At 43.8% G+C, this 72,089-nt stretch overlaps 1 protein-coding gene across 1 annotated transcript; it reads left to right on the top strand.

The window, feature by feature from the left end:
- Positions 1–18,650: 18,650 nt before the first annotated feature.
- On the top strand, positions 18,651–57,658 carry LOC138302181 (olfactory protein-like). The gene is made up of 7 exons (XM_069242529.1): positions 18,651–18,814; positions 21,125–21,264; positions 34,105–34,172; positions 36,548–36,661; positions 40,414–40,515; positions 55,961–55,986; positions 57,480–57,658. The coding sequence occupies exons 1-6, from the start codon at positions 18,716–18,718 to the stop codon at positions 55,984–55,986; spliced, it is 549 nt and encodes a 182-aa protein (XP_069098630.1). The 5' UTR covers positions 18,651–18,715; the 3' UTR covers positions 57,480–57,658.
- The last annotated feature ends 14,431 nt before the right edge of the window (positions 57,659–72,089 follow it).

Here is a 72,089-nt window from a genome sequence, read left to right as displayed (position 1 = left end):
AACATGGAGGTAGTTAGGGGACTAGTGTCAGAAGTTTTGATGCTAGTCTGGCGCTTTGCAGGATTAGCGTAACAAATGTTGATGTTAATCCTGCAAAGCACCACGAGGCCCATTGTAACCAACAGACGCTCAGAGCAGGCATTAAAAGTGCTGGAAAAAAATGGCGCAGATTTCTTTGCGTTATTTGTTTGGCCCTCCCTAGTGGGGGAATGCCACCTTCACATACATTATGCCTGGCAGATCCACAATGTAGTGCAAAGGGGTACAAAGTGGCGCAATGCATGCATTCCGCCACTTTGTAAATATGGCACAGTGGTTTTGGCCTTCTAGCGCCACATTAGCGTAAAAAAAAAATGGTGCTAATGTGGCGTTAGAATGGTGCTAGGGGCTCCTAAATATGCCCCTATATTTTATGTGGCTAGCTGAGTGGCTTAGTAAAGCCAGCCTTTACAAGTGCTTTAAAGCACATGAATGTATGTGAAAGGGGAGCGATGGAGACATGAGGGGCACATTTGCCTGGTGGTAGTGAGTGAAACCGAGGAGGAGGTCATAGGGTGGGGGCGCCACAGTAAATTGCAGCACAGGGTGCCACCAGTCGCAAAGCTGGCCTTGTTTGGGCACCTTTTATTTACAAATTAAGCACTGCACACTGGGTATTGCTCTCCAAGGGATTGTGTTTTGATGTAGTTTTACTAATCATAGTCTCTCACCTGGGAGTCACTTTACAACATGCCTTGCACAACAGCACCATAGTGTGCCTTAATCATCGAGGATTACTTGGGACTGTCTGCCACTTCCTGATCCAGTAAGTCTGCAACAGAACAGAAAGAAGCCGCATGATTTATCACTGCTAAGCACTCCACTGATAGGCAAAGAGAATGCCATTTCTTCATGGCTAATTGAATGACACGAAACGGTTGAAGAGCACATGAACGTCGTTGTAACCTTTTATTTGTCATTTCTTCGTGGCTAATTGAATGACACAAAACCGGCGAGGAGCACAGGAACGTTTTTGTAACCTTTTGTGCCTGCACCAGTGTAGCAAGATGTGTGCTAAGTCCTCAGCAGATCCTTATTCACAAATCAAAATCCGGGGTCGAAAGGAATTAATTGTCCGGTGTCTTAACTTCCAGAACTACCCCCCCTCAGCAAAAAAAATATGTGAATCCTGATGCCACTGTGTGTAGGGGAGCATCATTTTCAATAAAATGAGAGTTTTTTGTTGGAGAAAAAAAAGTGGATGAATAAATTAGAGAAACGTATTTTTGCCTTGATAAAGGGATAGTCCCTGAAACACGTGCAGGCTGGCTATACCTGTTGAGAATTTGTGGATGCAATTAAGTACACCTATGAAGAATAATTTATATAAAAACAAGACTAAAGCATTTAAGCTAAGATTGGAGTATGTTTGGATATATGAAGTCTGAGAAATCATTACATTACCTGCTGTAGGACACTAGGGGTGACATGTAGCAAACTTTTGCGAGTCGCAAATTGCCCGATTCGCAATTTGCGACCCCGCAAAATCGGAAATGGGATGCAAAAATCGGCCATTACCGACTCGCAAAATTTGCAACCCCATTTTGCAACCCGCAAATAGGAAGTCGCAATTTGCGAGTCGCAAACCATATGCAATAGCAACTCGCAAATTGCGACTAGTCGCAAAACGCCCATTTTGCACTTCCAATTTACCACTAACTCAGAGCAGGTGGTAACCATTACCAAAGTATAAAAGTAGACCCAGAAGGCATCTGGGTTACTCAAGATGGCGGAGATATATGTGATAGCAGTGAGGAGGAGAGCCCACGCCGCCCAGCAGAGGAGGAGGAGGAGCCAGAGACAGAAGATATACAGAACAAGGCAGACACTTTTCCAACAAACTGAGGAGGAGATTTATGATAAATATAGACTCAGCAGCGCAGCTATACTAGATTTAATATAATTACTCAAACCACAGCTACAACGCCAGACTGTGCGCGGCTGCGCCATCCCTACGCATGTGCAAGTGCTATGCTCACTGCACTTCTTGGCCTCGGGTAGCTATCAGGGGGTCATTGCTGTGGCAGGTTCTTTAGGGCATTCCTAGACGCCTTACTCACACACATGTCCAGTTACATATACCTACCCAGGAATGAGGCAGAAATCAACAGCACCAAGTTGGAATTCTACAGGATTGCCAACTTCCCCCATGTCATAGGGTGTGTAGACGGGACACATATACAAATATGCCCTCCTGCAAACCTGGAATATCTGTTCCGCAATAGGAAGTGTATCCACTCACTCAATATTCAGGTGGTATGTGACGCCCATTATGTCATCACTGACATGGTTGCTAAATTTCCAGGCAGTACTCATGACTCCTACATTTTTAGGCACAGTGGGATACACCAACGCCTAGAACGTGGGGAGTTTGGAGACGGATACCTCCTAGGTAGAGCTGATAACACCTTGCAGACATACACACAGGTCAATGTGGAAACCACCCATGCCCAGCTTACATTGTACTTTTTGTGCCAAACAGGTGACAGTGCATATGCACTACGACCATGGATACTAACTCCGTACTTAACACCCAGCAATGAGTCAGAGAGGCGATACAACAGTGCACATAAGAGGACCAGGAATATCATTGAACGTACCTTCGGACTGCTGAAAGCAAGGTTCAGATGCCTCCAGCGAAGTGGAGGTGCCCTCCAGTATACCCGATTAACAGCTTTCAAAATCGTTGTCGCGTGCGCTATACTGCACAACATTGCCACCAGACGTGGGCTACCTCTCACCCCTGAAGACCCAGATTCTGAGGATGAAGAGCAAGAGCTACCACATCGCCATCATGGGGATAGGAGCATCGCAAATCAAGGCAGACTGAGACGGGAACACATTGCAAACCAATACTTTGGAAGGTACATGCTAACTTTTACCATACTCACCAATGTAACACACAAAGAGTCCATGTGTTAAGTGGAAAGAACAAGTTATTTAATAAGTGCAAACACAAAAACTATTTACAATTGGAACAGTTCAGGGGCTTCAATAGTCCACCTGGCATGGGACACATTGACGTCATGTGCCCCAACCCCAGGACTGTGTGGAGCTCAAACCCTACGGCGGGCTCGGCCAGCATGGCTGGTACTAGGGGGTCAGCAGTGCCCTGCCTTGTGCTTCCACTGCGAAGCACCCTGGTGTCACCGGCAGAGACACTGCTGACAGTGGAGCCCTCCTCACTATCCTGTGGCGTGTCGCCTGTGCCCCTGGCCACCTGGCGTCCCTCCATTAAGTCTACAGCATGGCTGAGACGGCCCAGTCCACGTGCCACGTCACTGGCAAAGTGGCCCATGTCCACCTGGAGGCTGACCGTGCGCCTAGACAGACCTGTTGTGTTCACGGTCAGCCTTACAATTGAGGATGACATCCTGTCTAGGCGGTTCAGCAGCTGGCGGTCCCGACGCCGTGCACTCTCTGTCTGCGTTAGCAGTCCTGCCACTAGTTGGCGCATGGAGAGTGGAAGGTCGCCCATGTCTGAACTGATCAGTTGCAACTCTGTATGTACCAGCTGCATGCTGTTTCCATGATTGCGCTCCATGCGCCGCAATGCCCCGGTAATCCTCCTGATTTCCTGTGTCTGCAGGCGCTGACCCCGTAGGAGTGCGGCCTCAGTATGTGATATGGAGGCATCCCCTGACTCTGCCTGCTGCTGTGAGGATGGAGTTCCACGTCGCCTGCGACGCGGTGGAGGCCCTGTGACGTCTCCTGTGTCACTTTGGCTGGTACCTGGTGCAGGCTCACACACCACTACTGCAACAGGTGTTTCATGAGGCGACATGGTGTCGGTGGTGCAGGTCACAATGGTGGCTGGTCCTGTTCCCTCGTGTGGCTGCTGGCTGACCAGTGGCCCCTGGCTGCTTGGGCTGGTGGGGGTGTCTTGTGGGAGACCTGTGGGACATAGGGAACACACTGTCAGTATCTACTATCTGTTATCAACTTCCTAATAAACTGTTGCCTATGAACTGCCTACTTGACTACATTGCCCATAATGCACCATTCTGGTGTTTGATACTCTGAAATGGAACTATTTTGGTTGTGCATGCTCCTGTGTACAAGGTGGGTGGGGGTATGGCATTAATGAGGGTACATGCATGTCACATGGTACTCACCGGATGATGGTCCTCGCTCAGATGTGTCCAGATCTCCCATCCCGCATACAGCCTCAGGCTCAAGGGTCTATTCTACCCTTTCCTCCAGGGGTGTGGGTGGTGGTACTGTTGATGGTCCCCCTCCTGTGCCTCTCATCTCCCGGAGCCACTCTGCCACCCTCTCCTTGGTCCGGGAGCGCAGGTCGTACCACCTTTTCTTGAGTTCCTCTATACTCCGGTGGCTGACACCGAGGGAGTTGACTTTTTCCTGGATCTCCATCCACAGTCTCCTTTTCTCTGGCACGGTGAGGGCTGCCCTGCCAAACAACTGGTCATGGTGCTGACAACACTCCTCAGTCAACACCTCCAATTCTTTTTCTGCAAACTTCAGTTTCCTCTTCCTTGGGTTCTCTGCCATGGTTGCTGGAGCTCTGTGTGTTTGCAGTGCTGCAGTTGAAATGGGTGTGGTCCTCCCTCCTTCCAGGTGTCTTTGTAAACTTCCTGGCTGTGATGTCATCATCATGTGCCAGGATGTGTTTTCCAGAGTGTTCTGCAGCACCTGCATTCAATTTTTGGCACAGTCGCAATTTGCGACACCCACTTGCAAATTGCGTGTCCGTTTTTTGCGCGGTCGCAAAAAGTGACCTCGTAAACAGCGGACTCGCTATCTGCGATGTGACTCCATTTGCGAGTCGCAAATTGTCCTCGCACTTTCTTCCTCCATTGCAGTTAGCGAGTCGGAAATTGCGAGTCGCTAATTTTTCCCTACCTACATCTGGCCCTAATTTCCTAATTGATGCTACACATGTTACACTGCAGAGTGCCCATTGTGTATATTTGAATTCTGTGTCTAGTATGCTAGACCAGTCAAAGACAAACTAGAGCCTCCTCCTTGGATGGCTTACTGTTACTATAAACTTCTGAATGTCTGCCTGGTAATTAAAGATTTTCCTCCAGTGTTTCACCTTGAGCTGCACAATGCATTCCTACATTCCTGCTATTCCGCAAATTATGTGTAGTACGTTTTAATGAAGCTAATCCTTTTCTGAGGGTAAGTATCTACTAAAGCTTCCCTCCAGCATTTGTCAATTAGGAAATCAGTTGGGGTGGAATTCTTATAGTGACATAGTTTAGTAACTTCATGTTTGCCTCCAAGGTGATGAAGACTGTGTGAGGCTCCAAAACGGAAGGTAGAAATACCTGATGCAGCTGTAACAATTTTTGTACCAGCTTATATGACACTGTTTCAGACGTATCGCTGCTCATGGCAAGGTCCAGACTGGCAACATAATTTCAGAAAGCTGGAATATCCTCTCACCCACCCATTCTTCTAAAACCATTGTTTTGCTTTCTAAGGGCTGGAAATATCTGTTGTTGTTGATTTTACAGCCTAAGGCATGATTTCTTGAGAGAGGAATATCCAATTTCTTCTTCTCCAGGATAAGTGTCTTTCCAACCTGACATGCCTTTAATTGCTCATACTGCTAACAAGACATTTGTAAAATGTCTTTCTCAAACCTGCTTATTTAGTAAGGTCTGAGCAGGAGTTAGGTTTCAAGAAATGTCCCATTATGTCACAATGTATGCGTTGTACTGCCTACTTATTTTGCTCAAATGAGTCATAGTTTCTACTCCATTATGACCTCCAAAGAAATGTGGTTGATGTAGGACCAAACCAGATGACAAGAATCCCCAAAGCAGCAGGGCATCTGTGAGATGTTGTGGTCATCATTGACCGGGGAACTAAAGTTAGAAAAAAGGATTATATCTCCCTTCAATCCCTGATCTATTTGGGAGTTGAAGGTGTACTCTATTTGCCCTACCTTCATTGCTCTCTGGAGGCTTCCTTTCCCTCAAAACACTTAGAATGGAATGTAAATGTAAAGATACTTTAAAAAAATCTCTTTAAGTGTTCACAAACAGTGGGAGTGATTATTAAAGAAAAAAAACTCTATTTTTAGTGTCTCCTTTAAAGTGTTAATACTTTGTGTGGCAACACCATAGAATTGATTGTGAATCCCCTTTTTGGAAACATCTATGAGGGTTGTGGAGACCCCGAATATATTTATGCTGATTACACTCTTTAGGAATTAATGTTCTTAACTGTCATAGGTTATTAATGCTCACTACAGCAGGGGATTATTGATGCTCATTAACATCTAGACCCTTTCATGGTCACTACACTCTGGGGACACTGGTCTTTGTTATTGCCATTGGCCAATAATGTTCTGTAATGCTGAGGTCAATGATGCTTCTTAATGCTGCTCTCATTAGCACTCATTACTAGTAGCCAGTGATGCTGCTGCCATTGGCACTCATTTCTTGTAGTCAGTGATGCTTATTACTGATCTAGGCCTTTCATATAATGGCTGGGACTATTGGCCCTCGTCAATGAGTGGAAAGATATACATGGCTACGACCCATATTAATGTTTCATGTTGGCATATCACATGCTTAGTCATTATTGCTTATGCATGCATGAGAACACTATGGATCATTCCTAAGGGATTGTTAAATTAGCACAGTGGAGTTCTCTTTTTAGGCACAAAAAACCAACACAATTAACTGGAAAAATGTTTGTGAAGGTTTATTTAAGTTTGACAGAAGGTAATTAATGCCTACAGGACATACCCTCAAAATAAAGGTGGTAAGTTGACTTTAATTCTCACTAATGCTGTTAAATCAGAAAAATATAAAGCAAGTGGCAATAAAAATCTGAGGGGGCATTTAAGTACAAGAAATTAGCCTGCATATGTACCCAATTGACGGTCTCTGTGACTGTCATCCCCTATTGAAGGACTTCTTGCTACACCTAGAGTTCTGTGCCAGCCTTGAAGGAATTTCTATTCTGAAGATGAATGGCAAACTGAGGTATAACAAATATGATTCTGGGGTGCTGCCATAATTAGGGCAAATGCTCGAATGCATAAATGATGGTGACTCTGTGGCAGATGGGTCATCACCTTTGATTGGCATTAGCTCTAGCAGTAGTCAATGGGTGGTTACCATGATCTAAAGGAGGAGTGGTGGGGAACCGTGAATTTGATGGGCTGGGAGAGTTGCTGATTTACTCCTGATTTGCTCCTTTAGTAATTCATTCATGAAATTGGTGGAATCACAAATTAACCAAATTGGTAACTACACAATTGCATGCCTATGGGGGGTACAAATGTTATTTTCCAAAAATATCTCATATTGACAAAATGATTCACATGTTTCTTGCTGTGATCGTGAAATCTCATCCTTTGTTTAAATTACTTTTTATAGATGCTGGTATGCATTTATTTTGGGTACTGCAGGCTTGTGTTCAACGTTTTATTAATTTCTGAATGTGATTCTATTTATTTGTGAAGATTAGTTTACACAGTTTATGGGTGTCATAATGTTGGAGGAAATGTAAATAGTATGGCCAGTTTCTGGATGTAAAAAATAATAAATAGCTGGAACAGAAGAACATTCAATCACTACTAAGTTTGAACACATTAATATAATTGTATCATAACAATTCAACAGCACACTCAATGGGGTAATAATCAAAGTTCAAATATCCAGTAACTTGCTTTGACAGAGGTGTTTCTTGCAGGGGTGTAGCTATCATTTTAAAGCAGGTGTGGCAGCACAATTGAAATGGCATCACAGCACCCCCGATACTACTTTTTGTGTCGTGTGAGTGTGAATGACGAACCTTTTTGGCTCCTAAAGAACTCCGTAGAGCTGTGAAGTAAGTGTTAGAAAGTGACTGACTGAATACAGGTTTAGAATGTTGAGTTTGCCGTTACAATCAGAAAAAAAGAAGTGTAATACATAGCTCTGTGAGTGGCATATTCATTGGCGGGTATCCATGCTGGGGAGGATGGTACAACTGGCAATGAGATGGGGGTAAGTAAACCGAAGTTTGGCAGCACTCTTCCAGAGAGTTTGCTGTGGTCCAAGCAAACTGCTTGTGTGTGCCATGTGTGCCTCCGTCGAAGTGCAGAATCAATGTTTGGCGTGTGTGAGGTCAAAGCTCAACTCCAGTCGGTGTGAAGCGTTTGAAGAAAAAGAAAGCTTCACTGAGAAGTCTATGCATCGGTGGCCAAGAACCTACAAACAAGGTGTCAACATCAGGACAGTGCGCCCTCTACGGGTGACAAAAATGCAAAAACCCAGCCTTTATGCAAGAGCATAATTCATGCATTGTGTTTATATGCAGCATGTTAACCTTTTGCATTGCAGACTTTAACCTTGAAAAACACTATTCATGATGTTTGCAATAACTGTTCATTTGCAAGGTATTTCTGCAGACTTACTGAGTGTGTTAGGGTGTGGTCCCTTTCTAGGACCTTCTAGAAGCTTTCTCTGCAGCATGACTGGGTGTGGTTTGTGGGCTGGGCCAGACTGTATATAAGGGAGCCAGCCCAGCTCCACGTGCTCACTATTCAGAGGTCCTGGTGCAGAGCAGCAGCAATTTCCTGAGCTCCTGTTCCGGAGGCCTACCTTGACGTTCCAGACCTGCCTGCAGTATCTTGGTGATCCTTGAGCAGGGTGGTAAGACGAGGTCGGGCTGGGCCCCCGACCCCGTTCTAAAAGACTCTTGAGTTTTGGGCCTACTCGTAAAACTTTCAGAGTACGCAAATCATTGCTCTAATGTAAAACTTGGTGTTCAGATCGGCAACAGCATGCGCGTTCATTTCATGGCATTTGCATATTCTTGTTCGAATCGACAGTGTGCGCAATTCATTTACCGCATGTAAAACCTGGTGTTCAGATCGGCAACGGCTTGCGTGATCATTTCATGGCATTTACATATTCTTGTTAGAATGGGCAGTGTGTGCCATTCATTTACCGCATGCAAAACCTGGTGTTCAGATCGCAACGGCTTGCGCGATCATTTCATGGCATTTGCATATTCTTGTTAGAATCGACAGTGTGCGTGATTCATTTCCAGCATGTAAAACTTGATATTCAGATCGGAAACAGTGTGCATGATCATTTCATGGCAATTAAAAGCTTTGATGTGTAATGTTTGTTGAAGTGCAGACATTTGGATTTTCAGTGAAGATGCAAAATTCTAAATTTGACTTTCTTTGTGCATATTAAGCCCCTAGTACAATTCCTATTGTTTTCCAGGGAATGTTTCAGATTGTCTTTTGTCCTCATGCTAAAGATGCAGTGTTTGTTCTGAAACATTATTCTAGAAGGTTCTTGTATTTCTATACATTTTGTGACATTTTATTAAAAGCTCATATGAAACATTGCATTAATCATTCTTGATTTTTTCCAGGTACCCAGAGTTCTTGAGGTCTAGTTAAAGTCACTTCTTAGGTTATCCATGGTTACAATAAGACAACGCTTAGAACCATAGTCTAGTGAAAGTCAATGTGATTATATCTTGATATTGTGTTGTTTAACCTTTTGCTTCCAACAGGTCTCCTTCCCAGCTGTTCCCTCCCTAATCTCCTTTTCCCCCACTTGGACTCTCTCAAACTCTGTGATATTTCTATCAGAGTTTTAGAGCTGTCTAGTGGTGGACATGTTGGGAACGTGCGCAGGCCCCGAGGATCTGGTCTCCCTGAAACAAGGGTCCTACAGAGCGGTACAGCACTGCTACACAATATTAAGCTATACAGTGAACAGAGTGATAACTCTAAAGGTGACCACAAACACATACAGAAAATAGTGTTAGCTGACAGAACAGTTGATAACAAAGCATACTGTTGTAACACTTACCAGAGCCTCAAGCAGAAAAGCTCTACGACCTCAGTGGCGGGCGAAGAGACCCAAGAAGAAGCACAAAGCTTGTGCTCACTGAGCTGTTCAATGCCGGAAGCACCAAACTACCAAAACTGCTGGGTGGTAGCTCATCACAAATCTAGAAGTCTGCAGAAAGTGAAGAGCTCCAATGGAGACCAAGAGTGAGAGGTCAGAGTTCTACCGACTTTCCAAGATGACAGAGATGTCAGCACGTCAAAAGGCCTCAGAGATGGTGCGCATGAACAAATTCACCAAGATCAGCACGCGGAGTTAGAGAGAACTCTAATCCCGTTAACAGTTAGACTGCCACCGCCTTTCTGAAACAACCACCACCATTTGATACCACCAAAAAGCAAAATACTGGTGATAGAAGGGCTGCTTGGATAGAGACATTTGACAATTTAATAATTGTGCTAGAAGAAACAGATAACAAAAAGAATATCAGATACCTGAAGAATCGTGCTTGTAATGGTGTAAAAGAGGTCATAATGAAAATGTTGTGAGCTAATGGAGTTGCGTACTGTCAAATTAAGGAAGCCTTGAATTTCAAGTTCAATCCAATGCCGAATGTGGATTACGAAAGGTACATTCTCAGTCTAGAATAACAAAGAGTTGCTGGAACCATAGACTCATTTGTTGAGAGACTGGATGCGCTCATCAAACACTGTAAGTTCAATGAATTTAATGATGTGGAAGCAATATGTCTCAGAGGTATTGATGGATGTCTGTCAGATTTCTTCAGGCGACGAATGCTGAGAGAAACTCTCAGTCTGAAGCAAGTTCTCATGGCTGCCAGAGCTTCAGAACACGTGATTCGACAAGCTGCTGACATGGAGGCCGGATGTGCACAAAGTCAGTCATGAGCATGAAAAGCAAGCAGAAACATAAAGCTGAAGGACACTAGGTAATATCTCAAAGGAAAAAAAGAAATGTTGTTTCAGGTGTGGATTGTCGTTTCTACATGAAGGTAAATGACCGGCTATTGGACAGCTATGCAAAGGCTGTGGAAAAGCAAACCATTTTGCAAAGGTTTGCAAGGAGAAGGAAAAAGTAAGTGTGTCACAATGAGAAAACAAAATTGCCGACCAATTGTCTCAGAAGCAACATTCAGTGCAAGCCCACAAGGTAAGGGACAACATCAGTTGAGACAAATAAACAGCCAATGAAGTTCATCTCATCTGAGTCATCATCGAAAAGTTCACCATTATAAACATTAGGGGAAAGTGAATCAGATGGTTGCACAATGTTGATGTTCATTTTGGAAAAATGTGTGCATGCTGTACTGGCTGCATGTGAAGAAAAATACCAGTCAAAGAGAAGTCGGTATGAAAAAAGCACCAAAGTCATTCAAACACTGTCCGAATATTACTCTGAAAATGAACAGCTGTTCAATACCTTTCATTGCCAACAGGGGTGTGCCGATAAAAGTTATGCCTGAGGAGAAATATAATGAAATATCTTCATTGTTACCTTTGACGCCATCAATAACTAAAGCGTACACATAAGCTTCATCGATCCCTTGAAAAGTAAAGGTTTATTCATAGCAGCGATGAAACAGAAGCAAACAAAAGTGCTTCAAAGTATGGCGTCAAGTACCTGTCTACTTATTTTCAGCACAGCTATTGATATGGGATGATCTCAGTGAACCATGCATGAATGCTCATCACAAAATAGTAAGTCAGTTCCCTTTGTTGTTTCACGGGTTAGGAAAACTTAAGACTATGAAAGTACAATTGGGTAATATTGAGGATGTCCGTCCTGTTGCTCAAAGGCACCAAAGAACTGCATTTCATTTACAAGAAGCTGTTAAAAAGGATCTTGAATAATTACTTAAAGATGACATCTTTGAGCATTCTACTGGTCCGAAGCCATGGGTTTCTCCCATTGTGGTAGTGCCCAAAAAGGACAGTGAAGGACCTGTAAGCATCAGAATGGATATGCGTGAAGAGAACAAGACAGCTGAAAGAGAATGACATCCAGGCCCCCATATTGCCGACATGAATGCCATTAAATGATGCAAAAGTATTTTTTTGCCTACATTCAAATAAAGGATATCATCAGTTGAAACTCAAGGAGAAGTGCAGGTACATTACTACCTTTTCGATAAAAAAGACTAGGTTTCTGTATATCATCAGATGCAGAGATTTTTCAAGATGTTATTCAAAGTATCATACAGCCTGCCATAAATGCTTTCAAGTATAGCGATGACATATTAGTTTTCAGAGCTACACAGAAGGAGCATGATAAAACTCTCCGGCAGGAGTGTGGTTTACTTGTTGATGCAGGTTTTACATTGAATGCTGAGAAATGTGATTTCAATAAGACAAAGCTAAAATTATTTGACCATATATTTTCTGATGGGGGCAAAACACTGGATCCAGCTAAAGTGCAAGCATTGCTAACTGCCAGTCTCCCACAAGATGTTCCCATTTTACAATCATTCCTTGGCCTGGCCAGTTACTGTTCCAGATACCTATGAGACTTTGCCTCTGTAAGTGCTCCATTGAAAGACTTGGCAAAAAAATAATTTTTCATTTCACTGGTCACATGAATGTGAGCAAAGTTTTAAGAGATTCAAACAAGCTATTTAAAATGCTACTGAAATGGCACAATTTTGATCTGAAGCCCCACACAGAACTTGTTGTTGACGCTAGTCCGGTCGGGTTAGGCGCAATCCTACACCCAAATGCTCAACGGTGCACAGTGGACTCCCAAATGCTGAAAGAAGTATTTGGCATATGTAAGCAAATGTTTGCCCCAGACCGAATATCCTTATTCAAAACCTGAAAAAGAGATTTTAGCAGTGGTGTGTGGTTGTGAATATTTCCACATATTCTTTTACTGTAAACCTTTTACACTTGTGATAGATAATCAAGCATTGCTGACTATCCTTGACAATCCAAAGGCCAAGATGCCTCCTCTAATTGAACGTTGTGTCCTATTAGTACATGAGTACAACTACACAATTTGACATCATCCAGGGAAGTATCAAAACCCTTCTTTCTCCAGAGTGCCTGTGAAGTGTAAAGGTACTCCTTCTAAGACAGCTGAAGCGTACATAAGGTTTATTGTGAAATCAAACATGCCTCCTACCATTTCATTGGAAGAAATTGTCACTGCCATGAGTCAAGATAGTGACATGTTAAAATGGAAAGACATTATTACACATCAGTCAAGGAATCAACAGACTCTACAGAGAACACAAGACAGTTAAAAATGTCAAAGAGAGGGCAATATCCTGAGGGGAAAAAGAATTGTCCTGAGAGTCTGCGACAACAGATAATGGAAGTGCCCCATGAAGACCTTGTGGAATCGGTGCCACAAAACAGGCTCTCCAGGATTGAGTTTGGTTTCCTCATCTCAATGAAAGAGTTGAAAGAGAATTAAAGGCTTGCCATCTATGCAACTACCTGTCATCGAGAATTACTCATCACCACTTAAGCATGTCAGAATTGCCAAAGTATAACTGTGAAATAATTGCTGTTTACTTTTTCTGTTCACTTGACAAAGGACATCCCCGAAAGGTGATTGCGGATGAATACTCCTTTTTTCCATTTGTAGAAGATCTCTCATCTATCACTCAGGAAAGACTAATTGAGAGACCAGATGACATCTTTGCGACATGGGTCATTCATGCGATTTTAAAATCTGACAATGGCCCACTATTCAATAGTCAAGAATTCAGAGATTGTATCAATCTCCTTAATGTGAAGCGTCAGAAGATTACTCCTCTTTGGCCACTGGCTAACAGCCTTGTTGAATGCTCCATGAGCAGATTAAAGAAAGCTGTTCAGTGTGCTGCATTGGAAAAGCTGAACCTCAAGACTGTCTTGAATTCTACCCTACAAGCTTAGTATTCAACTCCTGACCCCACCACAGGTGAAAGCTGTTTAACATTGATGTTTGGGAGAGAAATGAAAACCAAGATACTTCAATGGACCAACACAAGACCAAGAACTGAGGAAGAAACTCATAGAAAAGACTTGGGTTGTAAAAAGAAAATTAAGGCCTATGCAGACAAGAGGCTACATGCAAAAGACATTGTCTTCACAAGAGGATATCGAGTGCTCTTTTATCAGCCGAGATAATGTAAATCCAATGCTCCATTTGATGCTGAGCCATTCCATGTGATAACCAGCAAAGGACACAAGGTGATTGCCTAACGTACTTAAAAATCCATTACGTGAGCTTCCTTGCATTTCATACATGTGAATCACCACTCGTCAGATGCTTGTGTCAATGTAGGGACTGGTTCAGAACAGACAATTGGAATCCCTATACTGCTGTTTTCCCTACATCACAAATACAGATCACAGACACTCCTGTCGCTGATTCACTGCTTCCTAAGACACGATTGCGACGAGTAATCAGAGCACCAAGAAGGTTCATTGAATTGCTATGATTGTGTATATTCTTATAATTTTTTTATTTTTTTTATTTAACAGAGGGGAAGATGTAGTGTTGTGGGAGTGTGAATGATGGAACCCTTTTAGCTTGTTAATAACTCCGTAGAGCTGTGATGTAAGTATTAGAACATAGTGAAGTGAATGGAGGTTTAGAATGTTGAGTTCATCGTTACAGGCAGAAGAATAAAGATGTGCAATACATAGCTCTGTGAGTGGTATATTCATTGGCAGGTTAATAGGCTGGGGAGAACACTACACTACTGTCTTTTACTACTGAATAGGCAGTTGTGGTCCAATTTTCCTTCTTTGCATAAGGGCCCAAGGCTCCCTTGCTACACCAGTGGCTTCCAGCACCTATGGGATGACACCTCTTGGAAGAAGTACTGGTTTTTACTAGATTGAGCACATGTAAGGCAAGTTCAAATGCAATCTCAGGCTCAGACAAGGCTCAAGATTGGGCATTTTTATGTCTGAACATGCAATGCATCCAGAGCAACCTTCCACACCAGAACTAACAATAAAGTTGTCTGTACTTTTGTTTTCAAATGTATACCCCTCTCCCCCCACCACCACCTCTCATCTGATCTGGGTTAACTGGTAGATGGACCAAGTAAAGATGGCGCCACAAGTTAAACTTCTTCCTATCTTTATTAGATTAGAAGTGGATTATCTCTAGAGAATAGCTGATCAAACCGACTTGAATGTCATTTCTCCCAGAACATCCCATGAAAGTTTTGGTGTGATAATCTGGAATTACATCTAAGAAGGCCAAGAGGCAGACTCTGTATCAGGCAATGAACAAGGGAAGGCCTGTGCCCCTGCCAGCAACTGGCAGTTATCAGATATGGCTAAGAAGAGCTGGATTACAATGTAGACACCAGGTAAAGAGATGTCCTCTGCTTCCTTGTGTATAACCCATACTGTAATGCTTTTAAAGGTATCTAATATCGATGATTGGGCTGGTCTCCAAAAGAGCTGAGCAAAATGCTTCTACTTAATAATGCTTTAACTACAGTAATTGATATTCATTAGAAGAACCTACACCAGCCATGGCTTCTTTGATGCTCTGATGTAGAAAACTATTCCCACCAAGGCCACGAAGACATAACTCTCATCCCCCAAACCCTTCTGAGATTAGACTGACATATCAGCATAGCAAGTATTTTGGTGGTGGTGTGCCTGATCCCCCTTGGATTAGGAACATTAACAGCAGTACACTTAACAATGCTAGAACATTTTTGTGGGAAAGGTTCTAATCCAGACGGTCTGTTCTAAACGACTGGTTGCAAAAGGTGGTAGCAAATTGCACACCACATTTTTGCATTTTTTGCAATTTTGTGATGTGGCCTATGTACTAATAGGTTGCATCACAAAACGTCTGGTCACAGAGGGTCGCAGAATGATCTGCCTAATAAATATTAATTAGTCATATCAATATTTGTGAGCCAATGACACTGAGATAGTGGCTTGCAATGAACAGTAGAAAATCCTCCCTGTCTTTACATTCCCGAACAAGAAACATTATTTTTAAGTATCCATGTTCCTTAAAAGAACTGGTGCTGCTTAAAAAATATCCAGCTAGGGAACACAAATGATGAAGCAGGCATTGGTCGTGCTGACCACTACCTTCTTCCCCTGACTGCCCCCAAAGAAAGATTCCCAAAGGGTAGGCCACCTAATGGGGACAACTTCACATTTGCAAATCTCTCACCACGTTATTTGAGGAGAGAGTAACTGTTACAATGATTTCCCACTACAATTGCAGCAAAGAACCAATGATATATAGCATGCAAAATATCACACTAAATGCACCTCCTTAATTACGATTCGGAATAGGTTGCTAAACACATTTTGTAAGTGAGAAATGCCTTTCAAATTGCAAAATTGTTTTCGTAATACCCAAAAGCTGTATGTCTATTTCAAAAAACGTGAATCACTGGGTTTGTGAGCACAACATGGCTTTACACACCTGGGCTTGGTTTTCAGTTTCACAGAACATTCACCCTGCTTTTCGGGAGTCTTGCTTACAGCTTGTTCTAACCAGATTGCACTGATAGTTATACCAGGGATGGATAAAGTTCGCCCACAAGGTCTGACACCGGGGCACAGTTTCATTAAATCTAACATGAATTCATTTGCCTGACAATTCATGTAAATAGCAATTCTTCAAATAGTCAGTAGATAACCTGAAAATCTAGCACTCTTCAAGCTGTAGTAACCCTAAACTGGAAATGTGTGCTCCAGTCAAGCCACTTACCTGCTCGTTGGACCAGCAAATACTAAGAAGAAGACAGTGCCACATTACCTAATCAGGGGAAAACTGTGTAGAGGATCATCTAATGGGGGTAAACATTTGTGGGTCAACAGATGACTGCATAGCTGTCCCTAGCCCACCCCCTTTATTGAGAGGGGAAGTGCATGTGATTCTGCTGAAGGAAGGATTGTGTATAATAACACACTGATCATAAGAGTCATGCAGGGGAACCTTGTGTTCAAGATATTTCCTGTTAGGAACCTAGTTTGTGGGATATAGTTCAATAACACCAACTGTGGAGCTCCACCACTTGTCAGGTGAAAATAGAAAAGCTTACTTAGGGAAGATTTGACTTCTATCTAAGGGGAAAATGTGTAGGCATGCCATATTCAATTGGAAGAATTGTAAAGGCCTAGCAGAACTGCTAGATTAAGTGTCAGAATGATGACTTCAGGGCATGGTGCAAAAATCAAAAGGGGCCCTTTTTTAACTGGCAGCAGTGATAGTCCCTTCTATCTCTTTCTCTCTCTCTCTCTCTCTCTCTCTTTCCCCTCTTTTGGAGGCTCCTTGCCTGGGCACCCTACCTGTCCACCGGACCTGAGCATCACATGTAACCTTTGGCCGCTATCAATTGATCAGCTTTCTTTTAAACCACAGATTATCAAACTCGTGCTGACCTGCTTTCCTTGTCGCAGAAGGAGTTATTTAATCCAGACTGATGTATGACAGGCATCCTGTATTGGATACCTAACTACCTTACAGGCCATCTGCAGGTGATCGGGAATGAAGTAATTCGACTCCTGAGTCTGACCTATTAGGAATCTGTTAATTTTCATCTTGCAAATGACAGTGCTCCCTTATTGCCAAAAGTCTGCAGTTGCAGTCTTTGTCTGTGTTATTGTGCCATTCTTAGCATCCTGCCACACTTTTGTCAAACACATTTCTCTTTTTACAGCCCAACATGTGCCCTCCAATCTACCTCATCATGTCCAAAGAATCAGGGGCGTAGCTTCCACCCCACCCCACCCAATAAGTGTATTTTCTGGTAAATAGTTGGGTGTGCTTTCAGTCGGGTATTGTGAGATATCACTTGGAATCTCACTCCTCAAAATATTGTGTTTTCTCTTTTAGTAGCCCTACCAGTCCACATTCCTCTCCCTTTCTACTGCCCCTTGGTCACCTCTCATGCACCCTGCTTGTCGTATAATATATTTAAACATTATATGCCAGACTGATTGTCGGAAAATCTGAAGCTCACACCCCCCAATCTTACTGACCAAGTTACACCCTGGCAAAGAATACTCTGCAAGACGCAAGACTTGCATCATAGATTGCTAATTTTCTTTTCTAGCATCCAGACTTTGTGAAAGTCTTTCTAGCTAGACTAATTAATTTATTTTTCAGAAAAAAAGTTACATGTTGCTTTTTTCTTGCCTTTTTCGCTATTTATTTGCACTTGGGTCCTGCTGAGTAGTGTGCTGTGATGCCTCCTTTGGTCGATTTTGTGCTCTATAAATTCACATAACACTGCATTACAATGCCTGATGGAAGTGTTAATGCTGAGATGCGAGGGGAAACATGTGCAGGAGTTTTGATCCAAGGCCCTTTCTAACTTAAATCAGATTGTTATTGTCCTCAATTGACCTTTGCAGTGGTTGCTGGGCCTGGCGAGAGATGCGCTGTGAAGTGAGTGATGGTCTTTTTGAAACTCACACGCTGCTCTCCTATGTTTATTGCCGCGTATGCATGTGTCTACATTCGGCCGCAAAAATAATATTTACAGATCACAACATGACAATACAGTCAGCTTGCGCTTTACATGCTACCACAATTGGAGCTGGAATGGCCATGTTTAAAAACCAATAAAGGAAACTACTTAGCTGTATGACATCTTCTTATCTTAATCAGCGCATACATCGAGTAAGTAAGCCAGTGTTATCAAGTAGGGTGACATTTCTGACAGCATCAAAGTGACATTAGAGCATCAAGCTATCTCTTGTATCTCCAGTGGTGCAATGTGTTGCATAAGAAAGTCTTGGCAGCACATAACCTTCCTGCTTTACTTCCTGTAGTCAGATGTATAAATGTGCAGCACACTGCCCAGTAATCATCCGTGCCCCAGGAGACACAGAGCCCTACAGCCACAGGAGACCCAAAGTCACAGACAGTGTGAAACCTTGAAGACCATCATGTCTGTGATGTGGATAAGTCTTGGACTGCTCTTCTCAGGCCTGCTTCAGGTGCAGGCTATGGAGATTCCAGTGATGGCCAACTTTGACACTGAGAAGGTAACGGTCATAACTCTGTTAATCTGCTGCACAGAAATCATGAGGCCTCTGAGGAATAATGGCGGTACACAGTATTTACTCTTTAATGTGCAACCTCCAATGCATGTTTAATCGAAATTGCATCACTATGATATTCTAGTGCAGCAATTTAGAACTTTATCTGCAGGGCAAAGCAACCCCACCCTCAGTCACCTTCAATAGTCTACTGTGAGATCTAATACATGTTTCCAATGATTACCATGTTGAGGATGTCAAGTCTAACCTGCACAAAACTTTAAAAAAGCTTCATCTAATTAGGGTCCTTCTTGGCAAGTTCCATGCTGATCCATCAAGTAGGGCCCACGAAAAAGCAGGGGCTCCAACATTACCATCTGCCATCTTAATTCCCAGACAAAGTTTTGCTCTTTGACGCAGTAAATGCAAACAAATAGAATTCCACCAAATTGTGAACAAAGGTAGAACAAAGGTAGAACTTTATTCAAGGAAATTGCCTTTTTTCTTTTCGTGTAAATCTGTTTAGTAGTTTTTGGGAAATTAGTGCTTCAAGAAGAGCTCAGGATGTTCATGAATGGGTTTAATTTTAGAAGTAGGTAGAGTACATTTGCACATTTAAGGATCTGTGGATATCCCTGGAGCCAAGAATTCAAAAGGTAATCCAAGGTTAAAGACCAAATGAGTGGACTCGTTTGGGAAGTCATGAAAAAGTTATGAAAGGGCACATCAGAGGTCAGGGCAAGCACACGCTGACCAAAGACAATGTGCGCTAGATAATTATCTTTATTAGTTATTTATTTATTGCAGAAAATGATAAATGCAGAATCACAAATTGCTGATACTCAGGTGATTTTCTTCATAGTACATATTAAATTGTATATTAAATCAAAACAATATTCTACTTCTCTGCCTACAGATGCTCCGTTTCAGAGACTAAAAGAAGTTTTAACACCTAATCAAAGAGATCTCAAATCAAAAGGAAAATAAAAGTATAGAAACACTCCTGCTCTCATGGATTCAACTTTTTACAGAGAAAAACAACTGGGCCATTTATCCCCCCAGTCCTTAATAAGCAAATTTAGATTAACAAAAAATCCATGGCAGCGCTACAATGTCTTATTTACAATACAGGACCTCACTTTCACTTAAGAAGTACTTATAAGTATTTTGGGGAAATCAATTACATCTTTTAGTTTTGCATGTACAGAGGAAAATAGCATAGGATAAACTGTACATGCAGATGCAGAGAGTTTAACATGCAGTTTATTGCCATTGTTTAAGGAAGGGGATATTACAATTCTTGCATCTGCATAAATACTATGTATCGCAAGATTGAGTGTTGTTATTGCACAAAAAGCATTGGTATGACTATCCATATTTCACAAGGAGCTATAAAATATGGAACAAATGTAACCATTTACCAAGAAAAATGGATCTCATCAACATAATGACGGCACTAAACCACTTTTCGGAGCTTTATCATTGTCGTGTCTAGTAGGATTGTGGATCACGGATAATAACATTATTTGGCAAAGTTATTAAATTATGTGTAAAAAATGCAGCTTATGTGGATTGATCTCTGCCAGTATTGTTTTCATCCATTCCAGTTAGAAACCTAGAGCCTGATTCATTAACTTACGCTTTTGAGCAATTTACACTTTTGAGTAAGTTTGCCACGTTGTGGGCATTCACAAAACTATACTCTAAATTAATTTCAAATGTGAAACGTACATGCCTACATAACTTTTACGCTTTTGAGTAACTCTACTACTTTTGACTACTTACTAAATCAGAGTGTAGAATTACTCAAAAGTGTAAGAGTAAAGAATATGATGTGTGTAGACTACATGATGGGAATTTGGGACCATATTATCACAGTTAACCATTATGTACCCTTTCCTTTTCTGCACCTCCCCCCTCACTCACTTTTCCTCTCTCTATGTGTACACAATACAGTGACAGTGTTAGTCCCTTTAAACATATCGTTAGGTCTACTTTTCAATAACCTGGATGACATTTTGACAAATCTGCAGGGAACTCTAGAAAAGCAATCCTTTTCTGATTCGGGTTCTGCATGGCAAATTTTGAGCAGATGCATCAACGTGGGATCATTTAAAGGTACTGTGAAAAAGGCAGATGTTTCTGGTGCTATTTTATTGAGCCAGTGCTCAGAGTGCTGCCAGTTCAGAATACTGCCATGCCCTTGGTTTGAAGCAATTTTCCTGCTTGTTTTATGGACACTGGTAGAGGTGGTTCTCATCCACCAGCTTTAGCATATCTTCATTCTGTAGTCATTTATTGTCCCTTCCCGTCTAGTTTCTAGGGCAGTGGTATGCTGTTGCAGTGGCATCAGACTGTCCACAATTTCTTCAGATGAAGACAATGATGAAGATGCCTATCACCATTTTCAGTTTACTTGATGACGGGGACCTATATGCTGCCACAGGCGTCCCTGGGTAAGTGTTGGCTAAAGCACTGAACAGAGCTAGTAGCATATTGACAAGAAAGTGAGCTATGGGTATGAACTATACATGGGATAGGACGGTGATTTAGTTTAAAGCTTATTTTATTTTGGTTTAAGGCGTGTGCATACATGTCAAAATTTATTTTGCCCTACATGTGTTGGTGGACATTTCTGGGATCCGCTTTTAAAGTATTGTCTTTACCTTTAGATTACAGACTCAGTTTTATTGATCATTCCCTAGTGTTCCGTTATTGTGTGGGTCCCAATATTAGAAAAATGCTTTCAGGAGAAATACTTCCGCCACATTCAACTGCTGAAGGGGTTAGCCCTAGTTGTTGGGCTCGCTCATTTTTTAACATAAGCAAATTTGGTAACATGTTGTTTTGATCTGATGCTAGTGAGCAGCACCGATACTCTGAATATGGTTGCAACACCACTGGGGTATAGGGACAAGACAAAATTATGTCTAAGGCGTTTCCCATGATGTGAACAGGCTCAGAAGAAACATGGTTCAGTATAGTTATGGTGAATTAATTGTTCATGTCTTGTGAATTGACCCTCTTTAGGATAGTCGCTCAAAACATTACTATCTCTTTCTCTCAATAACATCCCCTGGGATGACAGGCCATATAACGATTTCTCAAAAATGTAATTAGGACTGACAGAGCAGGATTCACAGTATAGTGCAGTGAGTGTTTAGAAATAGCTACTCTCTCGATCACAGTAAAAGCAGAGAGTATTGAAGTGGATATTTCAATTGAGTTATGCACGAAAAGAGAAACACCACCTCCAAAGGCTGAAGAATGGTGGGAATGTCTTATGTGAAAGCCAGTGGCTAGTGCTATGTCGGTAGGAGAGTCTGTCAGGTATGAGAAAAGGAAATGCAACTGATACTTTAATGAAAGTTACCTTCACAAAAGGAAAATAGGCTTTGCCATATCTGTTTTTTTTGTTAGTGAGAATGCAGCGGGATTCAGTTAGAATAAAGTGAGCCTGCAATAGGATATGGATAAGACTACAATAACTGGCAGCATTTGCACCACTCCATCCGGGTGCGAATGTGTGTGGATGGGCTGACCTTTGGCACAGTGGCCCCAGCATTTAATTTGTAAAAATTATAAGTGGCAGGGCCCTAGTCAGGAGACCGCTTCCACTTGCACCACCCGTTGCTGCTATCAGGGCTGCCACTTACCGTAACAACACAACTAATAACCACCATGCTCCTAAAACTGTGACAGTTCTGATAATTCCAGGTGCCCAAAGCTAAAAGAATGGCTCTGGCAACAGGTATTAGACATTCATAGTGTAGGTTTAAATATGTAACAAATGTTATTGTGCTGGTCTCTAAATGAAACAAAAAGCTGCGCAATGTGGCAGACTATCATAAGTGCTGGTGCTGACAATTAAGTGCTGGTGCCGAGCACCGGAAACCACTGGCTCAAATTAAGGACTGAGTGGCAGCATGCCCGCTGTGAGCATCGGCTATGCAACTGTGGTGGCAGGACTTTTAAGAAAGCCTTGTAAGTGATGGCCCAAGTCAGCTGATCCACCTCCAGTATAAAAAAGAAAGGCAAAGAACTATGACAGAGGTGGGGCTACTAATAAATCAGACCAGGGCCAAGATGAACCCTTCATCGACTTCTGCGACAAGTATTTGGAAACAAAAACATAACTAATGAACAGTAAAAATATAAACTGACAAGAACAAAACAAACTAAAATAACAGTGTGCAAAGCATGAGCTAATTGAAATATGAAATTAAAACAATGAAGGAGGCAAGCAGGAACTTGTCCCAACACGTAAGACAGCATAACATTGTATTAAAGGAAATGTAAAATGGCCCACGTTAAACTCCTCTGAAAGAGGTTGGCACCCTGTCCTGATAGTGCCATTTAGTAGACTCTTCTTGGTATCAGTTCTAATTAGATAACTGACCTCTGGTGCAAGAAAGAAAGAAAAAAAAAGAAGGCTGTTTACCTACCAATGTGATTTCCGCTGAAGGTATAAGCTTAAAAGTGTGTGTGTTGTCTACAGTTCTCTGAGACCCAGTCAGACATTACATTGTGCGCTGGAGGGGCACACATATAGAAAGACAGAGAGAGTTCCACATACATCCTTCCTTCTCACATCTCCTACATAACTGATTCCCATTTTCCAAGTGCCCAAAATGGTCTCCGCCCAAAAACATTTTGAAAGTTCCTTATTCAAACATATCTCACCTTCCTTTTCACTGCTCGCTGATCTCCTGTAAAAACCACATGCACATGCTCAGGGATTGTCTCAATATTGTTGTCAAAATATTTTTTGACTTAAATATTGTGTTCTAAATAGGCCTGGGAGAAATGCTAATAACAAAGGTGAAGTTCATGAAGCATCTGTTATAAGAAATTAATGGCATTTCTCAAAATTACTCATTACAAGACATTTTTTTACCTGAGCATGTATCCCTCATTCTCAAATCTAGTGAAATACCAGCTAGAGACTGGCTCATAGACAAAGTGTCTCTCCAAGAAAGATTTTCTAGACAAAAGATTCTCCTGTCGCTAGCTACGGTGCTTAATTTGAGCCAGTGGTTTCTGGTCCTCAGCACCAGCACTTAATTGTCAACACAGGCACTTATGACAGTCTGCCACATGCTGATGCTGTTTGTCTGCTTTCAATATGAACACAACAATAGTTGTTGATTCATTCAATATACATTGAAAGTGATTAATACCAGCTGCACAGTTCATTCATATACCTTTCTGGGCCTGAAATAGTCCTAATTGTCACACTTGTAGGATTGTGATGGTTATTAGTTGTGTTGCCACTGTTATTTGCAGCAAAGGTAGAAGCAATGGGTTGTGAAACTTGCAGAGGCCTCCTGACGAGGACCCTGCACTCATTTTTTACAAATTACCGGTAAGCACTGGACATTTTATAAGACTTGTAAAAGTGATGCAACATACCAACCAATCACATTTCACAACAAAAGCCCAATTTAATGATTGTTTTCATGGGATTTAACAAAATCTTGTGAGAAAACATTATGTAACATTGCTCAGCCCTCATCCTAAATATTGTTTGGATCCTGAGGGGTGAAGATTTTCTATTTTCAGCTTCAGTAGGCTGGTATTTTTGCAAAGGTATTTAGGACACACCATTTATGCCAGACCATAGTCTGACAGTCATTTTGTGGTCCCATACCATCCGGCAAAAAACTGTCATTTAAAAAAAAAAAAATAGAATGATCAGTGTTCACATAACATACTATCCCACAATACGATAAACCCACTGCAGCTCCATAGTCAGGAGCATGTCTTTAATCTCTTACCTCGCACATCACAGTCAATTTACTCCAATTCTCATCCTTCTTGACCTCTTTATGATCTTCAATAACGAATCGCAATGCTATGCTTGCAACTCCTTCCATCTTAGCAATTGTCGACTTGTGTTTGTATACCATCTCACATAAAGCGATTCTCAATTTCTTGCATACATCAATACAAGACGTCTAGTGGCATCAACTTTGGTATATAGGCTTACAAAGATCTGAGGGTACAAGTATAGCAAAATGTAAAGGAGACTGATAAAATAAACATACCATGTGGACTTTCATATGTCAATTGGCAATTTATAAAGGTGAAAAGAAAGACAAAGAGATGTATCCATGCGTGTCAGTAGTAACTTATGTGCTTGCAATAAAAAATTATGGTAAACTTGAAAACACTTCTACCACTCCAGAGCAACTCCCACTATCAACAGAAACTCAAACCTTAACCATAGATAAAACCTATTCCATCTGACAATGACAAAGAATCATTAACGAGTTGGTGTCATTAGCGGACTATGCAATTGTCGGATGCGCCTCAGGAAACCTACCAAGGACCCTAAAATGAAGCAAAGAACTGATGACAAAAAGCTTGCTACTATAAATAGTGTTGAACTCATCATGTACTTCAAACAGTTCCCCAAAATACTGCAGCACACTTTTTAGTGCGGGCGTCAGCCACTGGCCGACGCCCACACTCCCTCCCTGGTACGGGTCACGACCAGTGGCCGACACCAGGAAGGGTATTAATAAATCCTCAGGTGCGTCGCACCCGAGGATTTTTTATTTTTTTTTCCTTTCCCCGGGAGACACAGAAGCTTCTGTGTCTCCCCCCCGCCCCCCACCCGCCCCTTTGTGACGTCAGCGGTGCCGCTTCCTGCTTCGATGGGGAAAACAGCCTTCCCCACGTTCGGGAAGGCCTCGTAAAAAAGGGGAAAGTCTCCCCTTTCTTACGAGGCCTTCCTGAAAGTGTTTCCTGGCCCCCAGTCGCAGCACAGCTGAGATCTTCCCTGTCTCCCCCCCGCCCCCCACCCGCCCCTTTGTGACGTCAGCGCGCCCCAGCCTTGCGCCCGCTTCCTGCTTCGATGGGGAAAACGGCCTTCCCCACGTTCGGGAAGGCCTAGTAGGAAAGGGGAGAGTCTCCCCTTTCTTACGAGGCCTTCTGAAACTGTTTCCTGGCTGTGCTGCGATCGGGGGCCAGGAAACACCACTAGACGCCAGGGATTTCACTTGGGGGGGTCGGCCCCCTCAGAAAACAGGCCGCCCCCCCCCCCCAGGGGCATATAGGTAAAAAAAAAAAGGTAGGTGCCCTGGGGGACATGGGGGGGTTGGCGCGATCGCGCCCCCCCCCCCCCAGGGGAAATTTTCTTTAAAAAAATAAATAAAATAAAATAAAAAGACAGGGGGTCGCCCGTGGGCAGGGTGACCCCCTGTGGGGGCAATATTTTCTTTAGATGTTGTAGGGTTTCCCAGGGGGCCATTTTGGCCCCCAAGGAACAATACAACAACTAAAAAAAAATAGAACTGTATATAGATCTATATATATATATATATAGATATATCTATGTAGATATATCTATGTACATGGATATATCTATAGATATATCTATGTAGATATATATAGATAGATCTATATATATCAATCAATCAAAGAGATTTATAAAGCGCGCTACTCACCCGTGAGGGTCTCAAGGCGCTGGGGCGGGGGGAGGGAAAGGGGCTGGGAGGTTCACTGTTCGAAAAGCCAGGTTTTGAGGCCCTTCCTGAAAAGAAGTAGGTTTTGGGTCTTGCGAAGGTGGGTTGGGAGGGCGTTCCAGGTTTTGGGTGCAAGGTAGGAGAAGGATCTGCCCCCGGTGGTGGTGTGTTTGATGCGGGGGACAGAGGTGAGAGAGAGGTCAGCTGATCTGAGGTTTCGTGTAGGGGTGTGGAAGGTGACTCTCGTTGAGGTAGGCAGGGCCTGTGTTGTGGAGTGATTTGTGTGCGAGGATGAGGATCTTGAAGGTGATCCTTTTGTCAATGGGGAGCCAGTGGAGGGATTTGAGGTGTGGAGAGATGTGTTCGTGTCCGGGGACGTCGAGGATGAGTCGTGCTGCTGAGTTCTGGATGCGTGTAGTTTGCCCTTGAGTTTTAGAGTGGTGCCGGCGTAGAGGGTGTTTCCGTAATCAAGTCTGCTGCTGATGAGTGCGTGAGTGACAGTTTTTCTGGTCTCTGTGGGGATCCATTTGAATGTTTTTTTCAGTATACGGAGTGTGTTGAAGCATGAGGAGGTGAGAGCGTTTATTTGTTGGGTCATCGAGAGGGAGGAGTCTAGGATGATGCCGAGGTTGCGTGCATGGTTGGTGGGGGTGGGTGCAGGGCCTAGCGTGGTGGGCCACCATGAGGGGTCCCAGGTGTTTTTGTGTGGGCCAAAGAGGATTATTTCGTTTTGCTTGAGTTGAGTTTCAGGTGGTTGGCTGTCATATATATATCACTTTTGTCAATATGTGTGTGGTTTCCCTGGGGGGAAAAGGATCAGACTTGTCTAGTGGCAGTTTTAGTGCAATAAAGAAGCGTAAAAGGTTTATATGCCTACTGCAAAGAGCAAATCTGTATTTTATGTAAATAGCTGAGTACATTAGTAAAGTCAGCCATTACCTGCGCTATAATACCAATGAAATGTATGTGCGGGGTGGAGGGCGGCTATGGAGAGATGAAGGGCACTTTTGCTGGGTGGTAATGAGGGAATCCTATGAGGAGAGAGTGGGAGCACCAATAATGATTGTTGGACTGGGCGCAGGAGGTGCTAAAGACTGTGACGAATGGTATGTGACAAGGTGTTTTTTGAGTGTCTTGAAAGAACGTGCTGATTGAGGGAAGAAGCGCAGGTAAGGTGGCCTCTACTGTTGCACGTATCTCACACACACCATCGATTTTGTGACTGTCTACGTAGGCTAGTGTTTTAGAGCAACAGTTTAGCCAATAGCAGAGATGGCATCTTGATGGATGACTGCTGCCTGCACTCGGGTTATAGAGGACCGCTCTGACAAAGGATCAGAGACTGAGACATCAGATACTGAGACAGCATCTGAGGGATAGGACAATGGCGCAGACTCTGGGAGTGATTTTTCAGTCGTAGGAGTCCCATTCGATAACTCTTCTTCCAGTACATTATGAGGGAGGTGATGAGGACAGTCCTGCTGTCCATTCGCAAGCTGTTTGTGCAACTGGGTAACAGTGGGTTAGCCCAACCCAGAGAGCAGCTGAATGCGGCGGCAAGCAGAGAGAGAGAGTGCTCTCTTGGGAGCTCCCCAATTTAGTTCAGCCCCAAATTCCACCACCCAAATCGTATTGTGGAGACATAAAAATTATCTATGGCAAAACAAACTGGTTTTGTAATGCAGGCACCTGTGTTTTTGGTCCTGGATTCGGCGGCCATATAGAGAAACACACTAAACCCAAACATTTCTGGAAACTAGACATTCGGGGGAGTCCACAGAGGTATGACTTGTATGGATTCCCCAAAGTTTTCTTACCCAGAATACCCTGCAAAGCTGAAATGTTGAATAAAAACTCTATTTTTCTCGCATTTCTGTCACACAAACTACAGGAATATGCTGGGATCCACAAAATTCCTACCACCCAGTGACTCCTCACCTGTCCTGATAAAAACACTACCCCACTTGAGTGCCTACACCTAGTGCCAGCGTCAGGAATGGATCACCCCAGGGTCAACAGCTGCCTCATGTAAGGACCAACATTGACCGTTGTGTGATCTATTCCTGTCGCGGGCACCAGGCCTACCCACACAAGTGAGGTATCATATTTATCGGGAGACTTGGGGGAAAGTCGGGTGGAAGGAAATTTGTGGCTCCTCTCAGATTCCAGAACTTTCTGTCACCGAAATGTGAGGAAAACGTGTTATTTTAGCCACATTTTGAGGTTTGCAAAGGATTCTGGGTAACAGAACCTGGTCAGAGCCCCACAAGTCACCTCATCTTGGATTTCCCTGGGTTTCTAGTTTTCAAAAATGCGCTGGTTTGCTAGGTTTCCCCAGGTGCCGGCTGAGCTAGAGGCCAAAATCCACAGGTAGGCACTGTTTTCTATGAAAAAATTTGATGTGTCCACGTTGTGTTTTGGGGCATTTCATGTCACGGGCGCTAGGCCTACCCACACAAGTGAGGTATCATTTTTATCAAGAGACCTGGGGGAACTCTGGGTGGAAGGAAATTTGTGGCTCCTCTCAGATTCCAGAACTTTCTGTCACCATAATGTGAGGAAAACTTGTTTTTTTAGCCACTTTTTTGAGGTTTGCAAAGGATTCTGGGTAACAGAACCTGGTCAGAGCCCCACAAGTCACCCCATCTTTGATTCCCCTAGGTCTCTAGTTTTAAAAAATGCACGGGTTTGGTAGGTTTCCATATGTGCCGGCTGAGCTAGAGGCCAAAATCTACAGGTAGGCACTTTGCAAAAAACAGCTCTGTATTCTGTCAAAAAATGTGATGTGTCCATGTTGTGTTTTGGGGCATTTCCTGTCGCGGGCGCTAGGCCTACCCACACAAGTGAGGTATCATTTTTATCGGGAGACTTGGGGGAACGCTGGGTGGAAGGAAATTTGTGGCTCCTCTTAGATTCCAGAACTTTCTGTCACCGAAATGTGAGGAAAACTAGTTTTTTTAGCCACTTTTTGAGGTTTGCAAAGGATTCTGGGTAACAGAACCTGGTCCGAGCCCCACAAGTCACCCCATCTTGGATTTCCCTAGGTCTCTAGGTTTTAAAAATGCGCCAGGTTTGGTAGGTTTCCCTATGTGCCCGGCTGAGCTAGAGGCCAAAATCTACAGGTAGGCACTTTGCAAAAAACAGCTCTGTATTCTGTCAAAAAATGTGATGTGTCCACGTTGTGTTTTGGGGCTTTTCCTGTCGCGGGCGCTAGGCCTACCCACACAAGTGAGGTATCATTTTCATCAGGAGACCTGGGGGAACTCTGGGTGGAAGGAAATTTGTGACTCCTCTCAGATTCCAGAACTTTCTGTCACCGAAATGTGAGGAAAACTTGTTTTTTTAGCCACTTTTTGAGGTTTGCAAAGGATTCTGGGTAACAGAACCTGGTCAGAGCCCCACAAGTCACCCCATCTTGGATTCCGTTAGGTCTCTAGTTTTCAAAAATGCATAGGGTTGGTAGGTTTCCCTATGTGCCGGCTGAGCTAGAGGCCAAAATCTACAGGTAGGCACTTTGGAAAAAACAGCTGTGTTTTCTGTCAAAAAATGGGATGTGTCCACGTTGTGTTTTGGGGCATTTCCTGTTGCGGGCACTAGGCCTACCCACACAAGTGAGGTATCATTTTTATCAGGAGACTCGGGGGAACACTTGGTGGAAGGAAATTTATGGCTCCTCTCAGATTCCAGAACTTTCTGTCACCGAAATGTGAGGAAAACTTGATTTCTTTAGCCACTTTTTGAGGTTTGCAAAGGATTCTGGGTAACAGAACCTGGTCAGAGCCCCACAAGTCACCCCATCTTGGATTCCCCTAGGTCTCTAGTTTTCAAAAATGCACAGGTTTGGTAGGTTTCCATATGTGCCGGCTGAGCTAGAGGCCAAAATCTACAGGTAGGCACTTTGCAAAAAACAGCTCTGTTTTCTGTCAAAAAAATGTGATGTGTCCACGTTGTGTTTTGGGGCATTTCCTGTCGTGGGCGCTAGGCCTACCCACACAAGTGAGGTATCATTTTTATCGGGAGACTTGGGGGAACGCTGCGTGGAAGGAAATTTGTGGCTCCTCTCAGATTCCAGAACTTTCTTTCACCGAAATGAGAGGAAAATGTGTTTTATTAGTCACGTTTTAAGGTTTGCAAAGGATTCTGGGTAACAGAACCTGGTCAGAGCCCCACAAGTCACCCCATCTTGGATTGCCCTAAGTCTCTAGTTTTCAAAAATGCATAGGGTTGGTAGGTTTCCCTAGGTGCCGGCTGAGCTAGAGGCCAAAATCCACAGCTAGGCACTTTGCAAAAAACAGCTCTGTTTTCTGTCAAAAAAATTTGATGTGTCCACGTTGTGTTTTGGGGCATTTCCTGTTGCGGGCGCTAGGCCTACCCACACAAGTGAGGTATCATTTTTATCGGGAGACTTGGGGGAACATAGAATAGCAAAACAAGTGTTATTGCCCCTTATCTTTCTCTACATTTTTTCCTTCCAAATATAAGAGAGTGTGTAAAAAAGACGTCTATTTGAGAAATACCCTGCAATTCACATGCCAGTATGGGCACCCCGGAATTAGGAGATGTGCAAATAACCACTACTCCTCAAAACCTTATCTTGAGCCCATTTTGGAAATGCAAAGGTTTTCTTGATACCTATTTTTCACTCTTCATATTTCAGCAAATGAATTGCTGTATACCCAGTATAGAATGGAAACCAACTGCAGGGTGCTGCTTATTTATTGGCTCTGGGTACCTAGGGTTCTTGATGAACCTACAAGCCCTTTATATCCCAGCAACCAGAAGAGTCCAGCAGACAAAACGGTATATTGCTTTTGGAAATCTGACATCGCAGGAAAAAGTTACAGAGTAAAACATAAAGAAAAATGGCTGTTGTTTTCAGCTCAATTTCAATATTTTTTTATTTCAGCTGTTATTTTCTGTAGGAAACCCTTGTAGGATCTACACAAATGACCTCTTGCTGAATTCAGAATTTTATCTAGTTTTCAGAAATGTTTAGCATTCCTGGATCCAGCATTGGTTTCACACCCATTCCTGTCACTAACTGGAAGGAGGCTGAAAGCACCAAAAATAGTAAAAATGGGGTATGTCCCAGTAAAATGCCAAATTTGTGTTGAAAAATGTGGTTTTCTGATTCAAGTCTGCCCGTTCCTGAAAGGTGGGAAGATAGTGATTTCAGCACCAGAAACCCTTTGTTGATGGCATTTTCAGGGAAAAAACCACAAGCCTTATTCGGCAGCCCTTTTTTCCAATTTTTTTGGAAAAAACGAAATTTTCACTGTATTTTGGCTATTTTCTTGGTCTCCTCCAGGGGAAAAAACAAACTCTGGGTACCATTAGAATCCCTAGAACGTTGGAAAAAAAGGACGCAAATGTGGCATGGTTAGCTTATGTGGACAAAAAGTTATGAAGGCCTAAGCGCGAACTACCCCAAATAGCCAAAAAAGAGCTCAGCACTGGGGGGGGGGAAAGGCCCAGCAGCTAAGGGGTTAAGGGCCACATGTACGAAGCATTTTGCACGTCGCAAACAGCGAATTGGCCCGATTGTGATGCGCAAAATTCCGTTCGGGATGTACAGACCCACTTTTGCGATTCAGAAAACTATTTACCGAATTGCAAAAAGGGGTTTTGACGCAATTAGTAAGAGGTATTCCCTTCCTAATTGCAAGTCGCAGTCCCACGTATGCTTGCTTTGTGACTGCGAATGCGGTCGCAAAACAATCTCAGTTAGCACTAGTTTCCCTGTGGGACCCCTTCCCCTCTGTGAATGGCAGCAAAAATATTTTTTTGAGAGCACGCAGTGGTCCTATGGTCCACTGCCTGTTCTGAAAAAATGAAAAGTAAACTTTTAATTTTTTGTTTTTGAAATGCATTTCATTTGCCTTTAAGGAAAACGAGCTGCATTAAAAAAAAAACTGCTTTATTTAAAAGTAGTCACAGACATGGTGGTCTGCTGTCTGCAGCAGGCCACCATCCATGTGAGGGTGGCCATTCTCAATGGGGTTGCAAATTGGGACCTCCCTCATGAATATTCATGAGGTAGGTCATTTGCGACCCCATTGGGAATCGCAAGCAATGTCATGGACACTTGTACATCAGGTTTTGTGACTCGCAAATTGCGAGTCGCAAAACCTGAAGTTCGTACATGTCGCCCTAAATCCCCACACGGGTATTTCTAGGTGAACACTCCCTTTTTCTCTCCTGTGCAATATTTACCAGGCAAGTAGACATGGTGATCAGCCTAATGTTCAGAATGCAGCCCATTCCAGAGTTTTATCCATGGAATGGTACGTTTATCCTCTTGGATTTGGACAGTCCTACCTATCTTATGAATCTGTGTTATGTTAGTGTCTTTCTTGCTTTGGGATTTTTTTGTTGTAAATATTTGTACTTTTCTTCTGCACTGAAGGCTGATGGCTGAAGAAGTGTTTTAAATGAAACTTGTACGTAGAGCTTTTTAGCAAGTATAATTTTCCAGAAGCATTACAAGTGCATACACCCTTTCAAGTTTCTGTATACTTGGTTCACCAAGTCTTCTAAATGATACGATTTAAAGTACTTCCGAACCTGCCCAGGTGTTGTCTGCGATACATGAAACATCTATGTCAATTGGAAATAGTGAGTTGGCCCAGAAAAACCACATGCAGCGAGTATATGCACACACAAGCATAAGCTCTAGGAAGAATGTGGCCACTATACTTTGCTATTAATAAGCATGGGTACACTTAACCTCAGGTGCTCATGAGCAGATGCACAATTATTTTGTGGGATTTTTGAGATGGACATAAATATTTACTTAAATTAATGAGCACATGCACACATATCTACATGTACTGATGGACCAATGACACGCTAATCCACTAAAGGTGGTGAGTAAGTGCTAATTTTCCCAATGTGATTAGTCAGCAAGTACACTAATACTTTTCAGGAGGACTGAGTAAGTGCATCAGGACCTGTGACCTAGGATATCTAGTATACTATTAACCACGGGGCACAATTGGCAAGTGCATACTTCTCCACTGTGACTATTGAGTACATGGAGATGTATTCACAGTATCATATTAGTTATCTCTAGTGAACCGGTGAGCACTCACGCGCTAAAACTAGCGACAAGGGGTCTGAGTATGAGTTTGGTGGTCACAAGACTGCCAGACTCGTGGTGGAGGTCAGGCTGCCGTGGCTGTGGTGGTCTGACTGCCACATTATAAGTTTAGCACGTGGACCAGGCAACAGATCGCTGTCTCCACCAGAACCCAAGATCCTGATGGGCTAACAACAGTCCAGGTTGCAATCAGCAAGGGTGGCTCAGAACTCAGTGCTGCCATGCTGATTACAACCTTTTTTTCTGCCAGCCTTTCAATGGCTGTTTCCCCACCATGAAAAGGCTGGCAGAGAACAGGTGCTGGGGGCCACAGGAGGGGCCCTTGCACTGCCCATGGAATGGGCAGTACAAAGCACCTCTGCCTAGCCCCCTGGGAATGAGTGGGCATTCCCAGGGTGCTGGTTGGCCCCCTCTGTCCTACGAGATAGCAATCAGCTCCTTTAAGGGAGCCGAGTGCTATCTCGTAGCACTGTTCCCACTGGTCTGGCCGTGGGAATGCTCCATTTAAAGGATTCTGCCGGTCAGCCAGGTCACACCGTCAGAAATCTTGTAATAGGACGGGGGTGACGCCACCGCCATGGTGGTGGTGTCCTCCCCGTGAGTTTGGCAGTCCCATGTTGGGACATCCAAACTCATAATCAGGCCCAAGGTACCTACTTATTTATTCTTTAATTTGCAGAACAATATTTTGTTGAATAATATGCATGCTTATTTATGTCATTTTCCAGACCTTCAGGATGCATGAAGATGGACATGGTCTACCATACAGTCAAACCTGGCCGTTACACTCAAAGTGGTAAATATCACTTGTAGGATGTCTATTCTGAACTATGGGTGTGAGAAATGTGTGTAATTTCCTTTTGCACAAATAGGCAACATTTTAGAAAAATTGTATAAAACATTACACATAATCATGCATAATGCAAATCTGTCATTTAGAGCTAAATTTTAGCAAAAAAAAGGCATCTATGCTTAAATTTTTGAAATGAGGATGCATTTCGGACTAAACAATTGTGCAGAAAATACAACTGCAATGAACAACAGCCACTCGCATTCTGGTTGCTTGAGTTGTTCCTGCACCATACTTTTGCCATGAACAGCAGCACAAATTTGCAATGTGGTGAAATTGTATACTTTTGGGAATTTTGTGTAAAACATAATGTAATTTGTTTTTAAAATGCAAATCGCGCAGTGTAATTTAAATTTCGTCCACACCAACTGCATACACTTTTGCATCCATCTGAATGGCCTGTTATTGGGGGTGGGGGATCAAACAGCATGGTCACAAATTACTATGGAAAGTTAAACATAACTGTGGCAGCCTGTGCTTCCCGATTCCCTGCATGAGTGAGCTAGTGCATGGAGTGATGTCAGTGTGTGGAATTTTCCACCAACCCCAGTTCCACCACAGGCTCTTAGTTAAAGCTTTGTAGACCTGTAAGCTTCTGCGGTGCCTCTGACTGTAACCTCATACAGGCTTGTCAGAAGCTTTTGAGCAGCCTGGATCATAAACATGCAGGCCCTGGCATACTGGTAGCATAACCACGTTATTGTAAAAATAAAAAAAGTTGTCTTGGGACACATTTTGAGTCAACTTCAGCTTCTGGCACAATCTAATGGCAGCTGACATTGCCTGCTTTATCAAGAATCTATCAAATTAACAGACTAGCTTTTTGTAATACAAAATATGTTTAACAGGGACTGTGCAGAGCCCTGAAAAGAGCAGGTGGAGGCAAAAATAGCACCAGCTTCTCCCCCCGTGCCGGCACTGACCTAAACATGAAGTAAGGTGAGGAAATCCATAACTGCCTCTGCGTAATTCGTAAAGTGGATTACAACAATACCACTATCTTTCTACAATCCTGTTATTGGATACATCATATCAACCCCCCTCCTTCTCTACCGCCACCCCCACCTGCATAGGGTCCTTTTTTAAGACGATAGCCCAAGTTTAGGGCCAGCTTGCTCCATTCCATAAATAAGGCGCCCGACTGGCATTGTGAAATGACACAGCCAGCACAAAACTTTTTGCCACAAAACTGCGTTAGTACAGTTTTGTGGCAAAAAGTATAAATTTGGCCCATGGTTGTGCCAGTGACCCCTCGTGTCCAGTCCTTCAGATACTGCATTTGGTGCAATGACCAGCAGTAAGTGGTTCATAACAGGAAGGGCTTTTATTTGTGTCATAACTTTATAAAGCCTTTTTTGTGCAGAGAGGTACAGGAAGGCAAGCTCAGGCATAGGATAACAGACATGTTTTTTCACCCCTATAGCCTTTGTACACGACGACCACAGAGAATTGTAGTATGAAAAGGGCTGCAGCTTCCATTTTAAAAAGTGAAATACAACTACTGATGATTCGAGTTACATTATTCTAATTCACTTTATTCTTAAAAGAATGGCTTAATGCTGGGCATCCCAAGATTACATGTTTTATGAATTGATCATAAACAAGCATTTCAGATTGTTCGTTCGATTCCATAAGTAACATTTGTCCACATGCACTAAGAACAGTTCATCTCAGGACCACCTTGGGTCTGTTTTCAGCTGAGGGCTGGTATATACTTTCCAACCCATTACTTCCACATATAAACTTTCTCCAGGTCAGCACCTAAAGCAGTTGCCAACCAGTAATTCAGAGGCCCGCTTAAGCCTTGCCTCTTCCATCCAGCACTGCCTCACTCATGATCAGCTGAAATTAGTCAGATCCAGCGGCTAATTAATACCTTTCCAGCATAAACTTTATCAGTGTCCTTCCAACAGAAATTTTTGTATAAAACAAGAAATTGTAAGATGTGCTTTTGGTTGTGATTGGTAATATATTTTCTACTTTTTCATTAAAATATACGGAGATTAATACAATTATGAAATAAGTTGAGTATATAATTGCTTGATGCCATTTTTGAACCTCAACACTATCCATGATTAACATAATGTTAGACTTCAAAAAATTCGCTGTCAACTCTCTAAATTATTTTTAGTTTCTGGTAGATAAATGATACTATTTTCTGCATGTTTTGCAAATCTGCAATTTTAATTCTGACATGCAAACCATTATTTTTTAACCTATTTTGCAGATTTTTGTTTACCTTACAATTACTTTTTGTTTAATTTCATGAAATAAGTAACCATTTTCTTCGCACTTCTTACAGTTTGCCTTATTATTTTTAGTTCCCGAGAAGAGTGACATCAGATTTGTTGAGGGGGACTCTGACGTTAGTCTCCTGGAGTACAGCCAAAGTGTCTCAGAAAGCGGTGATGCCTGCAAGATGGTGAGACTGTTTGGTACGTATGTTTGGAATCTTCTTAGGACAACACCCATGAACATTCACAGACCAATCAGACGGCTCTAAAGGCACACATAATGTAGACCAGACAAGATATAAAAAGAAATGTCAAAGTTCATGTAGCCTATAGGCATGTTCATGGTGCTGGACATGATTTGCCTTCATTTCTTCTGTTGTGAAATTCAGGGAGGAGATTTATTAAAATGTGGCACTGCATTGCATTGAAACGAGAGAGCAGAAGAACTCCATGTTCAGTCTCCTAGCAGTGGCAAACTTTTTGCAGCCTTGTGCCAATGCACACACTCATGCACCACAGTGTATGGGCGTGTGTCTGATGTCAACCCCAGACTTTGTACTAGAAAGATATCCTTTCAGTACCAAACACTATGCTTAGTCATAGTTTAACACTTTTTCTATTTTGAGTTTGTGCTCTATGGTGCATCACACATGCACAGTTGGAAAGCGTTTGAGGAAAGTACATTTTTCTGAAACTTTCTGCCTGCTTCGTGGAGGCATTCATTTTTGCTGTAAAGTCCGGTTTTGGTGGATAGGGCTTTAAGTCAAAATTCACGGGTGGTTGCATTTCGCATTATTATCCTTCACATAGTTCATGGAGATTCCCCCTTTACTTTCATCAATGCCACAGCGTAGTACTTTGAGCTGGTACTTTCAGGGATTGCAAGTGCATACATTGTTGTAGTTTTTAATTGCAGGTAACTTTCCATTTACAAGGGAAAGGTGTGCCAAGTTACATTTGAATACAAAATGGTGAAAATCTGGTATTGGCAATCTTAACAGCATCATAAACATAGTGATTTTCAAGGGTAAGTCAAATCATACAGAACTTTATGATCTTTAAGTATTTTTACGGTTTTGCTAGTAATATGAAGAGGTCATAAGAATATTTTTTTTACATCTTGCTCTTTGGTGTTTCTCCTCTCTTGATCAAATATGCACACCTTGTAGGGATCCTATCTCACCATACCAGCATCCATACCTTTATCTGTTGTTTTGACCAAGATCTTACTCTTTCAAAGAGATTCTTACTTTTGCCAGCTATATTTTTAGGAACCACTCGCTAATCTGGTTGTCACGCTTTCCCACAATCACATTGTTACTTCTGTTCTATTCCCACCTCTTTGTTGGCTGATCCAGTATTCAGCCTTTGTTCTCACTTAGGTCAAAGCATTTTTCCGATATTAATTTCAACAGCATTAAATACACCCATTCCTTCTCAGCGCTATCTTACATCCTACCCCATATGCCTTCACTGCTGTGAACACATAGTTACTACCACACTATAATTCATCACCCTCTTATTATAAACATTTCAAATAAATACTTTTTATAAAAATACAGCATTTCTTCATTTTGCTACAACCCAGCTGAAGAAAGAAGCAATCCTAATGATGTCTTTTGACTTCTAAAAAAAATCAAAGTAACCATTTTTTTGGTACAAGGCTTTAAACAAGGGCACAGGAGCTACCAGAAGTTTGCCAGCTGTAGCTTTCGGACATGGAGCTCAACCTCATAAATAATGCAAGGGATCTGGTACTTAGTGGTGCAACATTCTCCAAGGCACAGGAGTTAGCACTGCTGAGTTGTAGATCCTTGAAATGGCAAAAAGCCCAATCAATAACAAAGCTCCACGTCCAGTAATACACACAGACATGGCACTGTCAGTCACACAGCCAGAGAAAAAATGATATTGTAACACTTACTATACTTGTTAGTCACTGAGAAAAGTAGCTTTCATTGCAGAAGAGGTAAAACCCCCACCTTAAACAATTTCCTCTTTAACAAGATTAAGGCTTTTCTAAGGTAATTCTAGGCTGTATATTTAATTTGCTTGTAAACGTTCAAGCTCTCCAAATATATGCAAACAATCAACTGTTCTCTGCATATGAGTTATGCCTCAGTTGTTTGTTGCTATTTGTTGTTGTATGCTGTCATCTCACAGCTGCTTCTTAACACTTTTAAATGTTATAACATACAACAATGAAGGGTGGAAGTCAGAGGGCATGCGTTGTAGGTTACATTTCCTCTCAGTTCCATTGCATATCCCTTAGTCTTGAATTTCCATCATACCTAATTCTTCAGTCCCTTCATTCAACCCTTACTTCTCTGGCAGAGAACTATTATCTGTCTTTCCCCTCTAAATTCTAGGCCCTACGCACAGACTTTCACTTTACAATTTTCAAATTTAATCAATTGTTAAAGCTTAGATCAAACTCTACAATCTCCATAATTTCAAACTTGTCAAGCATTCATGAAATCTAACGAAATCCAAAGGGAGCATGCACATAAACTAGATTTCCTTGGAACACCCACACCAATGTATATGCAGGTGAATTTTCCATTTGGTAGAAATTCTACTTCGAATATGCATATCAGAAAGTGTATTTTAAGTGTTTTAAATGTCCTTGCTTGACTTAAGAATGCATATACTCCTGCATTTTGCAGTAGTTTTGTTTTCTTTAGCAGGGTGAGACACTACCCACAATGTCTCTTTATTACAGTTATTCACCCACCCCTCCTGAAGGCTGCCTTGTTACCATCTACATCAACATATAAAAACATACATGTTTATAGACAAAATACTATTAACAAAAAAGTCCAGAAAAATAATGTGGTAAATCACCACAGTACTCCAATCTGCTTGTGTTATTTATGCTCAAAGTGGCTGTAAAGCAGTTTCGTAAGGCACAGTCCACATGGTAATGAGGTAGTTTGAACCACAGTTGGAAAAATATTCTTCCTTCAAAATCATGTGTTGCAGTTCAATCCCTTTTAATGTGTACTATTCATTTATTCTAACCAAAACTCCTCAAAATGTAAGTCGACGTGTTTCGGCCATTCAAATTAATGGCCTCATCAGGACACGGTAAGATAAAGATACAGTAGTATCTGTCTGCGGACTAACCCTGGGGGTTCTTTTGTAAATAGTGTGTATATATATATATATATATATATATATATATATACAGCTTCAAGATACTGTCCCATTTAATCAGGCACCTTAATTTCCGCTGCAAAAGGGCTCTCAAACCTCTGTATTATCCCACTATCAAAGCAAACTTCTTCTATGCAGCAAAGCAGGCTGGGGGACACAGTCCCACCCCAGCCGTGGTGATCTGGCCCCAGGAAAAGATGCAGACAGGTCTCCTTTGGAGAGCCCTTTTGTTCCAACTACCTCAGCACTATGTGGGCTGTGCTTTACGAAACTGCTTTACAGCCACTTTGTGTATAAATAATGCAGAAAGATTGGAGTGCGGGTGTGATTCCACTATATAGTTTTTTCTGGACTTTTCTTATCAATAGTATTTTGTCAATATACATATATATTTTTATATGTTGATGTATACTTTGTATTATATCCCTTATACGTTGATGTATAATTTGCATTGTACTTTGTATGTGTAATTGTTTATAGATTGAAGGGTAGGACTGTGTGAGATAACAATAAACTGTGTAAAGAATTCTAGATAAAAAAAATGATCAGTTTCCAGTGATCAATTTAGGATCTCACTGATGTAATAAATTACATATATCTTTCCATATTGTATGCCATTTCATATGAAATGCAGTTTATAGCCCAGGCTCAGTGGGGTTACAGGGACTTTCCCTGGTAAGGTGAGGTTGTTACCATCTAAGACAAGTAAACTGGTGATAAAATATGTGATAACTGGACCTTTTGGGACTGAATCCCATTCTCACTGTTTGTTTTGTCTTCATGATTTGTGCGTGCAGCCAGGAAGCCAGAGATCCCTGCTGAAGCCGTACCACACTTCAAGATGCTGATAGCGGCAGTCGGGCTCGCAATAGGGGATGCCACACACCTGCCAAGAGACAGTAAGCACAATGCATGCCGGTCGTTTCATTACGGCCATTGCATGATTCAAAGGAAAATGCCATACAATCAAGAAAGATGGCTCTTTGAAGGCCAACACAACCCCTCATTCTTTTGAGGATGGTGAATTGGGCACTCTATTCATTATTATGCCTCGACATAGCAACTATAGGAAAAATGTTATTAAAATACAGGTTTAAAGCACTGAAGCCAATTACTATATACAACAATCAGACACTTGCGGTTAGGGAAACATAACAAGAAGATAAATGGATAAAGTGCAATCACTTATCATATAAATGATGCGGCTCACTGCACTACAAATGCATTTTATCTTACATATTCTTTTAAATCACTAGACGCCAGGTGAGCAGCTTTAAGTAAATAGTCCGACAAAGACAACAAAATGCCTCTTCAAAAATTCAATTTTTTTTTTTTCTGATCTTTATTTTCTGCTGTGTTTATTTTCTGCTGCGTAGGGAGATTTCAGATCACAAGTATATTCAATCCAACAGTTAGAGAAGCTTCCATTTGCCACAAATCAGTTTTACTCCATACATGGATCTAAGATATCTGTCAACAGTATAACAAAATGAGAACTCCACATCAGAGATCACCCCACATTCTGCAATGGAAAACATAGAGTGTGACGGTCCGGTAACAGAGAATACGTAGATGGGATGGCCAACGGAAGGGACAGAGCAAGAAAGAGAATGTCAGTTCTGTCAGACTTAAGGCACAGTTAACTGACCTGCAAGCACTCTTATCAGTGGTGTAGTTTCAGTGGGGGAGGTTTATGGGGTGTTAGACCCCCCCAGTAAACATATTTTCTGATTAATAGTTGGGTATAGTTACTTTCAGTTGGGTATAGTAAGGCCTATAGGATTTCACCTGGGACTAAAACACACATACACTCTCCTCTTCTCAGTTTGGAAAGTCCTCGAAAATGTTGATTATTTTACAAAATATTATGTTTTCTCATTTAGTACTCCTACCAGTCCACATTCCCCTCCCTTTCAACTGCCACTTAAGCCTCTCTCATGCTCTCTGCTTCTCACATGATGAATTTTAACAGCATGAATGTCAGGTAAACGTGAAGCTCACACCTCTCCAATCTTACTGATGAAGGTACGCCCCTCACTGTCAGTCTTACGGCACAACTAGATGCCCACCATGCAGCATTAAGGAACAGCTAGATGACTTCCAAGCAAACTGAATGAACAGCAAGATATGATTCTGGTACGCTTAAGAGACAGCTAGCTGTCTTCTAAGCAGAGTTAAAACACAGCTAGCTGTGTACCAGGCAGCATCAGCTTTAAAGCTCAAGTAGCTGGCCTCCAGGCATCTCTAATACACAGCTGATTGTCTTCCAGACAGCCTAAGGTACAGCCAACTTACCGCCAGTCCACCTTAAGACACAGCTAGCTGTCCTTCATACAATCTTTAGGCATAGCTACCTATTCTCCAGGTAGAATAAAGCGCAGGTACCTCTCTTTCAGGCAGCACTGGACAGTTCTATCACCAATGTCTCAGCCAAGATCAAGATCTCCATATACATGACTCTACAGACCACTTCCTTACAGCAACTAGGCGGCCAATCGTTATTTACATATATGTAGTATATTGGTGTGAGAACCTACCTCTGTGAAACCCATGACCCAGGTTTTTTTTTTGCATTAAATGGCTACTGAGTTTAATCATGCAAGGTCTCCAAGTAAAAAGATGACTTACGTAGCCCAGGAGTGTTTCATTGATACCAATCAGGCTTTATTGATTCAGATTCAGGAAATAGTTTATTTAGATTGAAGGTCTCTAAAAGATACTATATAAACACTTTATAACCAATACATAGATAAAACACAGAACTTAACATTCCAAACTGTTCAAAATCATTACATACATAGAACATTTGCTCAAGAAAGGAATATATTACAATAAAATATTTATGCTTTTGTATCCCGTTTAAAACTTGAAACACTGCACATACCCTATCTGAAGAAAACATATTTTATTAAATTGTTTTAGGTGCCTCCTGTGCTCTACTTCCTTTTTTAATTAAAACTGATCTTAGATAATGAAATATGAGAGCCCTTAAAAATAAACAATCAAACAGAATATGTTCTGAAACATCTTTTTTGTTTCTAGTATTGCATAAAAAATATAACCTCTCTATCCAAAATGTGAGAATTTATGTCCTCAACTCTTAGAAAAATGGCGATTGAAGGTATATACTGCATCCATTTCCCATAAAACACTAGAATTGATGACTGCTTTGAATCAAGATTCACTATAAATATTTACTATGAACACACATTAAGAACAGAGAGTGAACAGCTGTTCTTTGCAGTGCACTTGTTTAAATGCATCCTGGAGCCAAAAATTGATGCAAGGATGTATTTCACATTAACATATAGCGCAAAATGGGGGGGCGGAGCTAGCCGGCCGGCAAGATGGCCGTCACAGCGTGAGGCTCTGGTGGACTTGGGGCTAACATTCTTAATTTCTCCTGATTCGGAGGTGCTGGAGGTGCTGGAGGTGCTCCCCCCAGACGGAGGCCTTTGCGAATGGACCGGGTCTCTCCCGGTTCGTGCATTTGCTGGCTCGCTGCCTTGGGAGCCGGTGGGGTGCTGAGGGCCCTGCCGGCGTCTGGCCAGGCCAGAGGCGGAGCGGCGTGCTCGGAGCTGCCGGGCTGCCACAAAACTGTGGGGACCGGGGAGGGGTTCTCCCTGCGGCCCCGTCGGCAGGAGGTGAGGGGCGGCGCTGGCTGGAGGGGCCCTCCGCAGTCTTATCGGACCATGGCTCCCCGTGAGGTTGTGAGCCCGGGCTGGGCCTGGCCCGGGACCACACGGCTTCTTTGCGGCGCGCGGCTGCCTGGAGGCGTGCGCCGTGGCTACAGGGCCTTCCCGCCTTAGAGATGGCTGCGGGGGCCGGGGGTGAGTTCCCCTGCGGCCTGTCGAGTAAGGAGGAGAGGCCATCGGCGGTCTTGCTGGGCCGCAGCCCCCCTCCCCTGTGAGGTAGTGGGCCTGGATGGGGCCTAGCTTGGTGCTGCGTGGCTGCCTGGCGTCGCGTGTCGCAGCTGTGAGGCCTTTTCCGCCTTGGAGGTGGGACCGGCGCAGGAGAGGCCCGATTTGGAGGAGGTCCGTGGGGGCCCTCAGGGCGGGGAACCTTTGCGGTGCGGGCCCCCTCGAGATGCAGGCTGGAGAGGGCCCACCTTCTGTGGCCTAGTGGCAAGCGGCCTTGCTTTGGACCTCGGCAGTGGGCCCCTGCTGAGGGGGCCTGCACTTCATTGTCGCCGGCCAGATCGGGCCAGAGGGGAGCTTTGCGGGGGCCTTTCTTTTGTTTGGGCCCGCATGTGGAGGTGGTGTGTCTACTGATGTTGTCTACTGCTGCCTATTGTAGGTGCCGGAGAGCTTCTGTTTCCCTTCTCCTTGGTACTTGTGGAGAGCTGAGGAGGAACTTGGGTTACACCACGTGCACTTGAGAAGATGACTGTTGGTGCTGCGATTGCTGGACAATTACCTCTGGAGGAGTGCGGCTGTCGGCGGGTGTGATCTGATCAGTGCCTGGAGAATTCCCTGTGAGTTGTCAGCTGCCCTTTGCTTGCTGCGGGCCCGCCTGCCTTTGGGTACCTGGTGGAAGGTCTGGGGCCGGGCTTTCCGTGGAAGCCGCAATGGGTAAGGCGGAGCAGCGAGGGCAGTAGGCGGAAGGGAGGTGCTGGCGCGCTGCATTCTGGTGAGGTGCAGATGGAGGATGGGCCTTCTGAGGCTTCTGTCAAATCCATGTTCATGGATCTTAAGAGTAGCTTAACCGGAATAGACGCAAAGTTGGACCATTTGGCAGAGCAGATAGACTGCATTAGGGCTTGGGTGGATGAACATGATGCTCGGTTTGAGCAGCTGGAGTCGCGCACTTCAGAGATGGAGGATCAGCGGCACGGTGAGAGAAAGCGCGTGTTGCAGATGGAGCGAGTGCTGAAGGTCATCAGAGCCAAGAACGAGGACTTGGAGGCGAGATCCCGGCGCAATAACATTCGGTTGCTTGGCCTCCCTGAGACCACGGACATGGGCAGGATGGAGGATTTTGTGGAAAATGCTTGCTGATTTGTTTCCTGGTGAGCTTTCTCGTATGCTAGTGGTGGAGAGGGCTCATAGGTCCCTAGGCCCCTGGCCCCCTCTTGGGACCCCGCCGCGACCTGTAATCTTTCGTCTTTTGAATTATCGTGACCGCGATGCTGTGCTGCGTCTGGCTCGGGACCGCCGCCCAGTGGTGTATAGAAACACTGAGCTGCAATTTTTTCTGGACTACACTCCAAGTGTGCAGGCGGCGCATAAGGCGTTCTTGCCGGTTAAGCTCTCTCTGAGTCTGACTGCAGCTTGTTTTTCGCTTATCTACCCGGCTAAGCTTCTGATACAACATGGTGGAACATTGCATTTCTTTACGGATCTGAAACTGGCGGCCAAGTTTGTCAAGACGCTTCCTCGGTGTTCTGCAGCTGAACAGTCTGGAGCTTTGGGCTCGGAGCTGGCAGTCCTCAGTGACACTGATTGACTGTTCTGCAGTTGTGATGACGGCTGGCCCTGAATCATGGCGGGTGCCATATCAGTGGTGCCTCTGACTTCCTTTTCAGCGCTTCTGAATCAGTTTATCTGCTTTTTTTCATTAGCCCTTTGTACCTTCCAGCCTGTCTGTTCTTCGGATGGGCTGGATGGCTATCCTTACGACCCCCGGATGAGTCCTTTTCTTCTGATGTGGGGTTCAGATCTTCTCTGTTTGGGGAAGGGGGGGTTGTTCTGCTTTGACCTGTTTGGGGGATCCGCGTGGGTGAGGGTGGGACTGGGTCCTGATTTATTGTATTCATGATGTTAGACTTGTATTACTGTTCTGTTGTGCTGGACGGAGCTGGCTGGGGGTGGTGTTCGGATCTGTAGCGGGACGCCTGGAAATGGTTCTGGGAGGATGCTGGGGCAATGACGACGGTTAGTTGCCTTACATGGAATGTGCGTGGTTTGAATGATCAGTGGAAAGGTGCGTCATGTCTCTGCTTACATCCAAAGGCATCGTATAGATGTGTGTCTACTTCAGGAGACTCATCTGGTGGCGCTACGCTAGAGGGGTGGCGGTTTTGCTTCGCAGGGGGCTGCAATGGCGCATGCATCGTGTGATAGTGGATCCAAATGGGCGGTATGTGCTGCTGGGTGGGACATTGCTGGACAGGCCCTGCCTGTTGGTGTTAGTGTACGGGCCAAATGTGGATGACCCTGGCTTCTTCTACGAGGTGTGGCATTTGGTGGAATCGTTGGGCAGTGGCGCTGTGATCGGGGGGGAGATTTTAATGTGGTTCTGGATCCGGAGGGGGACCGGGAGAGTTCGACTAGGCCTAGGTATTCTGCTGCTGCTGCTGCTGCTGCTGCTGCTTTGAAGAATGTGATTAGTGATGGTGCTTTGGTTGATGTATGGAGAGCTAAGCATGGAGATCTGAGGGAGGGCACTTGCGTTAACTATGTCCATAATAGCTGATCTTGTCTGGATCGCTGGCTGGGGACCAGGGACGTGGAGATGTGGACGCATTCGGTGGAGCATCTGGCCCGGACCCTTTCGGACCATTCTCAGGTGAAGCTGCAGCTGTCGATACCTGGGGCTCCGGGGGCCGTGTTTGCTTGGCGCTTGCCACAGGGAGCTCTTTGAGATGAGGTGCTTCGTGAGGAGGTGCGGGAGCCATTTTGCATTTCTTTGCTGAGAATCATGGGTCGGTGAACTCAGCCAGAACGCTTTGGGAGGCCTTTAAAGTGTTTATTCGGTGTGCTTCATGCCTTGTGTCGGTAATTAGCTGAGCTGGAGTCTCAGAGAGCGGAGTTGGAGGTGAAATTGGCGACGGACTGGGCTGGTGGGACGTTGGCGGCTTTGCGGGATGCAGTTTCCCCATTTGAAGAGGCATCTGACGGGGTGTGTTTTTGGGGGAAATATGCCAGGGCCCGGCGCAATGGGGAGGGCGACAGGGCGGGTCGTAACTTGGCGAATATGCTGTGCAAGCCTTGGGTGAGCGGCTATGTCACTGAGATAGACGGGCGGGGAGGACAGCGGGTAACAGGAACGGCGGGGATTTTGCAGGTCTTTGCACAATATTATGAGGATTTGTACTCGGCCCCTGCTGAGTTGAACCTTGGTGTGGCGCAGGCTTACTTCGCTGACATCAGTCTGCTCTGGTTTGATGAGAAGCATAGAGCCTATTTTGATGAGCCCTTCTCGATGGAGGAGGTCAAGGCAGTAATTAGTGGATTGCCTGGTGACAAGGCTCCAGGTCTTGATGGCTTGACCCCTGCCTTCTATAAGGAGTACTCCGATATTCTGGCTCCCTACCTGTTGGAGTTCTATGCTGAGGCGTTGGAGGCGGGGTCTCTCCCCGCCTCCCTGTGGGAGGCGCTTATCGTTACAATACTTAAGCCGGGCAAGGATCCTTGCAGCTGCGATTCGTACCGCCCGTTCTCCATGATTAATGTTGTCAATAAAATCTTGGCTAAGTTGATTGCGCTTCGGTTGCAACCATTGATGCCGCGGCTGGTGCTCCCGGATCAGTCTGGTTTTGTGCCGGGGCGTTCGACTGCGCACAATTTGTGCACGTTTTTTGCGGTGTTGGGTAGCCTCACGGTGGAAGATGAGGCTGCTGCAGTGCTTTTGGATGCGACAAAGGTGTTTGATTCCCTGTCCTGGCCCTACTTATTTGCGCTGCTGGGCAGGGTAGGTATGAGTGTGCGCTTTATAGGGTTGATTTGCTTGCTCTATACGGATCTGGTTGCGAGGCTCCGGTTGAATGGATGCATCTCGGAACCCTTCCCGGTGGCCCGGGGAACTCAGCAGGGGTACCCTCTGCCCCTGCTCCTTTTCGCTATTGCGATGGAGACCTTGGCGGCCTATTTGCAGCAACGTCACAACCATAGAGGGCTGCAGTTTCAGAAGCACACGATTTTGATCTCTATGTACACGGATGATATTGTGCAGTAAATGTGGGAGCCGAGTGGGAACTTGGATATTTTGCTCACTGAGGTTGTCCGCTTCGGTACCTTCTCTGGCATAGTGATGAACTGGTCTAAGTCGGTGGTGCTTCCTCTTACTAGTCGTACGGCGCGCTTCCCGTCGCGGTATCCTGTTGAGTGGGCAGAGGGCCCAGTCCATTACCTAGGCGTATGGCTCAGATGTGATGCTGAGACCCTGTGGCTTGCCAATTATGGTAGGCTGGTGGCCTGGTTGGAGGACAGGCTGGAAATGTGGCGCTCCTTGCCACTTTCGTTGATTGGGCGCATTGGCATTGCCAAGATGGTGGTTTTACCTACATTTCTGCATCTTTTTGTTAATCTTCCGCTGGTGCTGCCCCTGAGCTTTCTGCTGAGACTTCGATCAGCTTTGGTGCAGCTGGTGTGGGCCGGCAGACAGCCCAGGATCGCGTGGGAGAAGCTGACGCTGCCATTTGAGCTGGGTGGGCTTGCCGCCCCAGATTTGGAGTTGTATTATTACTGTGCTCAGGCCCACTTTGCGTACTTTTGGATCTGCCCGGTGCGATATTTACCTAATCTTGCGGCAGAGAGTGGTGCGGTATGGCCGGACTGGCTGCCGAGAGTGCTTGGATGTATGACTCGGACTCGCCCTAGGGGTGTGAACACTGTCGCGTGTACGTCTGGGGCTTGGGCTGCTCTGTTGCGTCGGTCGGGTGGATGTGAACCTTTTGTCCCTACGATGCCGGTGTTGGAGGCTGCGGATGAGAGAATGTCCAGTGATGTGCGATTGTGGGACTTCCTTTCTGCTTCTGGGCTGTCTCTGCTGGGGGACTGGTTTGTGAATGAGCGTCTGCGGTCGCCTGATGAGGCGCTCCGTGATGGGGTTGATAATGCGCTGCACAGGCTGTACTTGTTACGGGTGTACGCGATGATCCGGGTGCGATTTTCTGGTCTTCCGACTATGCCTCAATCTTGTCAGGCGCTTGAGCTGCTTTGGTGCGTGCAGTCCCTGGGTCAGCTTATCACCAAACTGTATAGATGGCCGCAGGATCAGTGACGGGTAGTGGTGGAGGCTGCGAGAGGCAAATGGTAGAGAGATGCTGGGGAGGAGATCACTGATGCTATGTGGAGAAGCTGCTGTGCGCACAAGAGAGCACTGTCGCCCAATTATAGACTGCAGCTCATACACTTGAAATTCTTACACCGCTTGTATTATACACCCCTCAGTCTACGGGCTATGGGGTTGCGTGATGATGCACGTTGTGAGTGATGCTTTGCCCCGGATGCTGATTTTTTGCATTTGGCGTGGACTTGTGAGGCGGTACGGGTCTGTAGGAAGTTGGCTCTGTATGTACTATTTCAAAGTAAGAAATAGCTTGCACAGAGTCCAAGGGTTCCCCTTAGAGGTAAGATAGTGGCAAAAAGAGATAATTCTAATGCTCTATTTTGTGGTAGTGTGGTCGAGCAGTAGGCTTATCAGAGGGTAGTGTTAAGCATTTGTTGTACATACACACAGGCAATAAATGAGGAACTCTAGGAAGTTGGCTCTGTATGTACTATTTCAAAGTAAGAAATAGCATGCACAGAGTCCAAGGGTTCCCCTTAGAAGTAAGATAGTGGCAAAAAGAAATAATTCTAATGCTCTATTTTGTGGTCGTGTGGTCGAGCAGTAGGCTTATCACAGGGTAGTGTTAAGCATTTGTTGAACACACACAGGCAATAAATGAGGAACACACACTCAAGGACAATTCCAGGCCAATAAGTTTTTATATAGAAAAATATATTTTCTTAGTTTATTTTAAGAACCACAAGTTCATGATTTACAATCAATACTTCAAATGAAAGGTACTTTACTTAGGTATCCTAGGAACTTTGAATCAGCAAAATAGCACATACAGTTTTGGCAAAAATGGCAATAAGCTATTTTAAAACTAGACAGTGCAAATTTCAACTGTTCCTGGGGGAGGAAAGTATTTGTTAGTTTTGCAGGTAAGTAAACCTCCTACAGGGTTCAAAGTTGGGTCCAAGGTAGCCCACCGTTGGGGGTTCAGAGCAACCCCAAAGTTACCCCACCAGCAGCTCAGGGCCGGTCAGGTGCAGAGGTCAAGGTGGTGCCCAAAACGCTTAGGCTTCAATGGAGAAGGGGGTGCCCCGGTTCCAGTCTGCCAGCAGGTAAGTACCTGCGAATTCGGAGGGGAGACCAGGGGGGTTTTGTAGGGCACCGGGGGGGGGGGTCACAAATCAGCACAGAAAGTACACCCTCAGCGGCACGGGGGCGGACGGGTGCAGTGTGCACACAGGCGTCGGGTTTGCAATAGGTTTCAATGGGAGACCCTGGGGTCTCTTCAGCGAAGCAGGCAGGCAAAAGGGGGGCTGCTCGGGGTAGCCACCACCAGGGCAAGGGAGAGGGACACCTGGGGGTCGCTTCTGCACTGGAGGTCAGATCCTTCAGGTCCTGGGGGCTGCGGGTGCAGTGTCTTTACCAGGCGTCGGGTTCTTTAAAGCAGGCAGTCGCGGTCAGGGGGAGCCTCTGGATTCCCTCTGCAGGCGTCACTGGGGGGGGTTCAGGGGGGTCAACTCTGGCTACTCACAGGGTCATGGTTGCCGGGGAGTCCTCCCTGTAGTGTTGGTTCTCCGCAGGTCGAGCCGGGGGCGTCGGATGCAGAGTGGAAAGTCTCACACTTCCGGCGGGAAACGTGTGGTCTTTAAAAGTTGCTTCTTTGTTGCAAAGTCGCAGTTTCTTTGATGCAGGGATGCTGTCCTCGGGAGTTCTTGGTCCTTTTAGATGCAGGTTAGTCCTCTGAGGCTTCAGAGGTCACTGGACCCTGGGGGACGCGTCGCTGTTGCAGTTTTTCTCGAAGTGGGGAGACAGGCCGGTAGGGCTGGGGCCAAAGCAGTTGGTGTCTCCGTCTTCTCTGCAGGGCTTCAGGTCAGCAGTCCATCTTCGTCTTCAGGTTGCAGGAATCTAGTTTCCTAGGTTCTGGGGAGACCCTAAATACTCAATTTAGGGGTGTGTTTAGGTCTGGGAGGGCAGTAGCCAATGGCTACTGTCCTTGAGGGTGTCTACACCCTCTTTGTGCCTCCTCCCTGAGGGGAGGGGGGCACATCCCTAATCCTATTGGGGGAATCCTCCAAAATCAAGATGGAGGATTTCTAAAGGCAGGGGTCACCTCAGCTCAGGACACCTTAGGGGCTGTCCTGACTGGTGGGTGACTCCTCCTTGTTTTTCTCATTATCTCCCCTGGACTTGCTGCCAAAAGTGGGGGCTGTGTCCAGGGGGGCGGGCGTCTCCACTAGCTGAAGTGCCCTGGGGCATTGTAACACGAAGCCTGAGCCTTTGAGGCTCACTGCTAGGTGTTACAGTTCCTGCAGGGGGTAGGTGTGAAGCACCTCCACCTAGAGCAGGCTTTTGTTTCTTTCCTCAGAGAGCACAAAGGCCCTCACCACATGGGGTCAGAAACTCGTCTCTCAGCAGCAGGCTGGCACAGACCAGTCAGTCCTGCACTGAACAATTGGGTAAAATACAGGGGGCATCTCTAAGATGCCCTCTGTGTGTATTTTTTAATAAATCCAACACATCAGTGTGGGTTTATTATTCTGAGAAGCTTGATACCAAACTTCCCAGTATTCAGTGTAGCCATTATGGAGCTGTGGAGTTCGTTTTTGACAAACTCCCAGACCATATACTTAATATGGCCACACTGTACTTACAATGTCTAAGAATAGACTTAGACACTGCAGGGGCATATTGCTCATGCAGCTATGCCCTCACCTGTGGTATAGTGCACCCTGCCTTAGGGCTGTAAGGCCTGCTAGAGGGGTGACTTACCTATGCCACAGGCAGTATTTTGTGAGCATGGCATCCTGAGGTGGATGCCATGTTAAAGTTGCCTTTTTCTCCCCACCAACACACACAATCTGCAATGGCAGTGTGCATGTGTTAGGTGAGGGGTCCCTTATGGTGGCACAACATATGCTGCAGCCCTTAGGGACCCTCCCTGGTCACAGGGCCCTTGGTACCACTGGTACCTTTTACAAGGGACTTATCTGTGTGCCAGGGGTGTGCCAATTGTGGGAACAATGGTACATTTTAGGTGAAAGAACACTGGTGCTGGGGCCTGGTTAGCAGGGTCCCAGCACGCTTCTCAGTCAAGTCAGCATCAGTATCAGGCAAAAAGTGGGGGGTAACTGCAACAGGGAGCAATTTCCTTACAGCGTCTTTTGGGGTGAAGAGATGTGTGCGATAACTGGCATGACTGGCTTGGATCTGCCTTTCTCTCCTGTGGTGGCGTTGCTGGGCCTGCAGGATGGGGTGCGGTCGGAGTGGAGACGTCTCGTGGGTATGTTGCTCTTGTTGGAGAAGAGAAGAGTGGCGGTCTGCTGGGGGAGGGGCAGGGCTCCGCAGAAGGATGATTGGCTGCGGGATGCGGCATTCTGTCAGGAACAGCTGTCCATCTTCTGGGAGTTGGCCCCGGCGCTTTCCCACCCTAGAGACATCTGGGCGCCTTTTCGGTCCTTTATGGAATTCACTGGTTAAAATTGAGAGAATCCTTGCGATGGGTGTGAGGTTACGTGCGGAACTGTTTGGATCTAATATTGCCCCCGCATGTTTGGAAAATAATGCTTTTTGGACGTTCCTGCTGTGTGGATCTGTTCGCCCGCCTCCGTCCTTCTGATGTTATGATTGTTATTGGTTCATGCCCCAAGTACTTCTATATTTAGATTCCCCCTGGGGGGTGCTTTCTGCAGCTCCTATTGGCATGTATATGGGATGGTAGTTGAATCTAGGGCTTCGACCCTGCTGAGTACATTGTTCTCTTAGACTCTGCCTTGTTATCCCGGCTTGTCTTGTGCACACACTTATGGATCCCTTGCGGTCTATTTGGAGTTCTCGGGGCTGTTGATGTTGGTATTATGCAAATTTGTATAAATAAATAAATAAAAAACATATAGTGCAAAATGACAGATTTTTGTTTCATGTGATTATCTGCAATTTCACATAAGTGTTCAATACTTTTGCATAATTACACAAAAGCAAATAAGGTGAATTTTGCACAGCCCTACTAATTACTCAGTCACCAAAACATTACGCCTCACTCCTATAATTTGTTTTCCTATACCCTGATACCATTTTAGTTTGCACTTTAAATACTCATTAATACAATAATTAGCATTCTTAATTGAGAAAAACAAGGAGCTATTTCCTATATATCAATGGTAGAAGCATGGCTCTGTTACCAGGAAACTAATTTTAATTTCACAATTACGGCTAGCACCATTGTCATTATGAAAAGACAACATAGATTTAAGGCAGCATTCCTCTAGTAGATCCCAAGGCCTTTTCCCTTTTATACAGGAGACCTCTGATTATATAAAACCTGAGATTTAACCATCACGTCATGTACCTTTAAAAGATTTGTCAATGAAGATCCACCAAAGTGTTTGGTAAACTTCTTAAGTACAGCCATTATTGAAACAGAATAAATCCTAACCTGTTCAGCACGAGTATTGAATATGGAAATTTCTGGAAGTTCATACCTATATATCTCATATACTTTTTATGTTTAGATGTACCACTAAAATGGCTTATCTTTAGACCAAAATGCAAAGATTTTAGTTTTTTCCATATTTATTTTTTATGGTTGGACTCATTTTCAGAGATAACAATATAGGCTTTAAAAGGGTCTGAAATAATCTGCTGTGAAAAAGACAAATAGATTAGGAGCCAATACACAGCCTTGTCTTAACCCATTTTCAATGGACTATTTCCTGAAAGGGAACCTCCTATATCGGTTTCTACCCTTTCCAAATTAGACCTATGTATCTGTTTTAGAATGTACAAAAGAACCTCAAGCTAGGACAAGGGCACTAAAGAGCAGATCTTCATGCATCTTATATTGCTTCCTGCAGGGCTATGTGTCATTAAAATGCAAAAACATACTGTGCTCTAAAAGTTTGTTAAGCAGTAAGTGGAGTTGTAAGTGGAGCTGTTGTTGTGACCCAGGCACCATTGGTGACTCCTTTGCCAGATAATCTGTAGATCCCAGTTACACAAGTCATACCTTAGTGTGTGGAAGGGGCTCCACAAGTGCCTGCTCCAGCCTATGCTCTGCTACCCTACATTTTGCGTCCTTTGTTCCTACTCGGGCGGGCCTTTTAGTGTGGGTGCTTGTTCTGCTCCCTTTCTGCAGCTATGAAGGCAGATTCGTAAGGCTCACCTGTTCAACTCCATACCCCTCAGGTCTCCTCAGCGGGATGGTATTAGAAGTCACCACACCGACTGTCCCTACATTGTAGCCCACCATATCGTCATCAGAACATTGTGGGACATTAAATCTTCTTGAGGGTGGAAACATCACCCCTATTTATTTTTTTAAACAGAACTTCATTTACCTAAGTAACCCTCCCCTTATTTCATCATCAATTACCCCTTATGTAGAGCTTATGGGCCTGATTTTAACCTTGGCGGACGGCGGAGGCCGTCCGCCGAGGTTCCGCCGCCAAATGACCGCACCGCGGTCACAAGACGGCGGCGGCCATTCTAACATTTCCTCTGGGCCGGCGGGCGCCGACTTTCCGCTTCTGACCGCGGCTGAACCGCCGCTGTCAGAATGCTCGTGGGAGCACCGCCAGCCTGTTGGCGGTGCTCCCGTGGTCGGTGGCCCTGGCGGCCACCGGCCGCCAGGGTCAGAATGACCCCCTATGTGTCTTACTTCCTTCTAACCATGTAACATCCAACAATATAATTCTCCATGATGTAATAGTGGAGTACAATTATTTGCCTCCTCACTTACAAACAACCAATACATCTATGTTTCATAGATTATAAAGCTCCTTTTGACATGCTGGACTGGGAGAATCTATGGCACAAACTAGCTAAATGGAATACTCCATCGAGACTCCTAAGGGCAATACAAATGCTCCACAACAACGTGTGCGTCCGGGTAAAATTGAGGCACAGCTCTCACCTATTGAGAGCTATAAAAACAATGCAGGGTGTAAAGCAGGGCTGCATGCTTGCACCCACCTTTTTAATGTGCTCCTCTCTGATTTTTCTTCAGCACCAAATAAGATCAACAGCCATGCCACACAAGTGGGAGGAATCATACTTTCCAACTTACATTATGCTGATGATTTGGTGCTAATCAGTAGAAAGAAAGGTGGGTTTATGAAAACTTTTGGATGTAGCTCTAGCTTATTTTGAGTGTAATGGGATGATAATCAACACAAAAAAGACCAAAAACTAACCATAAACAAAAAAGGGTTGAAACATCATACTTGGCATCTCAGTAGAGATATGCTAGAGTCCGTCAACGAGTATATATACCTATGGGTATTCAATGCCAATGTCAATAGTTTTTCAATGCCAATGGAAGGTTTAGCAACAAACTGGAAGATATCAAAAGGAGGGCTACACTCTCACAGCAGGATTGGGAGCTTTGCATAGACAACTGAAGAGCCCACCACCAATACTGTCTCTACAAGTCACCCGAACAAAGATCTCTCCCACTCAGATTTATGGAAGGGCGGTGGGACAGTATCACTATGGATAAAACAATAACTAAGATTTATAGTATCATCCGTAAACTAACAACATTCACGTCTCTTGCCCAGATTACAATGAAATTTGGTATTTTTAAGCAATACCTTGCTCAGCAGGCAGCCTTTGTGAACTGCTGCCACAACCTTGAACTAGCTAGCGTGGAAAAGGCAGGGCCTGATCACCAGCATGATTAACTAAAAGACTTAAGCAGTGTTTGTTGATTTGCGATTAACTCCTGCTCTGCATGATCCCTTTTATGAGTAACCTCACTGATGCAGTTTAAGAACCACTTGCATGATTAGCGCTAGGAGGACACTAGGCACTAAAGCACTTTTTCTATTGAGATTAACTCTCACTTTGAAGGGCTCTCTTTTGCTTAATGTCACTTTATACTAAATATTATTGTCTATTGAACTCAAAAGCGATCTAGTCAGACCCAAGAATGATCCGCTATTGAATCCTGTGCTGCCTGTAGTGCTCGCATCACGAAGGAGCAGGACACAACTGCACGTTACTGGTTCCACAATGCGTACTGGCATTGCTATGTTTATAAAGGTATTATGGCCCAGCTTATATGTCTTTGCATTACTTGTATTTCTTGAAAAAAAAAACTGGTAAAGATTTTATCAGTGATCATTGAGGGGTGATATGTGTTTTATATGTTTTACAGAGGTTTTTATTAATCAAGCAAATAAATAATTATTATTCTATGGGTAACTTGCAACACATTACCACACATGCTTCATGTTCGCACCCTCCCTCACAGCCATGCTCAGGAGACTCTTCTCAGTCTCACCCCCTGCACACAGAGCATCCTCTTGGCGGAAATATCCCAGGTACTAACTATGTGTTTGAAAAGTGGAGAGGGTGATAGAGACAGAACACTACTAACGCTGCTGCTCTTTTTTCTTTCAGTGGACTGTGTCCCTGGAGAGTTTTAGGTAAGTTCATGCTACATGGCAGGTGGTGCTATACTGGATTGCACCTACGAAGCACAAGTAAATAGAAACAGAACACCCAAAGCTCAGGCATTTGATCTGATTCTTAACAAACTAGTAATGATGTATGTAATTGACATTAAAAATTATAGCAGGCATTGATAACAAAGAACTAGCATGTTTAATCAGGACTGATGGTTAGACAGAACTGGCACTGGTAGATGCAACTGTAACAAGCAATGCCCTCTCTTTGCCAGTAACAGCTGGGTAAGTAAATTTATTGAAAGGTATGAACTATAAGCAATAATAAACAGATCCGTTATGGGTGGGCTCAGTTGCAATGATCATGCAGAAATGGCACAGGTGGGCAGAATTCTCAGAGGCAGAACTGAAAGGTGTGTAGAACTGGTGTAAGTAAAAAATGGTCCGGGTAGGAAGTGCTGGCATAGGTGTTCCCCTGGGTAGGCAGAATTGCCAGGAAAGGGCAGGAATGTAATACGCATATGTGAAATGGGTGAAAGACTTTCCAATTTAAGGACTCTGGTGCCAACATGGCATTGAAACTGGTAGGATTTCCTCTGAATTAAGGCAGAGATTTCTGGCATGGATTGTGCCTGAACATGAGCACAAGCATACATGACACTACAAAGTAGCAACACAAGGGCAGAGCTGCTGAGTGGAGAAAGGACATGCAAGAATGAATCAATGCAAGTCGAACAGTGCACGCCTAGAACTGTAGCACCCACAGCACCTCTCATGCACCTCCGTCCTGACCTGCAACCCCCACTATTATGAGATCTGGATTTAACAGCCTAAGCGTAACTTCCATGACATTGCTTGGAGACGGGTCCATTTGCCAGTGTACTTGATTTTAAACTCTTGCTGAACTGCTGTGGAGAATAGGTCGGGTCAGTCCATTCGCCTCTCAGAACTGCCAGTTGGTGTCCTCAATCTCTTTTAGTCTGTTGAAACCGTAAAAGGTCCTCTTTGCCTTTTGCTGTTTGTAAGCTAATGCCAAACAACCACTAGCAAGGCCACTTGTTCCAGCTTGCATTTTGTGTCCATACCAGAATATTAAAACACACGGCTACAATAGAAAAAAATACAATTGTTGCTTTCTGTATATGGTGCATATATGAGAGAACGAGTTTAATGTGAGACGTTAGTGTACTTTTGAGATGAAAAATAGTCCCTCCTGTTTGCAATCTAAGCACTCATAAGTGGTGTAATGATACACCAAACAGGCAATAGCATGGGAGTGAGACAGAAATAATCCTCTTGAAGGAGTCTAGATATATTTTAAAGAATTGGAAACAAAGGTCTGCAGACGCCTGCACTGTCAAGGTAGAACTAAATGCCTGCATGCTGGAATTAGATTCACTAGAAACCATTTCTAATCATATTACATGAATCTCTCCAGCAAATTCACTGAGACACATTGAGATGAGGGGCTTAGCTATGCACATTGCACTAATACCAACATATTTCTCTTGCAGAGGATATACAAGAGCCAAGACCTTCATCCGCTGAAATGAGTCATCTAGTGTCCACAAAGGCCCTTTCCAAAACACCTTGCTTGCTTTTCCTGATGCTGATAACGTCCAGTATGCACACTTTATTTTAGCATATTTCCTGACGGATATGTCTGCTCTGTGCTCACAATAAATGCATTAAAATCAAATGTGCTACTCTGTGTGTTATTCAATAAATGAATGATTAGTCCTAAATTGCAGCCATGAATTAAGGCACAATAGAAAACATCTCAGATAGATACAGCGGACTGACAGACAAACGAACATTGCTGGAGCTGTGAAATACTCCATTTTCTTCCTAAGTATCACTCTCAACTCAGCACTGCTGAGTCTCCCTGATCCATGTGTGACCAGTTGCTCCAGTTCTGGCTGTTTCTTTTATTTCTGGGACATGTAGTATTGTTTATTACATTGTAAAACTGCACATTCCAAAATGCAAAGAAAAAACTTGCACAGGAGAAGCTCATCATGCGTAGACATGGGAAACTTGGTAGCTATATCAACTGTAAAATGCTCTCTTTTCCTCCTGCCCCTTATGAGATAAAATACATCTCAGCTCCAGTGATTTATCAAAAGCATAAGGCAAAGCGTGAGAAAGAATAATCATTATTCTTATTATCATGCTGAGGAATTCAGAAAGCACCCTGTGTGATTACTCCGAGGTAGGGAGCCGATGTGCAGTTTTCCAAAAAGCAGACAAGTGGAGTGGGCAATCCTGAGAAGACAGTGATGTGTCCTATCTTAAAAAATGAAACAAGCAGGGACGGCATTGGCTTAAATCAGATGCACGAGGGTGAGGGGAGCAGAGGGCCGCATTTTAAATGAGGTCTTCTGTCCACTGCAGCACATAAGAAGGATCTGACTGCTTTGCTGTAACTACAAATGAACTAAAAAAAGAAGCATGATTGTGCTTTCCTTCCACGGGCCAGCATAACACAAAACAGATGGCTGCAGCTTTTCACTCCAAAAGCACTTTGGAATAAATGGCCAATTAGGGTAAACTCTGCTATTCCAAGAAAAACAACAAAAAGTGTTCAAATTTTGCAGATTATATATGGACACAGAAAACAAATAAATAAGTAAAATAGCTTTAAAAAGACAAAACATGCTGCAAAGAGAGAGAAAAGTGATAGTTTTAGAAAGCCCTGCCGATGCACACAGAAATAAAGCTATACAGAGAATACAGAAACACAGAAAGCAAATAAATAATTCCATACAGAAATTAAATAAAGTAGACTGCAAATAGAAAGGAAAGATATTTTTAAAAATAGCTATAAATAGCAAACATACACCGCCTTGCAGTTGCAAACGGAAAGCAAAATAACAAGAGGTTTGCTTTACAGGTGGCACACAAATAAGGTTAGGCTTGCAGAAACACTTGCAGAAAGCAAAGAAAAAAGTGCCGAAAGACGAACCTACAAGCAAAAAGTGTAAGGCTATAAGTAATTGGGTTCTGCTCCATGGGAAGGAACAACACACGAAAAGGAGGTACATTTACAAGAGAATGAGCACATACAAGCAAGCATTTACAAATGACACTCGGAATAACAAATTAAAAGGAATGGGTGTGCTATAAGCTCACATAGTGTATACAACATGTCTCAAAGAGACAGCACGTGCTGTCTCAGAGCGACTTAAAAATAGGCCCCTTGAGCCAACGGTGATTGTAAAACGCAGCCATATTTTGGGTGCTGTGAGCCCATTACATCCACAGGCCTGAATTTCACTTTACCTGTTGTAATAATTGTAGCTACTGGTCTCCAATGTCCTTACTGTATCAGTCTTTTCCTCTCTTCTCTTTAACTCCATCCCTTTCTCATGCCCATCCTTCTTTCATACACCCTCCTCTTTCTCACGTCCTCTGTCTCTCTTTCTTTCCTTTTTCTCACTCTTACTTACTTCCTTCCTTCCATTTTCTCATCTAGCTCCCTTTAAAACGTGTCCTCTCTCTCTCTTCCCCTTTCATCTCTCCTTCAATGCACCCTTATCCTCCCTCCTATCTGCGTTCCATCCTTAGGTCCCACAACATCTTCTTAATCTACCTGTTTTATCTCCTTCCTCTCTTACTCTCACAACTTTATCTCGTCATCACTTCACCTTCTTCCATCCTTTCTTCTCTTAATTTGTTCTTTCCCTGATATCCTCACTTCTGCCCTTTTCTCTTATTCTTCCTTATCCCCTCTTGCGCACCTTCATTTGTGTTTTCCTTCCTGTCAATTTTCCTCTCCTTTCTATCCGTCTCATTTTCTTTTTCTTTAATTCCTCTCAACTCTCTTCCCCATTCCTCTTAAATCCTCTCTCCTCTAAAGCCTTTCCACTCTGTAATGAAACTGAATACAGAGCCAGGCCCCAAGCAGTGTCTGTGTTTAAAGCATTCAGAACACTATCTGTAGCCAGTGAAAGGCAAACTGGGACCCCTCCCGCCTCAGAGCCCTAGTACCATTGAACCAGCAGCACCACTGATAGCTACACTGTTGGAATTAAGGGGGTGAACAAACGTTTCATCAGGAAACTCTGTCTTCTAGTGGTATCATAATTATCTTTCAAGATGACTCTTTTCTTGTTACGCATAATTTTGCCAGCAAAAAAAATTACTTTGTGTCGTGCTCTCACACTCCCAGGCAGAAGGTAATCAACCACAAGAAAAGAAATTACCACTTTTAGGAAATGCAGCTTCTAGCTATTCAGTCCCAAGACCCCCACTGCCAACGTGTGACACCAAACTAAAAAGAAACAAGTAGAATATAAAACTGATCTGTGCTCCCAGTGCTCAAACAGCAGATTGAAAAAGATGTATATGATAACATCCAATTTGTTAATACAAAAGAGTCACAGTGTAGTGAGATGCTCTATGCCTTTTTTACAACAGCACAATAACCTTACTTTCTCCAAGAACAATAAAAAACATCTGTGACGTAATCGCAACAAAAGTTCCAGTGATAAAAAATAACAACTGTCCCATCTTATCCAAAAGGAGATTGTTTTCCTCCATTATCTGTAGACCCATACAGCAAGTGTTCAGGCTTGGAAAAGGAACTCCTGCCAGCAGTTCTTTGTAGACTGGGCTTCTGCTATGAAAGTGCCACCTTCTCAAGGGCTTTTACCTTCAGAATCGGAAGTGCAGTTAATATTGTGCTGCCAAAAAAGCCAAAATCAGACCTTCTAAAGCAGACAACTGCTTTCTCTTTCCAATCTTCATCATTCCTCCAAACATTTGGAAAAGTTTATTATTACTCAGTAACAACATTTCTCTCTGAACAGTTACTACTAAATACCCACAAGGGAGTAGTCAGAAAAATAAAAAATAAAACACTTTGTACCATGTCCCATATAGCGCTGCATAAGAGGATCAGGCAAACAGACCCAGCGTTCATTCAGGGGATTGCTCCACATGAGGGAAACTTGAAAGTCTTAAATTTCCTTTCTTCCTTCTGTCCACCCCCATTGATTCTTTCACCCTTTATTCTCTCAATACTTCATTCTGTGTTTTTCTCATTTTGCTTTCCTTCTTTCTTTCCATCAGTTTTGTACATCCATTAATTAATCTGTCTTTTCTGTCCAGCCATCCTTAATTCCCTTCATTGTTCTTTGTCTTTTCCTTCCTTCCCTATATATGCAGACATCCATCCTTCCATCCACATATCCATCTACCTGTCCGTTCATCCATCCATTCATCCATCCGTCCATCCATCCATCAATCAATCCCTCCATCCATCCATACACATTTTCTTTCCATTTATCACACTATCATTTCTCTCCCTCCATTCCTCCTTCTCTCCATCCAACCATCATTCGTCATTTTCTCTATTCATCCATCTCTTCTTTCTATCTATCCTCCATCTATCCATCCTTCTTTCTTTCATCCATCAATGTATCCTTTGTTTCTATCCATTCCTCCTTTTTTCCATTTGGCTATTATCCAACATTGTCTTCATCCAACCTTTTCTCTATCCATGTTTTCAACCTCCTCTCCATCTCTGCATGAATCCAATCTCTCTATTATCCATCCTCCATAGATACTTTTCTTCAACCAACCTTCTCTCAATTCATCACTCCACTTTTTTCTCCAAATAATGGTCATCCATCCTTTTCCTCATTTTGTCTTTTCTGCATCCTCTCCATCCATCTCTGTATGCTCTCTATCACCCCCCTCTCTCCTTCCATCCCTCTCTCAACCCATTTTTCTGATCCTTCCTTCTACTGCACAAGATCATGTTTACAAGCTTCTTGGAAATCAGAGTCTCTGAAAAAATTCAAACAAGCCATATGCAACAACATGCAAGTTTCATATCACATGGAGCTGCCCAGTGGCAACTCCCCGACCACTCAAGTTGCTACAGTATGGGGTAATGACACCCCTAACTACCAAAATTCTAACTTCTACCTGAGGAGATGTATCAAACCAGTTTTGGTCTGTGTGGTGAATAACCTCAGTAGACTTGTGGGCAGAAATGGTGCAGTTGCCCTGGTCCTTGAGGGACTCCCAGTAGCTCCTGAGACGGTCATTTACAACATTCTGTAGGTTAATATTAGATATGTCACCCAACAGGTATCTTCCCTATATTTATTGTTTCAACCCCTTCCTTTATCAGTTCCCTTGATTCAATAGTTTAGTTTTCTCTCTAACTGCTATAATGACGATTCTTTTACTTTAAAAAGCAATTTTATTTGCTAATAAAAAACTGAAGGACATTTACCAAAATTCAACATAATGTAAAATGTAAGTCCTAGTCATAAAACTTATGGTCTACACATATCACAACCTTATGAAATGAAGCAATATTAACAATAACATTTCACATGTCTTTTACTAAGAAATTAACTCCATCTATTGTAGATTGTTTTTTTCTCCAATTCAATAAGTGAGATACATATGTTGCTTCTCCCAATCTGTACAAAACAAAAGCAAATGTTCAGCAGATTTGATATCATGGCAATCACTGTTGTTGAAATCTTCCTCATAAACCGCTATGATAATAATAATAATAACTTTTTAATCGGTATGAAAGAATTCATCCATTACAACAAATAATCAACAATACATTTGTTAATATAGCAGTAAAACCATATAATAAAAACACCCATCAAGAATATAAGCATATAAAACCTCATTCATAGAAAACAATAAGATCGAAAAATTCATTCTAAAAACTCTACATTATTACGTCAAGTAATAGCTCCTTTCAGGAATGATCCCAGGCCCTTCCACACCAATACATCTGAGGCCATTTGCAACCACATAAAAGCATGATGATATCGCATGAAACCCTTGGGCCTTAGGAGAGGTAATAAAAATCGAGGTCTAAACGGTGCATAAAAAACACAAAACAATGTAAAATGGGACAATGTCTGTTGGGACACCCCATCACAGGGGCAGTGTCTAATACATTTTTCCCCATACTGACCTAGCGGGAAACACAGATTACTTCTGATGACCCCCAAACGGAAACGGGTTATAAGAGACCTTTCTCTCACATCCTTTATCTCTAAGAGATAGCGCTCAGGACCCACCCACATCTTTAGCATGATGAAATCCCTGATCGATTTTTTCCCTAAAGCCTCCCCCTCCCTCTTGGTCTCCTGGATTCTCAGAAAATTATCCTTAACCCATTTCTTATCACAACTAGTCAGGCCCTCAGGATAGTCAAACAATTCAGGACGCTCCAAATCATGAGCCATCTTCCTTATGTGCATCAGCCAGGGAATATTCTTTACATTGTTGCAAGCCAAACAATCCCTTAAGATATCCCTATTAAGAGTGGCATGTTCGTTACTCCAAATTGGGATCCATGGCAGAAGGGGAGCCAACTGGATAGTTTTCTGCACAAACTCAAGCTCCAGTTCCAGATGAAGGTAAAAACCAGGGATATTTTGTCCAACACCCAATAGCCTTCTACAGAACCAATTTTCTTCCACCGTAAGGGCTCGGGTGCCCCTATACTCCCAAAGTGCTGCACCATACAGCAGGACAGGGAGGCATTTCCGCCTATAGATTTCAAGCAAAGGCTTGATAGGTTTACTACCTACTCTTACAGCAAAGTCAAAAGTCACACCAACTGTTGCATGAAAAAGCACACCCCTTCTGGCAATACAGGGTTTCCAAGATCCTTTCTCATCAAAAATAACCCCTAAGTATGGAAACTCATGGACCCTACTAATAATTTGATCCTCCACCCTTAGCTCCCCCACCCTGCTCAAGGGTCTTCCACAAACCATAAAATGTGATTTCTTAAAATTGACCTCTAAACCCAAAGCTGACATAAAGGAGGCATAAGCTCTAACTATTTCCCGGAGACCATTCATAGTGCGGGCCATGAGGACCGCGTCATCCACATATGTCAGCACAGGGATATCAGTACCATTCACCCTTGGGACATCCCTACAATGTTCCATCAAAAAATCAGACAACCCATTTGTATATAGAAGGAACAAAGTAGTAGCCAGAACACACCCCTGGCGCACACCCCTTGAAAGCTTAAAAGCCTCTGAGCATTCCCCATTAGGCCCCACCCTCACATTTGCAACCGTCCCAGAATGGAGATATCGGAGCAGTTCTACAATATTAGGATCCAACCCTAGCTGATTTAACCATTCCCATAATATAGACCGGTTCACCTTATCAAAGGCACAACTAAGGTCCATAAAAGCAAGATAGAGCGTACCTTTCCTGGCCTGCGTGTATTTACCGATCATCATCAGTAGGTTGAGACATTGTTCTCGCGTACCGAGGCCTTCCCTAAAACCATACTGGTCCCGGCCTAAAATATCATTCCCTATCATCCAGGCCTCCAGACTCCTTAAAATAATCCGTCCCAGAATCTTCACAGAAGAGTCCAGGAGAGAAATAGGGCGATAAGGCTTAGGATCATTTTGGTCGCCCTTTTTAAACACTGGGACAATACATGTCAGTCTCCAAGAGGCAGGAATACCCACAGTAACTGCTGCATTGAGGACATTCAAGAGAATAGGTGCCCATAACTGGGGGTTAGCTTTATACAAGTCCATAGGGATTGAATCCAGGCCCAGAGCTTTATTACTCGCACTACTCTGTATCGCATCCATAACCTCCTGGAGCGAAAACCTATTTGCTAGGTTGGGAGCCATATCATACTCGTTCTTCCGGTTATTTCTTAGGGGAGTACCCTAAAAAATTAGACAAAAGTGAATTACCCAGGCCTCCGGGGCGATGTTACAGCCAAGGCCCTCAGATGTTTCTGTTCCAAAGGATCCTCTATTTACCACCTTCCAAAACAAGCCAGGATCCTTCAGAGCTATGGCACGCTCTAGCTCTTCCCAGGCTTTATCTTTATGTTTTATCTTGCTGTCCCTCAGGGCCTTTTTGTACTTCATTCTAGCTTCTTTTACGAGGACCCAATCTCTAGGATGTTTCTTAGTGGCCATCTTCAGGTTTGCCCTTGCAACATAGCAGGTCTTGTCATACCAACCACATTTACGTTTACTGGGGTGGCTGCCTACTAAAAAAAGACAGTCTCTCACTGCTGCATTTACTATTGTTATTGCATCCATAACAGTTTTAGGATTAGAAGCCTCTGTCAAGAGTGTGTCCATAAATAAATGTACATTTTCCCCCACCACCCTTCCTACAACTTTTTGGGAATCCACTTGCTTCCACCCAAGCCACCTACCCTGGTCCTTTATCTCCACTGCTACAGGCCTACCTTGTCCTAATTTACGTAGGGTCCCAGGGAGTTTAAAGGACACTATAAGGGGATTATGATCACTGAAACACTCCCCTAGCACCTCACCCCCAAACACCAGGTCTTTCATAGGTGGAGACACAAAAATATAGTCAATAGTGGATCCAGATCCTCTTCCCACATAGGTTGGGAGTTGATGAGTGCCTACAGCTTCTAGTTCCTTAATTAGAACCCGGCCTCTGGAGTCCTGCAGACCATCCACTAAATAATCCTCGCAGTCACAGATAAAGGGATTAACCACAGTACTGAGCCATCCCAACTTAGCACTAAAATCTCCAGAGACAATAGCACAGAATTCTAGCCCCACCTCCTCCATTCTGTATTTCAGAACCTGAAGGACGGAGAACAGGGCCCCAATTTGGCACCCCACATCCCACACAGCGTAATAGAAGTTTACCAGCAAAATATTAAAGTTATTGGAGAAAATTACCCATACCAGGAATGTACCTTGGTGATTGCAGTTGATTTGAAAAGCACCCACTATCTTAGAGAGGGAAATTAGGGTAACCAGGCCACCTTTCGAGGGGCCACCAAGAGACTGCACAGCTGAAATTGCAAATCTGTCATACCCGTCCCACACAGACAACCCCTCCGACCAGGTTTCCTGAAGCATGATCACATCATAGTTAACCTCACACCTAATCCACGCCTGATCAGATAACTTAGCATCATAGCCCGCAATATTCCATGAAATAAGATTACACTGTGGGGGCACCTCTTCCTGTATAGCCAGGGTCTCGGCGCATTGTCAGTCCACCCCTTCCAAGGATAAATTACTGTTGGTGACAGTTCTTCTGCTGGTTGCCTGGAGGCTATTCTGACCCAAGGGGGGGTTCCTACCAGAGCCAGGAGACACCCCAGCACTCAATCGCATTTGGTCATAAAAATAACCCAGAGGGACCACACCTATTGTACTAGCTCTAAGAACAGCAGGACGATAAGTAGAAAGGAGCCTTTGATTCAGGGCTGGATATCTAACATTTATAATAATACAATCTTCATTCCCCACCTTATTTTTGGGCCCGACCCAGCCAATTCTTCTGGCAAACGGAACATCCTTGGAATCCTTACATGAAAAATCACAGTTCTTACTCAACCAATATCCAACCTTATTTGTGAGTTGGGCTGTAGACTCAGTTACCCCAGGAGCAAGAGCAGGTACATTCGTCAACACCACCACATAGGGGGCACAAGCTGGGGGGAGATCCAGACAGGCCAATGAAGGCCTGGCCGTCGGCGGATTCAAATTATCGTTCCCGTCCAGCTGTTGGCCAACCCCTACATCTGCCACTGAATCAGGATCAGGCTGCCTACTACAGCTAAGCCTATTGACAGTCCTATCCGCCCTTAATAGAGAAGTCGGTGCAGCAGGAGCAATCTCAACACAAGCGCCCTGACCCCCAGAATTTCCAGGATTAACCAATAGCTGAGATGATTTTCCCAGAGGCCCCAACGACCCCACAGCTTCCTCCGGCAGGAACAACTCCTCACTGGGATGGGATCGCCTGGTCGGGGCCACACATCCACCTACACAGTGCCTCCCTTGACTTCCTTGCACAGATATCAGAGAAAATGCCTTTTCTATGGCCGATAATTTCACCACAACAGGGGATAAAACCTCCTGGATCATTTTGCGAAGTTTTGACAATAAAATAGTAACATCACAGCCCAGATGATGGCAAGGTGCAGGGTCACTGCTCGTACCCTTAGGGAGTTCCAAGAGCGATGTTTTCGACTTGGGCATCGATTTCTTTAAGACCTTTTTTTTCCTCTGGGAGGGCTACATTTATCCATGGAGCAGGCCGGGGGAGAAGATAATAAAAGCCTTTTACTTCTTCTGGAGGGGCCTTGGCCACCAGAACCCTCTATTGTCTCTGTTAGCTCAGTTTGAGCAGGCTCAGCAGCAGCCATGACAGCACCTTAGTCTCCCCCCGGATAAGCCGCCTCCAGACCCACAACCTCACGAGGACCACTATCCATTGGGGCCTGACGCCAGTCCTCCAGTTCCATGGATAACCTCCTCTCTGCCAGATCAATCTCCTTCGTTACAACCCCGACAGCTCTTGCGAGGAAGAAATCCAATGTGGTGGTGCCACTTCCCTGTCTACTACCGCCACCACCACCCCCCAATGGACCAGTTATCGGACCTCTTTTCCTGCCTATTTTTACAATAAAAATGTTTCAATAACAAAACAACAAACAAAACGAACTAATAGATAAAAGTTAAAACTATTAAAAACCCACTAAAAAAGCTCCAAAATATACTCCAAATATTAGTAGAAATAAATAGTCACACTCCACTGGAGATGAAAGAGGGGTGGCCCAGCCCAGCCTCTGACGGGTGCAAGACGGGCCCGCCCTTGGCCCGGGCTTGGCCCGGGCACCGCCCACGCGTGTCCCACGGTAGCAGGAGCGCAATATCAGTTTTAAATGGCCCCTGCCCTAAACACAGATGACGCCGCCTCCTCCACTGGCCAACGCACTTCCCGCGGTAGCGGGAGCGCAATATCAGTTTTAAAGGGCTCCTGCCCTAAACACAGATGACGCCGCCTCCTCCACTGGCCAACGCGCTTCCCCGCTATGATAAATGAAAAAATCAATATAGTATGTAGCAATACATTACCTAGAGAGTGATAAAAATAACACATATGCTAAAATACAGAAAACGTACTAAAATATGTCAACCATACTAAAATTAATGTCACCCACTGAAAAGAATATAGCAAGCACTGAAAAGAAGACTTCTTGAATTAAAAAAACATGACATTTTTTGTAGTGACTGATGTGTTAAAACTAATATGACATATGCAGAATAGAAAATGATGTGCTAAAATTAATATAACCTTCAATGAAATTAATAACATACTACAGTAAATATATTGTATTATTAAATTAATATAGTACATGTTGCAAGGAATATAGCACACCTTGAAGTGAAGCTCACAACTACTGGAACTAATATGACTGGTGTTGAAAAGAAAATGACCTATTTTGAAATGATTCTGACTCTTTCAAATGAATACGGCACACTTGGAAATAAATACACAATGTTAGAAATTGAGTCTTTGGTTGACATGGGTGTCTGACATGTAAGAAAAGGGAAGGTTTAACAAGTCAAATTTGCAGTTAAAACTGTGCACACACAGACACTGCAGTGCCAGGTCTGAGACATGATTACAGAGGTACTTATGTGGGTGGCCAACCAGTGCTGCAGGCCCACTAGTAGTATTTGATTTACAGGCCCTGGCACCTCCAGTGCACTTTACTAGGGACTTACTAGTAAATCAAATATACAATCATGGATAAGCCAATTACATACACACTTTGTAAAGGAGCACTTGCACTTTAGCACTGGTTAGCAGTGGTGAAGTGCCCAGAGTAACAAAAACAGCAAAATCAGAGTCCAACACACATCAACAACCTGGGGAACAGAGGCAAAAAGTTAAGGGAGACCACGCCAAGGATGAAAAGTCTAACACACAACATGTTGAAATGAATCAAAGCCATTTTGAAATGAACATGGCATATGTACAAATGAATATAAAGTTGCTGAAATGATTATGACCTCTGTTGATTTGGATATGGACTGCACTAATAGGAAATGACACACCATAAAATTAGTATTCCACGTATATAAATAATATGAGATGCATTGACACTATAAGAAACATTTTAAAATAAATAGCACAATTTCTAACAAATATGATCTATGCTTAAATGTATGTGAAATGCGTAGCGATTTATATGTCTCATTTTGAAATTAATATTATATATATTGAATGGTAATGAATTGCAATTAATATTGTCCTTCTTCAAAGATATATGACATGCTTTAAATAAATATGGCTTCTGCTGATACATCTATAAAGTACGGTGAAATGAATATGACTTGTCTTCAAAACAATAGGCTCTATAGTAACAAGAATTTGACATGCCTTGACATGAAAACAATTTCCACTAAAAAGTACAATGTGACATTTGTTGAGACAAATGTAGCATGCATTTAAATGATCATGATACATTTTGAAGTGAATATAACATACATTGAAATGTACATGACAAGAGTTTAAATGAATATGATGGATGTTGAAATAAATAAAACACCTGATGAAATAAATGTGGCCTGTATTATTGTGAATAAAATGTGCTTTCAAATGAATAGGACAATCTTTGAAGATAATACAAAAGCCTGCGAGATAAATGGTGCATGCAATTAAAATGAATAAGACACATGTTGAAATAAATGTAACCCATGTTTAAATGAATATGACATGCATTGAAATGATGAAGACAGGCTTCAAAATGAATGTGACATATTGAGTTTTGTATTACAAATGTATTACAAATGCTAAATGAATGTGACATTCCCTGAAATGAATATAACACACACTGAAATAAATCTTTTAATAATGCAAAATCTCAATTACACATCTCTGCCAGGTCACAAATGTTTCCATACATTTCTGGCAGTGGTATGACCACAATAGATTCCAGTTCCCCTTCCATGTTGTCAATAGAACGGATTAACTCAGAAATGAGTCTTCCTGCCCTGCATCAGAGTTGGTATCCCATGCCTCATATTCTGCTGAGGCATTCAGAAGGAGCACGCGTTAGGAGTTGTGGTAAAACCTCCCTTTCTGCCTGGTCACCCCAGATTTTTCTCCTTTTGCTGGACCCTTTTACTACACCCTGACAGTGGAGTCTAGCTTAAAAGTAAAGTATAGGGAAAAGTAAAAAAGGTGTCTGGGAGTTAGGGTGCGTGATTGTGCCAACAATAGTTTATAGACTATAATTACCACCGTCCTGTCCATGCTGTGAGCCAGTAGCCCCACCAATAACAAAGAGGGGAGTGGTTCTGATTGTGCAGGACCCAAGCACCTGTGAATAATGTGCATAAGTGTATTGTACGTGACAAACTGGCCACTTGGAATCCAATACACAACAACCAGATCTTGTAATGCCCCAAACATTCTATTCAGAAATAGATCCCCCACCCGTGGCTTCCCTGCCTCTCTCCATTTCAGGGTCTTGACCAGAGTCACCAACTCTCATACCTCATTAAGAACAGCTGGGGGACATATGAACAAGACCCACTCTTAGCATGCATTTACCGCCACCATCAGGGCAGAGCTATTTTCATCGGTGCAGTGTTAGGCACCCACCATCTTGCGGGCTGGAGAAGCCAGGTCAGAAGATGAGTGCCACCCAGTACATCCTCCACCTCATGCCTTTCAGTGTTAGGGCCTTCCCCAAGTCATTTCATGGGCATTTAAAACTCTGCTGCCACCCAGTATAATTCATTATTGGGAGCCCCAAGCCCCCCCCCCAACATATATTGCTGTTTCTCTCATAACACCACCCTCTATCAACGCCTACCCCAGGTAAGGCCCGGTGGTAGAGTTAATGGGGATTGCAGATGAAACCTGGAAGTTCCCATGAGAATTGACAAACTGTGGAGGAAACCAGTGATTATGGGCCTCCTTATGAGTTTGGCAGTCTGTCGACTGCCATGGCATCTGTGGTGGTCCAACCGCCGTTGGGGTAGCAGTCGGGCCACCTTATTACAAGTCATGCTGGCCTATGAGCAAAGTCCGCCATGGTTCCACCAGCACTCCCAGGCAGCACAGACCACCACAGTCATGAGGCAGCACAAACAGGAAAGCGGAGACAGTGTTTTCCACCGGACACATTAAGAGGTTGCACACTGCCATCTGACAGTAGCGGTCCAACCACCAGGTCTCAGCAGGAAGAAATGGGGACTTTAAAGGGAGACACTCACCTGCAGGCAGCCTCACACACCCGCTGCTGCCATGTAGCCCATCATGCATGTCCTGTTGCTGTTGTTGATCATCGAAGGAGCACAAAATCAATGCTGCCGTGGATGCAACCAACTGTAAGTACACACACCTACCTGTGTTATAACAACAGGTCATTGCGCCGTCATACACATCACATGGGGGTCACAATATGGGCACCAAGTACACGTCTCATTGTGTACACAGCCCAAATCATACATAAAGATAGACACATTCACAGTCTCAATACGTCCCCTTTGGGCAGGTCACACATACTGCACAGCAACACTACACAAAAACACACATCTATACATCTCAAGCATAGGGATAGCGAAGGCTATGCAACATTGTCTCACACATCACCAACAACACACCAATATCACATATACAAGTATAACTCACATACTCACGGGCATGGACTGTCATCACATTCAACACACATATGTGTGGATGTGGAATGGAACACAAACAATACTCCCAGTAAACACCCCTGCAATAGATGCACACATCACCCACATCACAGCACACTGTAAGGACAATGGCATGCAGAACAGACAGAGAGACAAATAGACAAAGAGCACTATGCTAACAATACTTGGCTGGAATCAATTGGTTGCAATCAATTGATCCGTCTAGGAATAAACCTTAAATTATTTATCAAGTGTATGAATTTCCTTATGTTTGGCTTTAAGTTTACAAAGTATTAGAGGAACAATTAATCTATTAGTGATGTCAGTGCTGAGAAGTAAACTGTTATTGGAATACAAAACGTTATTGTTCACTGTAACCGGACATCTCCCGACGCCGGTTCCCAAGAGTGTACGGCGGCCGCAGAAACATACCCCCGGGGCACCCGAGAGGGACTCGGGGTATGACGTCAGACACCTTCTGCGTCTGGACGGAAATAGAAAGAAAAGACGGACCCGGAAAAAGAGAAAGGGATGAGACGGAAAGAAACGCTCGGGGAACGCGACCCGGAGAGGAAGAACCACGAACGCCGAGGACCGACAACGAGGAACCTGCAGAAAAGGAGGAGAGTCCAGAGAAAGCGGAAAAGCTCA

Source organism: Pleurodeles waltl, chromosome 6 (assembly GCF_031143425.1).
Source record: "Pleurodeles waltl isolate 20211129_DDA chromosome 6, aPleWal1.hap1.20221129, whole genome shotgun sequence".
Classification (NCBI taxonomy): domain Eukaryota; kingdom Metazoa; phylum Chordata; class Amphibia; order Caudata; family Salamandridae; genus Pleurodeles; species Pleurodeles waltl.
This window is presented reverse-complemented; position numbering and strand designations above follow the sequence as displayed.

Excerpts from the sequence above, each read along its gene's own strand:
- LOC138302181 (XM_069242529.1), top strand. The coding sequence starts at position 18,716 with ATGTCTGTGATGTGGATAAGTCTTGGACTGCTCTTCTCAGGCCTGCTT. Across the intron at positions 21,265-34,104 it reads GCTGCCACAGGCGTCCCTGG|ACCTTCAGGATGCATGAAGA; the intron begins GTAAGTGTTGGC and ends GTCATTTTCCAG. Across the intron at positions 34,173-36,547 it reads TGGCCGTTACACTCAAAGTG|TTCCCGAGAAGAGTGACATC; the intron begins GTAAATATCACT and ends TATTATTTTTAG.